The 70476-nt window shown below is 51.3% G+C and overlaps 3 protein-coding genes across 4 annotated transcripts in view; 1 reads left to right on the forward strand and 2 right to left on the reverse strand.

Moving 5' to 3' along the window:
• The window catches only part of LOC125155349 (T-cell surface glycoprotein CD1a-like), a 6055-nt gene extending 5955 nt beyond the window's left edge, over positions 1-100 (reverse strand). The window contains exon 1 of one of the 2 annotated variants that reach the window (XM_047840599.1): positions 1-100. This exon is cut by the window's left edge and continues 26 nt beyond it. In XM_047840599.1, coding sequence (XP_047696555.1) covers positions 1-35 — 35 coding nt within the window. In that variant the 5' untranslated portion in view covers positions 36-100. The other variant, XM_047840600.1, reaches the window with a different exon arrangement.
• Positions 101-32088: 31988 nt separating this feature from the next.
• On the reverse strand, positions 32089-37085 carry CD1D (CD1d molecule). Its single transcript, XM_047841559.1, has 5 exons — positions 36743-37085; positions 35980-36258; positions 34989-35267; positions 34169-34256; positions 32089-34057 (listed from the first exon to the last, which is right to left on the reverse strand). The coding sequence occupies exons 1-5, from the start codon at positions 36972-36974 to the stop codon at positions 34036-34038; spliced, it is 900 nt and encodes a 299-aa protein (XP_047697515.1). The 5' UTR covers positions 36975-37085; the 3' UTR covers positions 32089-34035.
• An 18484-nt stretch (positions 37086-55569) lies between these two features.
• On the forward strand, positions 55570-56843 carry SMIM42 (small integral membrane protein 42). The gene has a single exon (XM_047840872.1). It carries the CDS (start codon positions 56108-56110, stop codon positions 56318-56320), a length of 213 nt encoding a protein of 70 aa, XP_047696828.1. The 5' UTR covers positions 55570-56107; the 3' UTR covers positions 56321-56843.
• The last annotated feature ends 13633 nt before the right edge of the window (positions 56844-70476 follow it).

The following is a 70476-nucleotide window of genomic DNA, read 5'->3' on the forward strand; positions in this document are numbered from 1 at the left end:
AGAACCGTGAGCAACACCAGTTGCAACAACAGCATCTTATGTGCAGATGTTCTTTCTTTCTCTCAGAAAGTGGGTCTTTGGCGTCTGTTCTCACAAACCTCCCCACACGCAGCTCCTCTCTTCTGACTTCCTTCTCAACACACACGCCTGCCCTGAGTCTCCGCGACAATGCAAATGGGCTCCGCCCTCAACCCTGGACACCTACTCAGACTCTCACTTCCCCTCCGGGTCTGACCCTCCTCTCCCGCTTCCAGCTTCTCCCTGTCACCAGCCTCCGTTGTGCTCCCTGAGGCCCTGATTCAGGCCCTGTTCAGGCTGGGGAACAAGTCTCGTGTGGCATGGAAAAGGGACCCTACCTCTCATGCCTTTTCTCCTCATCCAGACAGTAACCCATGAAGACACACGGCTCCCCAGCACCCAACCCTGGACCCTGCTGTCACCCTGTCTCTCCAGTCCTTGGGACACTGCCCAAGAACTTCCTTCATGTCTCACCCTCACCCCAGCCCGTTCACATCTCTGATGTGTCACTGCTTTTGTTAAAAAATAAAATCAACCAGATAAATTTAAAGGTCACCCTCCAGTAATTGGGAAGAAGAGGGGGTCTGATCATGCAGATGACTTCCCCTCCTTGGGGGAGGGAGAGGGCTCATGTGACAGAGGACCTCATTTGTAAATTCCTCACTGATGCATGAAGACTTACATTTCTGGGGGAGGCTGGAACTGCACTTAGGTTAGGTATTAAACAAGGTTTGGGGAGTTGGCCTGGCCCAAACCGTCATTTTGAGCCCGTGGTCCTTTCTTTCGTCCCTCCCTTCCTTTCTTCCTTCCTTCCTTCCTTCCTTCCTTCCTTCCTTCCTTCCTTTTCTTTCTTTCTTTCTTTCTTTCTTTCTTTCTTTCTTTTTTCTTTCTTTCTTTCTTTCTTTCTTTCTTTCTTTCTTTCTTTCTTTTTTAATTTGCATCCAAGTTAGTTAGCATATCGTGCAATAATGATTTCAGGAGTAGAATCCAGTGATTCATCCCCTACATATAACACCCAGTGCTCATCCCAACAAGTGTCTTCCTTAATGTACCTTACCCATTTAGCCCATCTCCCCACTCACAACCCTTCCAGAAATCCTCAGTTTGTTCTCCATATTTAAGAGTCTCTTATGTTTTGTCCCCCTCCTTGTTTTTCTGTTATTTTTGCTTCCCTTCCCTTATGTCCATCTATTTTGTATCTTAAAGTCCTCATATGAGTGAAGTCATATGATATTTGTCTTTCTCTGACTAATTTTGCTTAACCTAATACCCTCTAGTTCCATCCACATAGTTGCAAATGGCAAGATTTCATTCTTTTTGATTGCTAAGTAATACTCCAGTGTGTGTGTGTGTGTGTGTGTGTGTGTGTGTGTATCTCACATCTTCTTTATCCATTCACCCATCGATGGACATTTGGGCTCTTTCCATACTTTGGCTATTGCTGATAATGCTGCTATAAACATTAGGGTGCATGTGCCCCTTTGAAACAGCACACCTGTATCCCTTGGATAAATACCTAGTAGTGCCATTGCTGGGTTGTAGGGTAGTTCTATTTTTAGTTTTCTGAGGAACCTCCATACTGTTTGCCAGAGTGGCTGCACCAGCCTGCATTCTCACCAACAATGCAGAAAAGATCCTCTTTCCCCACATCCTCACCAACAACTGTTGTTGCCTGAGTTGTCAATTTTAGCCATTCTGACATGTGTAAGGTGGTATCTCATTGTGGTTTTGATTTATATTTCCCTGATGATGAGTGATGTTGAGCATTTTTTCATGTATGGGTTGACCATCTGGATGTCTTCCTTGGAGAAGTGTCTATTCATGTCTATTGCCCATTTCTTCACTGGATTATTTGTTTTTTGGGTGTTGAGTTTGAGAAGTTCTTTATAGATTTTGGATCCTAACCCTTTATCTGATATGTCATTCACAAGTACCTTCTCCCATTCCTTCGGTTGCCTTTTAGTTTTGATGATTGTTTCCTTCACTATAGAGAAGCTTTTTATTTTGATGAGGTCCCATAGTTCATTTTTTTATTTGTTTCCATTGCCTTCATAGACATGTTGAGTAAGAAGTTGCTGTAGCCGAGGCCAAAGAGGTTGCTGCCTGTTTTCTCCTTAGGATTTTGATGGTTTCCTGTCTTACGTTTAGCTCTTTCATCAATTTTGGGTTTATTTTTGTGTGTGGTGTAAGAGTGGTCCAGGTTCATTTTTCTGCATGTCTCTGTCCAGTATTCCCAGCATCATTTGCTGAAGAGACTGTCTTTATTCCATTGGATATTCTTTCCTGCTTTGTCAAAGATTAGTTGGCTGTATGTTTGTGGGTCCATTTCTGGGTTCTCTGTTCTGTTCCATTGCTCTGAGTGTCCTTTCTTGTGCCAGTACCATGCTGTCTTGATGATTATAGCTTTGTAATATTGAAGCATGAAGTCCGGGATTGTGATGCCTCCATCTTTGGTTTTCTTTTTCAAGATTGCTTTGGCTATTCGGGGTCTTTTCTGGTTTCATACAAATTTTAGAATTGTTTGTTCTAGCTCTGTGAAGAATGCTGATGTTATTTTGATAGGGTTTGCATTAAATATGTAGATTGTTTGGGTAGTATCCACATTTTAACAATATTTGTTCTTCCAATCCATGAGCATGGAATATTTTTTCATTTTTTCTGTGTCTTCTTCAATTTCCTTCATAAGCTTTCTATAGTTTTCAGTGTACAGATTTTCCACCTCTTTGGTTAGGTTTATTCTTAGGTATTTTACGGTTTTTGGTGCAATTGTAAATGGGATCGATTCCTTCATTTCTCTTTCTGTTGCTTCATTATTGGTATATAGGAATGCAACCAATTTCTGAGCATTGATTTTTGTATCCTGAGACTTTGCTGAATTCATGGATCAGTTCTAGCAGTTTTTGGTGGAATCTTTTGGGTTTTCCATATAGAGTATCATGTGAAGAGTGAACGTTTGACTTTCTCCTTGCTGATTTGGATGCCTTTTATTCCTTTGTGTTGCTGATTGTTGAGGCTAGGACTTCCAATATATGTTGAATAACAGTGAGCCCTTGTTGTTTTTTTTTAAACACTTGCTCTATTTTCTTTTCAGGATTTCCCCATGATTGCCTGTATAACCGTATCAGCAACAACCAGTTCACCATTATTTTTAGGGGAGAATCAGTTGCCATCAGAGACACCACAGAACATTGAAATGTCTGAAGAATACCCCCTCTGTGTGTCTTGCAGTAATATATATTCACTCACCAAACAGTCACTTAGCACCAACCTGGAACCAAGCACCTTGCTCCATGCATGACAATACAGTGTTCACAAAGCAATTGCTTTATTCAAGGAGCTTTTAGTCTACTTGGGAAGAAGAACACATCAGTCATGAACTATATATTTTGGTGTGCTGTCTTCTTTTAATGTGCAGACTCTAGACTAAAACAAGCCTGCTTGAAACAGTATTTACTCAAGCGGTGACCCTTCCTGGTGTTTGCCCTCTCAGAATCTTGACTCAGTGGTTGGCTCAGGTGTTTCTATCCCCACTGGAACTGGATCCCAAATCCAACAGGACCTGGCAAGTGGTAGGCACTCGATGATTATTTCTGAATGATTGAATAATTCAATTCAGACATCAAATTATTCTTAAAGGTTATGGATTATTACTGTGACATAAAGTGTATTAAGTATCAAAAAGTAGTAGTTGTAATCCTACTTGATAAAATGAGAAGATTACACAGTTTTCTGTAGGATACAAGTTTATGTTAATAATCATGAAGTTCACACAGGATCCTAAAGCAAGTCTCCCATTATTTGTAATATGAAACTGAAAGGGCGGGGCTACACCCACCGACTCCATCTTGTTCTGTGTCCTCCACCTTGACCACGCCTCCTCCCCTTGAGTAACCTCCCGCTTACCCATTCAAACTTCCCGATCAAAACACACCCCGCGACCTGCCTAAGGGGACCCCGACCCTTCCCCAGCCAATCGGCCGAGGCCACAACCCTTCCCCAGCCAATCGGCTGAGGCTGCAGCCGTTACTCACCAACTGCCCCTAGACCCCTATAAAACCTTTGTGCTTTTGAAACTCGCTCTCTCTCCCCAGCATTTCACCGCTGCCTCGGTGCAGGTAGGGGATTGAGCTCGAGCTAGCTCGAATAAAGGCTCTTTGCTTTTGCATCAGACTCAGCGCCCTGGTGGTCTTTGGGGATCACGAATTCTGGGCATAACAAAACCATGAGAATTTGTAGCACATGGAGTTAATAGACTGTTCTGGAATCATGTATCCAGCTTCCCTTCTTACTCTTCCTGCTTGAATGAGCTGGCCTTCTGGGACATGCTGACCTTCTACTTCCAGGGTGTTCTTAAGTGTTTAAAGACTCGTAAGTATTTGTTTGTGCTTTATATCATCTGGATAATGTGTTTGGGCTTGTCTTGTTATTTCTTGGTTGACCAGTAAAGAGAAATAATCTCAGGCTAATGAGAGAAAGATCATCTTTTTTGGAAAGTTCTGACAAGAACATAGAAAATTAGAAAGAGCTCACTCCCATACTTCAGATTTTGAAAAGCTGGATGATCAAGATCAATTCTCCTGAATCCATCAGAGCTAAAGGATCAGATCAACTGGTTAACCCAATATCTAAGGAAATACAGACCCACCCAAGAAAATAGAGTATGTAAACCCTCGCTTACTAAAGACAGGTGCCAGAGGCTCCATAAGCCAGAAAGAATAATTCAGCTCCAACTGTTAACAAATGACTGAAGGCTCGTTGAGTACTGGGAGGCCCTGAGAGTCACAGACTTGGGAAATTCACTGTATCTCTAGGCTTTTGTCCATCAAATTCCCAACGCTCCTGACAGGCTGGAGTCCAGGATACAGATCAAGGAACTGCCTTCCTCTGGCACAAGCTTGAGGCCTGACAACAGCGGCAGCATGAGAAGGTCAGAAAGGAGCTTTAACCTGGTGTGGGAAGGGCAGAGAGCCCCACTACTTCAGGGCACAGTGAGCCACTCTGCAGCTGGAGGAAGAGCCAGTGGGGCAAGGGACAGGAACACACCTTGTCCCAGACTAAGAGGCTCCACCAGTTGAGGCAAAATCAGGAACACTCAAAAGGCCCAGTCCCCAAACTGAAACACAAAGCACCTGGCTGAGGAGAAGACTGGGCCAAAGCAGCGGTGGTGTCCCCTTCTCTGTCCCAAGCAGGCCAGCCAGCAGGGAACCAAAGGCAGCTCCTGCTGGTGGGGGGACAAGAGGATGAAGATATCAGAGAGAAAGAATTTCCTTTGCCCTTCAAGTTCCTTCTAGCTGCACTAAAACTCAGGTTGACACGGGGTAGATTAAGAGGAGAAAATCAAATTTAATTGCATATGTATGGGGAATCCACACTGACACGGAATTCTAAAGACAGTGTGGTGACACGAAGCATATGTGAGTTCAGGAGGTGTAGGGGCCTGAAGATACAAAGGAAAGGAAGACCACTGGCAGGACAGTGAGAGGAGAGGTTTGGAAAACAAATAGGTGCCCTATTATGCAGATACGTTTCTTAGGAAAAGAGGAATCTCTGTTAATAGCTCTCTTCCTGCTACAGGCAGGCAGGTGAGGGAGAGGTAAAGACCTTTTCTGGAATTTGCTGGGTTTTGGCTGCTTTTAACTCAAAATAATGCTAAGGGCAAAGTAGCCCATCTGGGGAAGGCCTGCTCTTGGCTCCTATAAAGATAAATCATCCTGAAGCATATCCCAAAGAGAATACTCACAGTGAATAGGAACAAAGCCCTCAGGCCAACACCCCTATCTACAAAGAAAGAAAGGAGAGAGGGGAGAGGGCTGTGAAAGCAGCAGCCGACACAAACCCAGGCCCCTAGATGAGACAGACTGAACCCCCTCCACCACACTGAACAAAAGAACAGGCACACACATTTCCATTCCAAAAAATATATATCCTAATTACCTCTGCGTCTTAGCCTACTGACATGTCTGCATTTTGATCAAAAATTATTAAACACATGCAAATAAGAACGAGGGGGCGGTGCCCCCAGGCCCCTAAAACAGTCCACACTTGCCCTCTGAGTCCCTGTGCCCACAGGAGAGCAACAGTTAGCACATTCAACAACAACAAAAAACCACAACGGTGACAAGAAACTCCGTGACAGGTTGAGTGATAAAGACTTCAAAGAAAGGAGAAGTTTTCTATTTTAAGGCCTTGGAAAGCACTTTTCTTCCTGCTGTTTAAGTAGGAGGCCTCCCATTTGCTTTTTGCACTGGACCCTGTAAATTATAAGCCTCCAAAAATTTACAGCCATGAGTGTAGTGTGGGGAGAGTGGAGGGGCTCGGGTCTGGTGTGGGTTTGGGCAGGAAGGAGAACGAAGAATGATTAAGGAAACGAGGAATGTCATTTTGGGACCAAAGTGTTGGGACCTGGGCAGAGACACCAATGGTCATAACAGATGCAGAAGGAGAAGGGGGCCAGAAGACAGACTGTCAGCAAAAAGATTTAGGGGTCCCTGTGGGCAAAAAGACAAAACATAGCTTTCCTGACACAAGAAAAGTCATTTTAGGCCCCCAGCCATCCTGTAAAAGAAGGTAAGAACAGCCACTATCAGGCCAGGAGATAGCCTAATCCTATCACAAGAAATCAGTGGTAAATTTCCCAGACCTTCAAAAGTCAAGACTGACCTGACACACGCTCTTGAGTTATCTTCGTAGGATGTGAACTCCTCAGAGCACCCAGATGCTGGAAGCTACTGGAGCCAGGGAATCGGTAATGCCCACTCCTGCTGGCCTCATGACTGACCTGAACTCTGTCACCTTCAGATGACTTTTGCCCCAGTACCATGCTGAATTCCCCATTGCACAACCCCCTTCATGAGAATGTGTGCATCACCCTCATTTAGAACTTCCTCAATTTTGTTGTTAGGGTAAGCACTGCTTTGGGAAATCTCCCCAGCGTTCTCCTTACTTGTCGCAAGTAAAACCTTCCTTGTCCTATTCTTTGGCTCAATTGTGTCTTTTGGCTCAACACCCACCAACAGGCAAGTACAGTTTGGGTAATAGAAGGAGGAGGAAGAGAATGTGGAGGAGGAGAAGGGAACAGAAGAGGGTTGGAAGTTGAAGTGGAGCAGAGCCACTCAATCTTCAGCTCAGCTCCTGTGGGCAGAGGTGAGACACAACCAGGGGTGCAGGAAACAGCTGGCACATGAGTCATGGTTCCACTGAGGATCTGTGACTTTCTCAGCATAGGGATCGATGGCAGGCCACGCCCAAGATGGGCCACTTTGGCATGAATATCACTGTGAGTTAAAAGTAATCAAAACCCAGCAGATCCAGGAAAGGTTCTTGCCTCCCCTTGAACTGTCTAAATTTACATTGGAAAAAGAGACTGTACCAGGAAGAGAACTATTAAGAGAGATTCCTCTTTACCTAAGAAACTTATCTGCATCTGCATAATAGGGCACCTTTGTTCTCCAAAGCTCTCCTCTCACCTTCTCACCAACGGTCTTCCTCCCCTTTGTATCCTCAGACCTCTACCCCTTTCCTGAGCTCACATAAACTTCATGTTGCCTCACTGTCTTTGAAATCCTATGTCTGTGTGGAACCCCTGTATATACAAAACTAAATTTGATTTTCTCCTGTTAATCTGTCTCCTGTTAAATGAGACAGTTTAGTCCAGCTACAAGAATCTTGAAGGGCAGAGGGAATTCTTCCTCCCCAACACTAGCCAGCTCCACTTCTGCATGAATGCTCACCTTCAGTGGACAGAAGACAAGTTCTGAAGGAGGAGAAAGGAGGGGGGCTTCTCAAGAGAGACAGCAAACTGGGGACAAGAAGGAGTGGCTGTTGGGTCACTGACAATCGTGTGCTCCCTGGACACAGGAGCCCCAAAGGAGAAACAGGGGAGGTGTTTGGAGCTCAGCTAGCAGGGTGCTCCCTCAGGGAGCAGGGCATATTCCATGTCCCCAGACCTCCCTGAGGCCCTTCTTGTGGCTCATTGGTGTTCGGGCCTTGAGCACCCTCATGTTTCTCTAACAGCCTTTGCTGGGTGCCCCCCAAATACCATCACAGCTCTTGAATTCCTCTCTCCTCAGGACCCAGATGTGAGCCCCATCCCCACACAGCCCCACACACTCATCTGATGTGCCCTCCCCCAAAGAAACCTCAGCTTCCCTGAGGTAGAAATCCACTGTCCCTGATGACCACGTGCCTTTTACTGAGCTTCTCATTCCTCCACCACACTCTGCCTCCTGTTTCTCTTCTGTCTGGCTGACCTCCAGCAACATTTCCTGCATCTACTCTGTGTGCTTCTCGCCTTTCACACCAAACCTCTTGTACTAAGAGAGCTTTGGACTGAGCATCAAGATAATTCCAGGCTGGGACACCCACTGGATGCAGTGAGTTGGCGAAATCATATCAGTATCTGGCCTCCATTTCCTCATCGGCAACATGGCTGTGCTGAAAGAACGGAATATTTTCTAACAGCGCTTTGGGATCTGAAATTCTTCCTGTGTTCCTGTCTTCCTGTGTCTTCCTGTGTTCCTGTCTCCTTCCGTCCATGTGTTCTGCTCCTCCCCACTCGGTAGCCATGGTTCACCTCACCTTCATCTCAGCTCCCTGGACCTCCCCTCCCTGTCCTCCTACTCCCCACCCATTCAATCCAACTTCAGTCCTTCCCTCCACTTTCACACCTAAGGCATTGTTTTCTCATATGACCCTTGGATTCCTGTGTGCACATATACCGCACGGTTATGGATTCTATTTCTGGCAAGAAGGCATGCTCCACAACTTGCAAAGGGGATATAATAAAAAACCCTCAGAAATGCAAGATTTTTAAAAGTCTTTTAGTTCTTTTTTAATGCAGAGCTGCATTCATAATGAAATAAGGGAAACACTCAGAGAATAAAACAAGAAGAAATGGGAAACTGGCAAGACCAACATGGCACATGAGCATATAAGACGCTGTGTGGGTTGCCTGAAGGCTAGTTGTTCTGGCTGCTTTGCTTGAATCAGGTGACAAGTCCTGAGACCAGGCAAATAGGTGAAAGTTGCCACGGAAGCTTCTGCTGTCGTCTCCCTCAGTGACAGGAGGGACCAGGAAAAACACACCCAATTGTACAGAAGAGGAAGTTGTCCATCCGTGTATTCTCTGAATGTTGGCTTCTTTGTTTGCTTGTTTCTCATTGTAAGAATTACTAATCACAAGTGTGATATTGGGGTTCACAATATTCTACTTGTGTGACCCTGGAGTACACAATGCAGTAAATTAAAATAACAGATGATTCCTTGTGACACTTGGTGAATTTTAACACAAAGTTAATCTCAAAAGAGCCACCCTCATCAACAAGCTGCAAAGGATTCCCACACATAAAGCCTTTCCTAATATAAGGGCACAACCCAAAATTAAAGAACACGGAGAAAAATAATTCATCATGAAGTTAAGTTAGCAGACAGATAAGTAATACGTTAGATCCCTCAAGAAATCACACATAGGGGAAATTATATTTTAAAAGCTGAAAGATATAAAAAGAAATAATACCAGAAAAGAAAAAGCCATTATCAAAACCTATGAGAAAGATTTTTTAATAGCAAATTAAAGCTTCTAGAAATAAAAATTCTAACCACTGTAATTAAAAGCTAAGTGGATGGGGGCGCCTGGGTGGCTCAGTCGGTTAGGCATCCAAATTCAGCTCAGGTCATGTTCTCACAGCTTGTGGTTCGAGCCCCACGTCCAGCTCTGTGCTGACCGCTCAGACCCTGGAGCCTGCTTCTGATTCTGTGTCTCCCTCTCTCTAGCCCTCCCCCGCTCACACTCTGTCTCGCTCTGTCTCTCAAAAATAAATAAACATTTAAAAGAATTTAAAAACAACAAGCTCAGTGGATGGAGTAAGTAACAACTAGGGATGTACTGATCGCTTTTTTTTTTTTTTTTGATCTGGTTTATTTTGCCAGGACCCTTGTTATCAGATAGAGAGTAGGTAAGGATACGCTTTTGCTGTGTGTTGTTTACTTAAAGTTCTACTTAGAGCATCCTCTACAAAAACTATTTTAAGAAGGTTTTGCTTTTCTGTAATATGTTCTGAAAATGCTATGTAATGTTCATTTATTATCCTGCAAGGACTGTTGTATGCTTGTTTACTTTGCTATCTTGCCCACTGCCCAATTCACTAGAAGAAAACTTTGTATTGGTCTGCTGGGGCAGCCATGACAAAGTACCACAGACTGCGTGGCTCAGACATGGATTTCTACTGGTTCTAGAGACCAGAAGTCCGGGACCAAGATGTCAACAGGTTTGGTTCCTTCTGAGGACTCTCTCTTTGGCTTGTAGGTGGACACCCATCTTACCTCTGCGTCTGCACCTCATATTTCCTCTGTGCATCCCTGCTGTCTCTTTGGGTCCAAATTTCCTCTTCTTTTAAGGACACCACTCATAGTGGACTAGGGCCCACCCTATGGCCTCATTTTAATTACTCTTTAAAGGCCTATTTCCAAATACAGTAACATTCTGAGATACTAAGGGTTAGGGCTTTAGCATATAAATTTCAGGGAGACACAGCTCAGCCCATAACACTGGATATTTTCACTTTTCAAAACCTTCACTTTCAAATGTGGTTTTTTTAAACAGGGATGTTGTTGATTTCTAGACTTCAGAGACTATTGCTCTGGCTTATGAAAGTAACCTTTAACCTCCCCAAAGCCTATAACTCTGTATTGTTTTCTTATTAATAACTATTGCCCTGATAGGTATGTTTAAGTCAACATCTGTTTTCTAAAATGTACAAGTAATTTTGGTTTTTCTTTATGGAGCCCCCCCAAAAAAACTCATTTTTCCTCCTCTTCCACGAGGTGCACTTGAAGGTGAAGAGTTACTCTTATGAGTATTAAGATTTCTTATAAATCTAAAATAATTAATGGCACAGGGATAGACTTCCAGAAGATAGAACCAGAATAACGAGTTCAGGAACAGATCCATATAAGGGTGCCTGGATGGCTCAGTCGGTTGGGCGTCCGACTTCGGCTCAGGTCATGATCTCATGGTTCGAGGCTTGCATTGGGCTCTGTGCTGACAGCTCAGAGCCTGGAGCCTGCTTCAGATTCTGTCTCCTTCTGTCTCTCTGCCCCTCCCCCACTCACACTCTGTCTCTGTTTCTCTCTCTCTCTCTTCCTCTCCCTCTCTCTCAAAATGAATAAACATTAAAAAAAAAGAAACAAAAACAGATGAACATAAGGGAAGGGAAACAAAAATAATATAAAAACAGGGAGGGGGACCAAACAAAACAGACTCATAAATATGGAGAACAAACTGAGGGTTGCTGGAGGGGTTGTGGGAGGGGGGATGGGCTAAATGGGGGAGGGGCATTAAGGAATCTACTGAAAGCATTGCTTCACTATATACTAACTAATTTAGATGTAAACTTTAAAAAATAAAAAATTAAGTTAAAAAAAATTTTTAATGTTAATTAAGTCACTCGTAAAAAAAAAAACAGATCCATCTATATGGACACAATGTAATTGGTATTGCATATCGCTAGTATTAATCAAGTGACTAACATTGAAAAAAATAAGATGCTACTCCTATTTTACACCATGCACAAAAATCAGGTCCAGGTATATTGTAGATCTAAATGTAAAAGGTAAAATAATTAAGCTTCTCAAAGTAAAATACTACGGTGGTTTTCACAGTGTGATCCCCAGACCAACAGAATCAGCATCATCTGGAAATTGTAAGAAATGCAACTTCTTGGACCTCTTTCCTGACCTAAAGAATGAGAAACTCTGGAGAAAACGTGAGAAACGTGAGAAAATTCTTAGCACAAAAACGCAGGAGATAGGCAGAGTGGCTGCAGCTAGATTCTCTAACCAGTTGCCTTTGCAACAGCTGGGCTGAGGAGCGTGAGGCAGGACACAGGAGGTGCCTGAAACCATCAAGTTTGTATAAGCAAACAAACAAAAGATATATACACAAAGTCAATGAATTCTTTCATAGGGAGACTTCAAGACCGCTGGTCTGTTCGGTAACTAACTCCCAGTGACGTCTAGTGGTGAAATACAGACATTCACCATCAAGTTCCCACGGTTCGATAGTGTCTAAAGAGAGTCCCCACCGAGAATTCTATGCTGCTCAGACTCACCGGTTCTGAATTAAAACCTCAGTGCCTGATGTGGACAGTCACCTGCAGTGACATCTGTTCATCTGTTGGGATCCTTATCTGAACCCATCACTTTAAGGAAGGAAGGCAAACATGACCTGGTACCTCGGAAGTGAACTACATTGATGTGGGGAGCTTTGTAGTAAGACTTTGCCGTAAGCAGAGGATTTTATCTAACTGTGGGCTACTTCCCCCATATTTTTTCCCACAGTTACAGTTAGCCTTAAATGAGATCTCTTTTTCACATTTGTAATCTAAAAGTCCTAATTTCTCTGGCTTTGGAGAGGCATTCTGCTTAAATCTCCAAATTAAAGTATCTATGAAAAAGTATACCACGTAAATTCCATTAGGCCAGTTTAATTCCCTTATTTTAAAACCACAATGAAATGATTTCTTTTTTTTCCCCAATTTATTTATATTTTATTTAAACAAAATATTATATTTATATTTTATTAAATATAAATATATTTATATTCACTGGATCAACTCTTTTTCATATGAAAGAAATATATGTACATGGTAAAAGCTAACTGGCAATTCAGAGGTTGAATTTTACCTGTAAAGGATTTGCTTCTGTGGTTTTTCTTTTGTAGCCATTATTTACTCCAAAATGGAACTTTCCCAAATGGAATTGTACAGATCTAAATGTTATTATATACAGTTTTAGCCACTATAAATTTTCTTTTGTGTTGGTTTTGCTGCTATTTACGTTTATTTTAAAATTTAGATGAAGCAAAAACAGTTGAGCTCGTTGATTTTCATTTTAATGAGATAATCCATGATCTTCCTTTGTCCCAGATTAGTTTATTATGTTGCTAATTGGGCTGTGTACTTTGCAGACTGTATACTACCTGGGCAGGTTCTGGGCTGAGAAAAGAGCCCGCAACAGGAGGAAATGTTCTCCATCATATAAATTATCATGTCACCTACAAACAAAGAGAGCTAAGCTTCTGGTTTGAGAGTTTATGGCTGTAATTTCTTTCTTTGCCTTATTAGCTCTTAGTTAATAAGGATGGGACAACCAGTGCAATGCTGAATACAATCAGCATTTCCTGGCTCCGATCTTAGAGGAAAAGCATACAATGTCCCCATTTAGTCTGGTGTTAGCTAAATGTCCCCATTTAGTCAGATGGCTCTGGTGACGCCCTTCATCAAATTGAGAAAGTTCTCCTTTATTCCTAGATTACTGGAAGTTTTTATCATGAGGAGGTGGTGGGTGTTTCAAATGTTTTACCTGTATCTGTTGAAATAATATGATCACCCTCCTATATTCTGCCAACATGGCGAATTCAAATGTTCGATTTTCAAATATCAAGCTGATCTTCCTCATCTGGGGTAAACCCCACCTGTTCAATACACTGCTAGATTTTATTAAATTGTGTTAAGGGTTTTTGTGCCTGAGTTTATAAGAAATATTGGTGTTAATTTTTCTTTTCTTATCATTTCTTTGTAAGTTTTTCTTATTAGGGATACACAGAGATCATAAATAGGGAACTTTTTGCTTTTAATCCACATTTTCAAATATATTGGCATAAAGTTTTCCTACAAGTCCCACTATATTCCTTTAATAAGGATGTGTGGTAATATCTTTTTATACTTAATACGGATCATTTGTTTTTTCTTTCTCTTTTCTTGATCATGTTGGATAAGTATCTATCAATTGAATTAATCTGTTGGGTTTACTTTGTTCTGTTCTTGCCTCTTTTTTTTTTCTTTTTTTAACATTTATTCATTTTTTTGAGAGACAGAGAGAAAGCGAGTTGGGGAAGGGCAGAGAGAGAGGGAGACACAGAATCCAGAGCAGGCTCCAGGCTCTGAGCTGTCCCCACAGGGCCTGACGCGGGGCTTGAACTCACGAACCGTGAGATTATGACCTGAACCAAAGTCGGATGCTTAACTGACTGAGCCACCCAAGCACCTCTGTTCTTGCTTCTTAAGAGGCATGCCTAGATCACTGATTTTAAATTTTCTTTACTGTTGTTTTAATACAAGTATTTGAACTCTGTGGCTCCTTGCTTTGCACCACTTCTGAAGAATCTCATGCATTCTGATAGGCTATGTCTTTATCACCCTTCAGTTACAAATATTTTCTAATCTCCCTTTTGAATCCTTCATTAACCCATCAATTATTTGGAATTGTGCTGCTTAACTTTCAAATATTTGAATTTTTTTAGATGTCTTATTATTATTGATTCCCAATTCAATTCCATGGTAATCAGAGAATACACTCAGAGTGATTTCAATTCTCTCATATTACTGAGACTACTTTATGGCCTCGCGTGTGGTCTCCAATGATTAGCGTTTCGTGTGTGGTGGGAAAAAACATATATTCGGAATTTGTAAGATGTAATTAATGCTCAATAGGTCATGTTGGTGATAGTGTTGTTTGAATCTTCTATACCCTTATTGATTTTTGTTCATTTATTCTATCAGTTACTGAAAACAGGTGTGTCAAAATCTCCAATCATGATTTTTATTTATCTGTCCCTTTGATTCTACCAATCTTCCCATCATGAATTATGGAATTCTGTTACTAGGTGCATTGACAGTTAGGATTTGTTTGCCTTCTTTATGAATTGATCATTTTATCATTATGAAATATTCCTGTGACTTACCATTCCCAGATCTCTCCAGTCCCTCTTTTATATCCGAGTTACAGTTGGTATCGTTTCTTTTTATCCTCAAAGACTGCCAGGTGCATTTCTAAGTCTCCTGGCAACAAATCTTCTCAGCTCTCATTTATCAGAAAATATCTTTACTTGACCTTTAGTTCAGAAAGATAGTTTTGCTGGATATTTCCAGCATTCTGTAGAATTTTAAGTCTACAGTTTTGTTTGTGTCTCAACCCTGGAAAGATACCATTCCATTGACCTCTAGCTTACCTTTCTAGTGGGAAGGCAATACTCTTCTTACCTTTGTCCTATACATACTGGCTTTTTGTCATGACCGCTTTTAGGATTTTCTCTTTATTTTTGGTTTTCTGCATATTCGCTATGACATACATGGGTGTGGTTTCCTTGGAAGGTATCCTGCTTGGGATTTACTAGGATTTTTGAATTTTGTGAACTCATATTCTTCCATCCACACTGGGTAAAATTTGACCATTATTCCTAAAAGCAGTGTTCTGCCTCTATCCAATTCTTATAACCCAAGTCAAAGATATTGTTCAGTTATTTTAGCTTTTCAGCCTTTTTCCCCAGTGTTTTCTTTCAGAAAATTTTATGACCCTTTCTTCCAGATCACTGACTCTTTCTTCTGCAGTGTTTATTCTGTTGGCAAGGTCCTCCAATATGCTTTTCTTTTTCCAGAACACATTCTGTGCATTATTAAAATTTTCATACATTCTATGAGATTCCCATTTGTTCACCCATTCTTTTTAGCTTGACTTATAAATTTATAAATACATATATGTATTTTGAATGGAAAAAGGCTTCATTTGGAAAAAGGCTTCATGTATTTTGAATGGAAAAAGGCAGTGACACAAGCCAAACATATTGATAATACTAATTTTAAGTTTCGTTTCTTCTGGTTTCAACATCTGGGTTATCAGTTGATCTGTTTCTTCTTATTATTATTTTTCATGCATCTCAATTTCCTCACATACCTCATGATGTTTTATGACGTGCTAGACATTGTCCATAGACAATGTGGAGACGGAATTACTCAGTTCCTCTGCTTTGTTTCTATTTCTTTTTCTAAATTTTTTTTAATGTTTTATTTATTTTTGACAGAGAGAGAGACAGAGCATGAGCGGTGGAGGGACAGAGAGAGAGGGAGACACAGAATCTGAAGCAGGCTCCAGGCTCTGAGCTGTCAACATAGAGTCCAACATGGGGCTCAAACTCACGAACTGTGCGATCCTGACCTGAGCGGAAGTTGGACACTCAACCAACTGAACCACCCAGGCGCCACTCTATTGCTTTTTTTAAATAACTTTCTAAATAACTCTGTTTTAACATTTATTTATTATTTTTGAGAGAGAGTGTGTGTGTGAGCAGGGGAGGGATAGAGAGAGAGGGAGACACAGAATCCAAAGCAGGCTCCAGGCTCCGAGCCATCAGCACAGAGCCCAATGCGGGGCTCAGATCTATGAACCGAGAGATCATGACCTGAGCCGAAGTCATATGTTTAACCAACTGAGCCACCCAGGCGCACTTCTCCGTTTTTATTTCCAAGACTGTGCAATCTCTTTCCAATACATGACTGTTAAAGCAAGGAGGTGATTACTCAGATTGCCCCAGGTATGAAATTAATCTTGGCTTAGGTGGCAGTTTTTAAAATTGACCTCATCTCTTAGTCTACCTCCTAGAGTCACAGCGGTTCCTGCCAAGTCTGACTACTTTGGTCTCATCAGTGTTTGATCCTGGAACCTGGTGGGAGTTGAACGTGTTTCATTTTTTGAGTCCGTGGTAGAAAAGCCATCTGTTTCTAGAAATCTCAAGGACACGTGAGGCCAGAGTCTTTTCTGCTTTACGGCCCCACCCACACTGTCCTTTTCTCAGCACAACAGGAGTGGGAAGCCAGGGAGAATTGTTCAGTCAAGTAAATTATTGCTGCATTTCAGGGTCTCTGAAACCACTGACCCCAGCTCACCTCCACCACTCCCGGCTCATCCTTCTGAGGGCTGGCAGGCTTTCTCCTCCAATGTTGCCTCCATAGCTGTGCCTTTCTCTGGAAATCAGTCCGTTGGGGGTTTCCTTGTTTCTACCTCTCTTCAATAGTTTCATAGATAAGTACAATTTTTATAATATCTGAAATTATTGGTGTTACTATGGAAACAAAGATCTTCCACATCCTTTCATATCCCAGCCAGAAAATTGCTTATTGTGTATAAATCATAGCCACTGCAAGGAAAACTATAGTTTCATCATTTTTTTCTCTGATCTGGTTCTCCCCATACTTATCTCCTGCTTGGTGAAAAGAAAGGAAGAGAGAAAAGAACACAGTTATGTTTAAATCTCAGTGTGAGATCAAGGACTCCGTTTTTCTTTCATGAGGCTAGTTGGTCCTACTGTGCAAACAGAACACAGACAGGACATATTCTTAGAGGCTGTGACACACAAAGGTCAGGATCTCTCTAACTCTACTTCTTCCAAAGCAAACAGACAGAGAAAACGTATGACAGATGAAAAGCCAACACAAGCAGAGCCTGGAGTTGTTGCAGCAGAAGAAGCAGAAACTGGGCTTCCAGGATGCCAAGGGGATGCCAGAGAGGTATACGGCTGACACCAGAAAAGCAGGAAACGGGGCAGTGGGGAACCAAGGGTGACAGGGTCCAGACTAGGGGTGCAGAAGCAGAGCAGGGCATGGTATCCCTGGGATGAGTTCCAGAGGAAGTGTGCTGCAAGGAAGTGAAAACTGGGTCTGAAACACCTAGTCTGAGGCCAGATCTCAATAGTGGTCAGGGCAAAGGCAAATTGTCTTTGGAGAAAAGATTTCTTCATTTATGCTGGCCAAATTCACATAGATTAAAAACAATTATGACCTCAGAGATTACCAAGCCCTTATGCCAGTAGAAACACAAAACAATATAAGTCAATTACCTAGGACTAAAATATTGTGGTTGTTGGAATTGGAATGTGGAATTCTGAAAGACAACTGAGAATGTAATTACAAAGACAACTGTACATAAAAACCTATCAGAAGTGACCATGGGGGAGGGGAAGGAAAAAAAATAGAGAGGGAGGGAGTCAAACCATAAGAGACTCTTAAAAACTGAGAACAAACTGAGGGTTGATGGGGGGTGGGGGGGGGGAGGGTGGGTGATGGACATTGAGGAGGTCACCTGTTGGGATGAGCACTGGGTGTTGTATGGAAACCAATTTGACAATAAATTTCATATTTAAAAAAAAGAAGCGACTATCTAGAAATTAAAGGTAAACTGATGATGTAATGAACTCCATGGATGTGTCAAAGAGCATAATAGATATAGCTGAGGAATGATTTAGAGGGAAGGAAGATACTTCTGAGGCACTTGTCCTGAATGCAGTAAAAAGATAAGGAATGGAAAAATACAAAAGAGAGGGTAAGAGATACAGAGGAGAAAAGATGAAAAAGAGAGAAGACAGTTTACAGGATTTATGGAACATGATCAAGCAGACTCATATACACGTTATTACGCGGGTCTCAGAAAGAGAGGAGAGAGAAAAGGGGGCAAAAAACTTGTTCATAGAAATGACCAGCAACGTGCATGGCATGGAGGAAGAAACGAACATCCAGATCCAGGAAGCCCAAAGCAATCACCAAATAAGATAAATCCAAAGTGACCCACACCAAGATGCATAATAATTATATTGTCAAAAGGTAAAGACAAAGACGTTAATGAAAGGAGATAAAAAGCAACAAAAGAAAAAAGCAATTCGTTACACACCTAGAAAGCTCCGAAAGATCACGGGCAGATCATCCAACACAGACTGTTGAGCTTTCTGTGAGCTTCACGGAGACGGCAAAGCCAAGCCACTAGTAGGTACCAGAAAGATAGAGAGAGAGGAATCAAAGCATACCAGTGTCCGCCGAAAAAGGTAAATGTTTATAGCTGCACGTATACTTGGTATAAAAACATACTTCTGGGGAACTCATTGATCCAAGGAGAAATCATGCTAAAAATGTACAAGAATTTAGGGCTAAAGAACAATAAAAACACAACATATCGGTACCTGTGAGACACACGGCCCAGTTTCAGACAGGAGTCTACCCATCAGCGGCTCGATTCATATCTTTACTTTGTTACTCAAACCTTGCAAAGCTGTGATGTGTTTGCTGCTCTACTTTCTAAATTTCTTTTTTTTTTTAATTTTGTTTTCAACATTTATTTATTTTTGGGACAGAGAGAGACAGAGCATGAACGGGGAGGGGCAGAGAGAGAGGGAGACACAGAATCGGAAACAGGCTCCAGGCTCCGAGCCATCAGCCCGGAGCCTGACAAGGGGCTCGAACTCCCGGACCGCGAGATCGTAACCTGGCTAAAGTCGGACGCTTAACCGACTGCGCCACCCAGGCGCCCCTCTAAATTTCTTTTTTAATGTTTATTTACTTTTGAGGGAGAGAGAGAGAGAGGCAGAGACAGAGCATGAGCAGGGGAAGGGGAGGGGGAGGGGCAGAGAGAGAGGGAGACACAGAATCCCAAGCAGGGTCCAGGTTCTGAGCTGTCAGCACAGAACCCGATATGGGGCTCGAACCCACAAACCGAGACCGTGACCTGAGCTGAAGTCAGTGGCTTAACTGACTGAGCCACCCAGGTGCCCCTGGCTACTCTACTTTCTAAGAATAGTGAGAACTGTATTGAAATCACCCCTGAAGTCCCCTCCATTTTTGCCTAGACTTGAAAACGCTTCTGTTTTCAGAATGAAACGCTGAAAATCAATGAGCTAAATGGCTAATTTAAGAGATCACTGAATGGCTTGGGTGTGCTTTGGTGGCAGTGGCTGGGGACCAAAACCAGCCTGCAGGCTTGCAGACCCAGTGTGGGTGACTGGGAGGGGGTCTAGCCAAGCAGGTTTAGCATTAATGGGGTTTTCTGCATGAAAGGGGCAACTATGTGGGATGGGCTGAGTATTTCATGGCAGTGGCCTTCTTTTTTTTTTTATAATTTTTTTAAATGTTTATTTATTTTTGACAGAGAGAGAGAGAGAGAGACAGAGCATGAGCAGGGGAAGGGGAGGGGGAGGGGCAAAGAGAGAGGGAGACACAGAATCCAAAGCAGGCTCCAGGCTCTGAGCTGTCAGCACAGAGCCCGACGCGGGGCTCGAACTCACAGACCACAAGATCATGACCTGAGCCGAAGTCGGACGCTTAACCGACTGAGCCACCCAGGCACCCCTTGGCAGTGGCCTTCTTATCGACACCAAGAAGCAAAGATCCCAGCTGCCAGGTCAGAGCATGATTCATGAGTGCAGAAAACATGACAGGATACAGTGGGATGCCAAGCAGGTTCCGTGACAACCAGATCCCTTGGAGGGAAATGGCAGACAGCAAGCTAAATACCAAACACCCTAACATGTGCCACGCAGAGCTGAATGCCATCATGAACACAGATTGCACACCACAGGTGTGAAAGGTATGTTTCCTTGTTCCTATGTAACGAATGTGCTAAGCTTATCATCCAGGCAGGTATGAAAGGAGTTATTTTGATGTCTGATGATTTACACCGTGACAGTGATGAGACAGTAGCTACGAGGCTCCCATTTGATTTGGCTGGGGTTACATTCGGGAAGTACAGGCAAGACTCATCGATTTTGATTCAGTGGACAGCAGACCTAGGCAGAAGCTTTGGTGAGTCACTTCTCATTAAAGCTCCGGGACACTGGAATTATCACCTGCTAAGAAGATGCTGATGCCTTCATCTTGAGGTTACAGTAACTTTTTAATAGTCAATACGGCAACAGTAGACATCTAAACAATAGGAAGCCACACATCTTCCGTCTCTTCTGTCACATGGAATCTACATTTGTTTAAATTATTGATTTAGGGCTTAAAATGAAGGAGGCTATAGATGGCTTGCCATGTAGGTGTGGGATGCCTCCCCGCTTTGTCTCCTGGTTTGCTGGGGGGCCATGCTTCCGCAGAAAGGCACCTGCTCTCTGTCATCACCTGCTCTTTACCTGCCACATAGCTGGAAAGACCAATAAATACTTGTGTGTTCTTAGTGGGCATGAGCAGACACATCGATTTGAACATCTGGCCCCAATGAGGCACATGGTGTCCTTGGGCAAAAAAAGTGAAACCCGAATGACAGTAGCCTTAAAGTCTTTGCTTTCGAGGGTCAAGGAGAACACCCACGCACCTACCCACCCAAAATCCCAGATAAGAAGGCGCATCTGCCCTTACGGATGATGAGCATAACTGAGCCAAGGACCCCTTCTCTGTGCCTGCTACCCTGCCACACACAGGGTCACGGCCCCTTGTCCCTCTAGGGGAGAGGACCCCTGTTGTCCGGCTGCTTGTTTTGGTTTGTTGGTCACAGAGGTCCTCCCTTTATGAATTGCTCCTGTTGCGGAGAGGCTGTACGGATGGAAGGGGCCTGGCCTTCCCCTCCACACCCTTACCCTCACCCACACCCCCTCCACAGCCCTACCCTCACCCACACCCCCTCCACAGCCCTACCCTCACCCACACCCCCTCCACACCCCCTTCACACCCCTTTCACACCCCCTCCACACCCCTACCCTCACCCACACCCCCTCCACACCCCCTTCACACCCCTTTCACACCCCCTCCACACCCCTACCATCACCCACACCCCCTCCACACCCACACACCCTCCACACCCCTACCCTCACTCACACTCCCTCCACACCCCCTCCACACCCCTCCCCTCACCCACACCCCCTCCACACCCCTCCCCTCACCCACACCCCCTCCACACCCCCTTCCACACCCCCTCCCACAGCCTCACACCCACACTTACCCACACCGCCACCAAATTCCAGCTGTCCTATTCTTTTATCTACAGGCATTGGGAGTGCATCACAATACTAGAACCGCACCCAAAACAACCAATGATTCTCTAATCCCATCAGAGGTTCAGTGTATTTTTTTAATGATTTTTACATTTTCAGAGGGTTGGAAAAAAAATCAAAAGAACGGTAATTCTTGACACGGGAGAATTATATGAAATTCAAACGTCGGTGTCCATAAATAAAGTTTTATTGGAACACAGACATACTCATTCAGTGCGGCCCACAGAGCCTCAATTATTTACTCTCTGGCCACCATCAGAACACAATTGCTGACCCCAGTGTCCTCTTCCATGGTCTCCACCGCCCCCAATCTGGAAGGAACTCTGAGCCGCAGCCCTGCCTAAAATTGTGTGACGTCACCAGAGGACGAGCCCACCACCTTCCGGGCCACAAAGGCACCAGCTCGTGGAGGGGGCCCTGGATGCGGGTGTTCATGGTGACCAGCGGAACGGGTTGCTGCCACCAGAGGGAGCCGCTGCCTAGGGCACACCATTCGCGACTGAGTTTTTATTTTGGACTCAGGCTCACCCTTCGCACCCACACCCTGAGTCCCAAGATGGCCCCAGGGCCATTTTGGCTGCCTGTGGCATTATGTCGTCAAGGATTTCTTCAATCTATCAAAGAATATTACAGCGGTATCTCTATTTCCAAAATGTTTGAGTATCACATCGGCCCGAATATCCATGTAATGACCGATTCCATAACATCAAATACTTTCAGGATTTGTGGATTTTATCCCATGAACTGACCCAACTCCCTGTCCTGTTGAACATTAAGGAACTCTGGTCATCCTAAGCCTTTTAAAAGACTCCAGGGTGGAGGCTTAGTGCCTCTAGGTTAACCCAGAAAAGCGAAGCCTTGTCTGGAGCCCTAAGACCCAAGCCCCCTCACGGCGAGCACTGCTCTCAATGTTCCCTGACCAGGCAGGACTTCCACCAAAGTGCTCCTGTATGTTCCCCACTCTCCAGCAAGACTCGGTTCCCTTCACCCGTGACTTTTTTAATAGCACTATGACCATTTGTCTTACAGAGCCTCCCTCGTGTGGCTGCAGGAACAGGCGGGTAAGAAAGAGAAGACGGCCGGGGTGTTTGGTGCAGTAAGAGGTGTAACACAGGCAAGAGGTGTTGTGACATTGCTGGATAAGAAAGAAGCACGTGCGGGCCGAGAGCGGCAGAAGTGACTCCCCGGACGTGGGAACTCGTCCCAGGCTTTCCTGAGATCAGGTGCGGAAGGTGACAGACACAGACATCTGTCTTCGAAAGAAGAGTTTTATTACCTACAGACTCCAAGGAAAGAGTCCGCGTGGGAGAGCGCAAAGTGCAGCCAGGAGGCAGGAGTGAGGGAAAGCGGGGCCCAAGCCTCGACTGTGGTTTCCAGGGCAAAGGCGGGCAGGGCCAGCTCAGCGGCTCAGGGTAGGCAGGTGGGCTGCAGCCGGCAAGAGGGTCTCCAGTCGCTGGTACCTGGCCCTGGGTCAGTGAAGGACGGGGGAGATCTTGGCTTGGCGTCGAGTCAGAGAACGGGGGTGGCTGGGGACATGGGATGTGGGCTGGCTGGTGTGCCACATGAACGGTGAGCGCCTAGGGGAGTCATTTGCTAGTTTCGGAACCAGCCCGCCCTAGAGGGACAGTCTCTCCTGGCCAGCAAGATCCTCAAGATGTCAAACGTCATAAAATACAGAAAATTAAAAAATGAGGGGCGCCTGGGTGGCTCAGTCGGTTGGGCGGCCGACTACAGTTCAGGTCATGAGCTCGCGGTCTGTGAGTTCGAGCCCCGCGTCAGGCTCCGTCCTGAGCGCTCAGAGCCTGGAGCCTGCTTCAGATTCTGTCTCTCTCTCTGTCTCTCTCTGCCCCTCCCCTGCTTGCTCTCTCTCTCTCAAAAATAATAAACAATAAAAAAGATTTTTTTAGTTAAAAAAAAAAAGAAAATTAGGGGCGCCTGGGTGGCTCAGTCGGTTAAGCGCCGACTTCGGCTCAGGCCATGATCTCACGTTTGTGAGTTCGAGCCCTGTGTCAGGCTCTGTGCTGACAGCTCAGAGCCTGGAACCTGCTTCAGATTCTGTCTGTCTGTCTGTCTGTCTCTCTCTCTCTCTCTCTCTCTCCCCCTCCCCTGCTCATGCTCTGCCTCTCTCTGCCTCTCAAAAATAAATAAATGTTAAAAAAAAATTTTTTTTTGAAGAAAATTAAAAAGTGATTAGTACAACTGAGTCACAGTGGTGACTGGGGGACGGAGGGATCATCAGTCTGTCGAATTCAAGACCAGGTCACGGTGATGTACACCAGGGCCCAGGACACCAGTGTCAGGAAGCGTCTGCGAGCACACAGACATGCACAGAATGGAGACTGAAGTGTAGGTGCAGAAAACCTGGCGTATCTATCTGCCTGTGGGGAATATACAATAGGAGAAGTTCACTTACTTCTGCCTTCCACAGGTCACGTGAGTGGACCCCCTCCCCCAGGCAGGACTTACCCGGTGGCCCGACGCAGGGACAGACGCTGGACGCCTGTCCAGGTCAGCCGGTGGTCTCTGAGACAGGGGTCATACGCAGGTGAATCACTCACCCTGGCCCAAGCCTTGCGGAGAATTTCTAAGCGCAGCCAGGAGGGGGCAACTTGGGGAGCCTGGCGGTGTCCCTGAGTTGAGAAGACACTGGGAGTTCCGAGGCCCCAGGGGAGGCAGCGTGGCAGCCAGGAGAATCGGACAGCTCAGGAGACGTGCCCCAGGCCCCCGGGCCTCGGGCAGAGCCCTGTGGCGGGTTACTTCAGCAGGGTCACACAATTCGCTCAGACCAAGGGCCGCCCTCACCCTGCCTAAAACTTAAAGACCAGCCCTGAAAGGGCCACAGAGTTTCCCAAGTAGCAAAGGAAGCCCCCGTGTTAGGGTCGTAGCTCTCGTTTGGGGGTGATGACCCAGAGTGAAGGCCGTGCGCCATCTCTGGAAAGGACGCGGAGGTCTCGTCAGAGTCCCAGGCCACCTGCTGTCTTCGTGTGCTTCAGCCCGCGTTAAGTTAAGCTATTATCCTATTTCCTCACTCGAGGATGTCCTCAAGCCCAAGTACAATGTGGTCTGTCCCCTGTAGGGAGGGGAAAGCTGACCAATGAACCGCCACACAACACTTAGGACCTCGTGTTTTAACTTTCACTTGTAAAAGTTCTCTTCAACCGCACACACGTGTTTATCGCATCGTTCTGGCGGAGAAAGGAAAGATATATTTAAGAGAAATAAGTTGGCTATGGATTCTGAAAACCGTAAAGCTGCCGTGACTCCTCCAAGGCGACTTTAAGAGACGTCATTCACCCCCACCACAGGCAGCCTCCGTTCTGGTCCTTGGTGCAGGAGCCCAGGGCAGGCTGAGGGCCAGGCAGGAGCCAGCACACCCTTGCCCCCAGGTGGGATGTGTGACATTCCTCAGACACTCCTGGCTGCCCAAGAACAAAGGAAAGGACAGAAAACAAGTGGCTACCTGATAGAGATCACAGTCATGCCGGGTCTGAGTCTCCAGTCTCCGTTTACAAATGTCGCAGTAAGTTATGCGAAGAAGGCAATCTCAACAGCCGAATCTCCAGAAACCTACAGACTCAGTTTCCTGGAGCCCCAACATCACCCTCCCCTGCACAGTGATGTGGGAACAAAGGCAGAAGGAAGTGGCAGGTGAGATTAAATTTCCTTCTGACCTGCAGCCCATCGACAAATACTTGTGGCAAATGCAGAGGGTAACATTTCTCCAGGAAGCCCCTACTGTCCTAATGTTAATGCCTCACTAAGGGAAACAAACCTTTGCCTGACCACAGCAAGGCCCCTGGCGTCCTAAGAGTCCTCTTTAGCAGATGAAAGTCCTTCTGGAGGCTTCCCTTTGGCCTTTCCTTCCCCCAACTCCATAGTATATAATGAGTCACTCCTCGCAACCCCAGTGCAGCCCTTCCCGCCCGGGGGTCCTGTCCCCATGCTTTAGTAAAATCACCTTTTTTTTTTTTTTTTAATTTTTTTTTCAACATTTATTTATTTTTGGGACAGAGAGAGACAGAGCATGAACGGGGGAGGGGCAGAGAGAGAGGGAGACACAGAATCGGAAACAGGCTCCAGGCTCTGAGCCATCAGCCCAGAGCCCGACGCGGGGCTCGAACTCCCGGACCGCGAGATCGTGACCTGGCTGAAGTCGGACGCTTAACCGACTGCGCCACCCAGGCGCCCCAGTAAAATCACCTTTTTGCACCAAAGAACGTCTCAAGAATTCTTTCTTGGCTGTCGGCTGCAGACCCCCACCATCACGCCAAAACCCCATCACAGCCACCACTCCCGCCTCCCCAGATCCACCTGACACGTATTGGGCGCCTTACCACCAGCAAACCGCCACCTGTCCCACCTCCCTGGCACGTGGCCGTGACCCCCAGGAACACGCACCCAGAACGGCTGTGTCGGTTGTGTCTTTCTTCCGCGAAGTCACCGGAAGGTGGGGAGAAGGGAGGTATCCCCTTCCTCCGTCCGGCCCCCCCGAAACTCTCACGATGGAAAAACCATGGCATTCCACACAGAAGCGTGACAGCGAGTGACAGCGATGCGCTGGAGGGAACGGAGGTCCCTGTTCACTTCATGGGACTCCCTTTGGGCGCCTGACACTGGACGTCTAGCGTGTGAGAGAAATCAACTCTTAGTCTGCTCCAACTGTGTTCTTCGGGCTGTTTCTGCCTCTAGCAGCCACGGCTGGTCCCGAGGGCCGCCTGTTGCCAGGTTTTTGTCACCGAAATACAAGCATTCCTACATCCGTACCGGGAGAACCACCTTCTTGTACGCACAGCCTCGCCTCCTGGCACTTTTATTTTCGTAAAATGCCGTCTCTAGAGTAGGATTTCTGAGTCGAGAGGCCTGTGGGTGTTTCACCTGAAGAGATTTTGTCAAATAGCTTTCCGAAAGGCTGTTTTGAAAAAAATCACGGGCTGTGCTCCCTTATTGTTGCGAATCTGGTGAGAATAGTATCTCGTTTTTTTTTTTTTACTGTAATTTGCATTGCCATGAATACTAATGAGGATGATTATCTTTTCTTATGTTTATGAGCCACTTCTTTAGGAGCTATCTGTTCAATCTTAGCCCACTTACTGTTTGAGTGTGGAGCTTTTCTTTCTTTCTTTCTTTCTTTTTTAATGTTTTTATTTATTTTTGAGACAGAGCGTGAGCAGGGGAGGGGCAGAGAGAGGGGGAGACACAGAATGCGAAGCAGGCTCCAGGCTCCAAGCTGTCAGCACAGAACCCGACGCGGGGCTCGAACTCACGGACTGTGAGATCATGACCTGAGCCGAAGTTGGCCGCTCAACCGACTGAGCCACCCAGGCCCCCCGAGCTTTTTCTTATAAATGAGCAAGAGACTTTTTCTCATTACTATCATATTAGCTAGTGCTGTACGTAAATGCAATATAGGTATGTTCCCCAATCTAGGGTCAATTTATGCTGTCTGTTGCCGTACAAAATATTAATTTTTTTAAGATGCATATTTTTTAAAATATTTATTTATTTTTGAGAGGGGGGAGGGGCAGAGAGAGAAGGGGACAGAGGATACAAAGGGGACTCCGCACTGATAGCACAGAACCTGATGCGGGGCTCAAACCCACAAACTGTGAGAGCATAACCTGAGCTGAAGTCCGATGCTTAACTGAGCCACCCAGGCGCCCCTTAACATGTGTATATTTCATTTTATAGTTTCCCAGTTCCTATTTTGGTAAAACAAAAAAACAAAAAAACCCTTCAAACTTCAGTCTTTAATACGTCTGGAACTTACTGATGCCATCAGGTGGGGCTCCAATATTATCTTCTTTTCTAGATGGAGAGACGAGCCCTCACTGATCATTCTGCAGTGACATGAGATCACACGCTATTCCTCGTCTTCCTGTTTTACTCCTCGATCCAACTGTTGGTCAGTGTTATTAACAGAGTAGTCTCTTATTAGCTTTTCATTTTTTATTTTATTTTGATTCAGATATGTTTGACATATAACATTGTGTACATTTAAGGCATGCATGTGAATTTGAAACGTTTACATATTGTAATATGACTGCCACTGTAGCAATAATTGGCGCCTCTATCAGGTCACATAATTATTGCTTTTTAGTGGTTGGAATATATTTTTTTTAATGTTCATTTATTTTTGAGAGAGAGACAGAGCCAGAGAGAGACAGAGTGCGAGCGGGAGAGGGGCAGAGAGAGAGGGAGACACAGAATTGGAAGCAGGCTCCAGGCTCCGAGCCATCAGCCCAGAGCCCGATGTGGGGCTCGAACTCAGGAACGGAGGGATCACGACCTGAGCCAAAGTCTGCTGCTCAACCAACTAAGCCACCAGGCACCCCTGGTGTCTGGAGTAATTGAAACTTAGTCTCTCAGCCAGTTTGATGACTCTGTGTGTATTCACTGCACAGCGCATCAGAATCTCTATGACTTATTTTCCACCTGATGCAACTTTGTCCCCTAAACATCTGCCCCCCCCCCCACCCATTACCACAGTATTTTGGTGACAGTGTCTCTGAGTTTTAATATTCAGTATGGCAGATCCTATACCTGCACCATTTTTTTCCCCACATTTTTGGCGGTTTTAATACTAAGAATTTCATTTAATTCACATGAACCCCCTTGGGGGGTTGATATTTGATCATATCGAAGAATAGAGTACACCTTTCCATTAATTCAGAACACGTCTCTTGTCCTTCAGAGGACTCTCTGCTTTTCCTTATTTGGGGCATATGCCATTCTTGTGAACTACATTCCTAAGAATCATATACTTCGCTCCCTTTTTGGAATGTGCACTATTTGTTCTCATTTGCATTTCTAGCTGGTTCTTGCTAATAGAGAGATTAGCTTTGATTTTCATACAGTTACCTTGTCCGCACGATGAAATTCCCATTCCAGTTCAAGTCCTTCTTTGCTTTGTCAAATATGGACGCTTGAGCTTTCCAGGTATGTGGTCCTATCATCTGTGGAAAGAGCAAAGCTTAGCTCTTCTTGTCACATCTGCAAGGGACACATGGGTCACTCTGCCATGGCACCTGGCTCTGAGGCCCAACAGAAGGGGACTTTGGCTTGGTTTTCCGAAGGCTGCAAAGCCATCAGGACATCTCAACCCTCTTGGTTCTGTGTGCTCGCTCCCCTGGCCTGGCCCAGACCTCGGAGCACAAGCACATTCTCCGTGTCGGCGCCCTTTGATCACACGGCGAGAACCCTGCGAGACACCAGCTACACTTCCTGTCTCCCCTTCGCCCGAGCCAGGACATTAAAAGTCTGAAGTGCAGCACAGAACGTGTGACTTTACGCCTTTCAAAAAGTGTTCCCTGGGAGTCAGATTTACATTTCCGAGCCCCAGGAAGATGTTGGGCTCTCGTTGCTATGGTAGCTGTGGTTAGTGTTGTTGAAATTTAAAATCTAAGATACGGGCCATGCGTGTGATTTTCCACTTTCTTCCATTTTGAGCTATTTTTCTGGAACTAACAGAAACTATCTTCTCAGGAAGTTCTCACAAGGCTCTTACCCTTGGTTTCTTCTATCCGCCGACCGCCGTGTGGCCACTTACAGGCTACACATCCCTCCGCGGCCGAATTTCACAGGGAGCTCATCGTAACCCGGAGGCATTTCAGGACTCAGTATTAAATCCTGTGTCCATCTCCAGACTTCAGACGAATGTTCCAATACCATCACAGAGAGTGTCTCAAAATGCCTTGGCTCCAGTGCCAAGCGTTATAATTTATCCAGGATGCAGACAATTCTTGGCCACCCACAGGTAGCAGGTGCGAATCTTCGACTGTAAGCTCAGTGGGCAGGAAATACCACTTTCTTTGGTTTCTACTGGTTAACCTGTCACTTCTCAGTCTGAGCATCGTCCCAGTCTGTGGTGGGGGAGACGTAACCTTAGTTTTCCCTGGTGTCTTCCCGCCCACCCCATCCCTGGAGTCCTGACTCTAACACAACAGCCCCTGGTACCCATTCACAGAACCGCACAGATCGCTGCTCAGATAGTCACCTCACTTCCTGTTCGGCCTCTCGGATCCAGTGTCCTCTCTGCCGTTTCTGCACCACAATCAGGAGCGTGAGACGTTTGTCAGTTTCCCCCACTCTGCTGCCCCGTACTGCCACCTAGTCCTTGTCTCGGGGACCCTGCCACCTCCCTGGGACAGGTGCTTTCTGCAGTTAGAGCCCCCCCCCCCCACGCCTCCCCACCAGGGAGAACATCCCATTCTAGTTTGGGAAGATCTTCCTGTTTTGTCAGGATGTTCTGTTCAAGCACTGACATCCTATCCTGTCTGCAATCACTAAACATTTGGAAACATAACCTAGCATGACCCGGAAGGCATTTCTGTTTTCTACTCTGCCACATTCTTCCTCTGCGGTTCAGGGAAACGAGTGGGTATCTGACACGGATAAGGAGAACGGAAGAGAAGATTTCAAGGAAAGGAATAGAGACATATGTTAAAGTGTCAAACAGCATCCAGACACATAACTGCAGGATTTTTCAACGCGAGAATTTTTTTGCCCACAGGCCAGGTTTTTTGTTGCTGTTTTTAACCTTCACAGGCTGTGTGTGAACACTGGGGTGCTAAAGGTGGGGAGGCTGTGGGCGGCGGGACACTGGGCGGGAGCCCGGAGGCTGTGCCAGGAAAGCCCCGATGCGAGGGTCCGGCTTAGCAAAGACAGACATTTCTCTGCAGACGGGGTTGAGTGGAAAATCACTCACCCTGCGAGCCAGGAAGGAGGAAAGATGCAGGAACCGTTCCCGGATAATCCTGACTTTCGCCAGAAGACAGGAAAGGTGGTAATATGCAGGGTGAAAAGCCGGGGGGGTGGGGGGTAAAAATGTGGAAGAATCCCTATAGGGATGGTTCAATAAAATCAGCAAGAGAATGCAAACCGTGCAAAAACCCAGCGCGAGTTCAGAAAAAGAAGTTGAAGAGGGTACAGCCTCTCCCGAGCTGTATCGCACAGCAGGAGCCAAGCTGAGCCACGGTAGTGCACCCGATAGTGAGCTCAGCAGCCACGGGACCGAAGTGACGGGAGAGCCTGGGGAGCGCGCGCTGGTGTGGGAAGGTGCGGTGGCCTTGGAACAGAGGCCACGCCAAGAGGAGGCACCGAGGAAGGGAGTCAGGGCTACAACTGGGCACAACACACACAGGAGGCAGTAAATGGCCAGAAAGTTGGTTCCCGTTTACACCTGTCCTGGCTTATTAACAGCACGCCTCGAAGCCTGGCACAGAGGATGGCCTGGCACAGAACATCCGATCGAAGCTCCAGGACGAAAAGTTAACGCCAAGTGGCTCGTGGCTGTGCCGTAGACCCAAGAGCAAGAGTGAATTCGAGTGACAGCCTCGGAGAGCTGGCCGATTCCTCTCTCCGGTCGCAGATACACCCACGTGCGTCCACCTGAGTCCAATGAGGAAATAGAAACCAATCAGTGAGCCAAACGGGAGTCCAGTCGAATTAATAAACTATAAGAAAATAACTATAAGATAAAAGGAAACTCTACACAGGACCCCAGGGCTGGGGAGAATATCCAAGGAAGAAGAATACACCTGGAGAGGTGAGTCTCCTCTGCAGAGGCTGGAGTGCAGACTTCATTGGAGAAGGTGCAGTTCAGCCCCATGGGTGGCAGAGAAGTTCGCTGGCTTCTTCGGGCCAGAGCTGGCCTGCAGTCACTGGACAAGTTGGAAGCAGCTCTCCAGACCTCGGCCCGGGGCTTGGCGACAGTGCGGCTCAGTGGGGACCTCTAGGCGGCAGAGGGACTAAGCACATACAAGTGTCTGCGGTGGGCATGGGGACGCCAGGAGGCGCAGGGAGTCCCAGTGGCACCTGGGAGTGTCCACATCAAGAGGGCATGGGAAGGTCATCCCCAGGCTGAGGCTTCGAGGTCCCCCAGTGCCCGTGAGCTCTGGGCAGGCGGCTGGGGCAGCGGCATGCGGGCTGCCTTCGCGCCTGTTCTGCAGACCCACCAGGCCACACAGTCGCTCGAACCTGCAGAGGGTCCCTTCCTCCAGCAGCGTCTCTCCAGGGCCCTCTACTGAAAACTCTGCTGCTCACTTCAAAGAAGTGATCGGAGGGATTCCACCCATCATCCCCCATCACAGACGAAGGATGGTTCTGGAGCCCAGCGACAAGAAAGTGACGAACAGCACCACACTCAGCCAGGAGCACGATATTCACAGAGAACATCAACCCCGTGGAGAATGAATCCTTCCGCATTTCTGGAGATGTTTTAAACTGAGGATCGGAGGGGCGCCTGGTGGCTCAGTGGGTTAAGTGTCTGACTTCAGCTCAGGTCATGATCTCACGGCTCATGAGTTCGAGCTGTGCATCAGGCTCTGTGCCGACAGCTCGAAGCCTGGAGCCCGCTTCGGATTCAGCATCTCCCTCTCTCTCTCTTCCTTCCCGGCTCGCGTTCTGTCTCTCTCAAAAATAAATAAACATTAAAAAAATAAAAATAACCATCATAAATAAACTGAGGATTGGAAAGCAGGACAGATTTTCTCCAAGACAGGCCTTTATTTCCACAGTAATAAATCGGTCGCTTAAAAACAAACCAGGGTTACCGTAAATTCACACTGAAGCATTTCCAGAAACATTTCAGAAGGGGCTTGAACACGCAGGCCCCAAGAAGGAGGAAGGCCAGTGCGAGGCGTTGGTGGCCTAACAGGGCTGGAAGTTAAGCTGAACCACATGGCCTGAGGCCACTGTCACACCAAAGGCAGTAGTAACACGGCCAAGGTTTGAAGGCACCATAATACCACCGCACATTTGCACGCATTTGCTCCTTACCCTGTGGCATAATCTGTCTCCACTCACTCGAGCTGTTGTAACAAAAGGCCACAGAAGGGGTGGCTTAGAAACAGCAGAAATGTATCTCTCACGGGCTGGAGGCTGGCGGTCCAAGACCAAGGCCCTGGCACATTCGGGGCCGGACTGAGGTTCTGCCTCCTGGTTCCGTTTGACACAGGAGGAAACTGAGTCTGAGGCTAGAACCCTGGTCTCCCGACCCAGGGCATCTGCTGGTTCACCTCATTGCCTCTATGAGTCCTGTGCCAAACTCCCCTTCCAGGAAGCCCTCCCTGACTAACCCCAGGCCGATATTTTCACTTGGCATTTCTGAGGAATTTGTAGCCCAGTGTTACCCAAAGCCTGAGCACAGAGGCTCTCTAACCTTCACTGAACATCAGAATCATCTGAGGGCTTGTTAAAACACAGCTTCCGGGGTTGGGAGAGCACCCCCATTTCTCATTCTGTAGGTCTGGGGTGAGGTCTAGAATAACGTGCAAGTTCCCAATGGTGCCGAGGCCGCCGGTCAGGAGACCACAACTGGGAACCACGGCTTCAGGAGCAAGAGCTAAACCCACATCCTGGCTCAACCAGAGAGTTCAGCACACAAGACGCCAAATCTTCATTTTCTCAGGCAAAGACTCTCCAGCAACAGTGTTGTCCCACTTCCTCTGGACGCTCAAGGGTCAGACCAGGAACAGAGCAGCCAGCTGGGCGGTGATCAGTGCAGCTCACACCTGCTCAGTGGGTTCACCCCTTCCTGAGCACCGTCTCATCTAACGGCCGTAAGCAGAAGCGCCTATTTGGGGAGACACCCTCGTGACCCTCTTCCAATGTGAAAAAAGCAACTGGCCCCTTGAGACAAATATCCCTACCCAGAGTAACTTTTTATCTACGCAACACACATCCACAATGATTTCTCCTTTATAAGCCAGTTGCGGCAAATAAAAGCTTAGCAAACTTCTGCTTTTCCCATCAGCTAACTTTCTTTTAAAGAGAAAACATCCCCCTTTATAAATCCAAATTCACATACGAGACCACGCCCTAAAACTACCCATACGACATTCAGGACAAACTTCTTTCCAAAAGAGACACAAACGAGGAGCCCCCCACATTGCCAGCAACCAGCGAAGACGTGTCTGGGGTGTCCCGAATTTCTTGCAACAGTTTGAGCGCACATTTGAACATCAGGTAGGCTCACACAAAAATCCCCTTTCAAGAAAGGTGCCCTGTTCTTGAAAAGTGTGGGCTATAGCCAAGCCCAGGGTCTTCATCCATTCCTTCATTCCTTCATTCGTTTTCTGGTCCGTCTTCCTTTATTCTTGACAACAAGAAGCTGGACCGAGCACTTCCTGATTCACTCCCGATCCCACCGTGCAAACAACCAACAGGCACCCAATCCCTCCCGCCCCGGCCCGCATCCGCTTGTGCTTGGAAGTCCACGCTTCTCTTTTTGTAGAACCACTTGGGCTTAGAAACTTGCAGGACAGTGGAAAAGAACTTAAATCTTCTTAGATGAAATGTCGAAAGGATGCTATGAGAGCAGCCTTGTGACAACCGCCTGCTTCTTCAGGGCACCTCTCTTTCACCCTCAGCGGCTGAGCTGCCGTCCTGGGAACTTGGGGTCCTGAGTCCCAGGCCAACAGGTGCCGTAAGCACAGTCACAGGATGTTTTGATAGGAGCTGCGAGAGCATAGGAAGGGAGAGCGCATTAAGGAAAAGGGGAGAGGGGCTGGAGGAGAGAAGAAACGGGCAGAGGCTGAGGGAAGGAGGGGTCGGGAAGGGGAGACCTACCAGCGCCTCTTGACGGTTAAGTATCCAACGCACCCAGTGATCACAAGGGACACCAGCACGGCCACGGCGATCAGCCCCGTGGGGGACCCTGCGTGGGGAACACAGGCTCTCAGCGCAGGACCCCTCTCTATCCCAAGGCCCGCGGTCTAAGCCCGTGTGAAGGTGCCAGGCGGCCCACACGGGTGCCATTTCCTTTCCTCTGCAGTCTGGAGACCCCATGTCATCTCAGGGACTGGGCGCCCCGACCCCTTCGCTCCAGCGCACGGCGGGACGGCACACAGGGGAAGGGCGACCGCTCTGTAGCCGGGACCTCAGTCTAGATCCAGTCTCCCACCTCCCACCATGAGACAGTGAACCTGACCCAGCTCAGTCTCCACGCCTTCAACTACGAAATTACAAGAAGGGCACCCGTTTCAAAGGAGCCGGGGACAAGTGGACACCACGCTGGGCACAGCCAGGAAGCTCTCAGGACCTGCCGCTCCCTTGTGCCCCCCCCCCCCCCCCCCCCCGCAGCGGTCTCCTGGGGATGACTCCTCTGAGACTCTTTATTTACCATTACCACCTACTTCTGGACCTGCGGGTCTTTGGTCTCTCTTTCTTCCTGTATGTGGAACATTGGTCTCAATCTTTTTTGAGTTCTGACTTTGTTCCCCTCCTTCCTATATCTGGAACCCCTCCTTCCAACCCTCCTGGTGGGCGGGGGCTCATCTTGGAAACTCCTCTATCCTTGTGTGTGTCCAAACCCACCCCCGGCCAGTGCCTCCCTCCATGCCTGAGGACCCTCTTCTCCGGGCCCTGCGGGGCACCAGCCCTTTCTCACCCCAGTGGAGGACCATGTCCCGGCCTCCTAGACTGCTGTGCCTCACTCGGCAAGACAGGCCGGCCGCCTCCCCGGCCGCCACGTCCAGGGTCACCCGAAGATACCACGTCTCGTCAGCGTGGGGCAGGACGTCACCGCGCCGGGTGCCCGGCTGCTCCTGCTCACCCCGCATCCACGTCACCCACGCTGGCTTTGGATAGAAGCCGGACACATGGCACACAAGGAGCAGACGGCCAGGACCGGGACTGGGGCCAGTGGACAGCCAGGCCTCGGGCTTCACTGTGTCCAACAAGGAAACGGGAGTGGGGGGGGGGGTCTCAAGGCAGGAACTCCGCATCCCACGTTTCCACCTCTAGAGGTGAAGTCCGTCATGACCTATCCATTTGTTTTTTGTTTTTTGTTTTTTTTTTTCAACGTTTATTTATTTTTGGGACAGAGAGAGAGCATGAACGGGGCAGGGGCAGAGAGAGAGGGAGACACAGAATCGGAAACAGACTCCAGGCTCTGAGCCATCAGCCCAGAGCCTGACGCGGGGCTCGAACTCACGAACCGCGAGATCGTGACCTGGCTGAAGTCGGACGCTTAACCGACTGCGCCACCCAGGCGCCCCGTGACCTATCCATTTGTGTTGGCTTCTCCAGGAAAGCCGCTGGACCCGACCCCCTCCCCCGTCTCAGGCTCCCATGAGGGCCCTGCATTCGGCTGTCACAGGGGTCCCACTGCCTTAATTGTTTACCTGCCTTCTCCCCCTCCCCTCAGGTAGATTGCCTGTTTGACCCTCAGTGTTTATTTAATTCGGATCGCGGAACCCAAAGGGTGCTCAGAGAAGGTCTGTGGGATGAATAAATACCCTCACACCTTCTCTCTGCCTTCCTGAGCCTCCCCACTCCCACCCCCACCCCCAGGATGATCTAAGGGCTGTGAGCTCCGGGAAGGAAGACCCAGGTGGACCTCTGGAGAAGAGGGCAGGGGGGAGAGGGGGCGGGCTCACCTTGCTTCTCCAGCTCCGACTTCCCTGCCTCCAGGATGTCCCTGACAAACAGGGGGCAGGTGTCATTGAGGAGCAACTGTAGCGTTTTCCGGGTCCCCTGGTCCTCGTTGAGCTTCCTGGAGGCCCTGTCTGCCCAGACGGGGGCACTTGGGGCGGGCACCCAAGAAGTGCCTTGGAAACGGAGGATCTCCTGTCCTTGGAAGGCCGCCTGGAAGAAGCTTTGCGAGGTGTTCCCGGGGAGAACCTCACAGCCAGCGGACACTTGGATCTCAAAGGGATCTGGGAAGACGCGGAGAAAGAGGGCCGAAAGGGTTAGAGGGAGGCGGGGGAGGCGTGCGGGGTCTCTCGGGGGACCCGGAGTCTGGGGCAGCGCGCGCAGCGTGAGGGTCAGAGGCAGGGAGCGCGCAGGATCCCGGGAACCCGGACCGGGAGGCGCGAGCGGGGAGCCCCGGGGGTAGGGGGGGACGCCGGGCCTCGGGGGGAGGGGGGAGGGGGGACGCCGGGACCCGGGGATAGGGGGTAGGGGGGGACGCCGGGTCCCGGGGATAAGGGGTAGGGGGGACTCCGGGCCCCGGGGGTAGGGGGTAAGGGGGACGCCGCCCCGGGGGGAGGGGGAGGAGCGACGCCGGGCCCCGGGGGGAGGGAGGAGGGGGCGACGCCGGGCCCGGGGGGGGGGGGGGAGGAGGGGGCGACACCGGCCCCGTGGGGGGGGGGTGGGTAGGGGGATGGGGGTCCGGCCCCGGGGGGCCGTCGTCCAGCTCACAGTCCAAGCGCAGCATTTTGACGAACTCCTGCACGTCGCGGGTGAAGCTCCTGCGGTACACGCGGAACAGGTGCTGCAGGTCGTCCCACTGCCGCTGGCCCCACGAGCCCCGGGCCCAGGGCTTGAGGAAGCTCACGGCGTCCGAGGCGCCGCCCCAGCGGTAGGCGCGCAGCCCCCCGACCAGCGCCAGGCCGTCGGAGCGCGCCCAGCTGCGGTTGGCGAAGGCCGACATCTGCAGGCACCGCAGCTCGCCGGCGCCCGGGGAGCGGCCGGGGCAGCGCGCGGGCAGCCAGAGCCAGCAAGCCAACAGCAGCCACCCGCCGGGGCGGCGGAAGGGCGGCCGCCCCCCGCGCGCGGGGCCCCGGGACCCGCGGTCTCCGGCGCCCCGCGCGCGCGCCGCCCCGCGCGCCCCCAGGGCTTCCACGGACCCGGGGGAAGCCCCCAGGGCAGCGAGAGGCCGCGGCCGCCTGTGGGCGCCGGGCTCCGACTCCGGACTTCCCTGCCGGCCCCGGGGCCCGCCCCGGGTCCCGCCCACCTCCGATTGCCCCTCCTCTCGCATCTCCCCTCCCCTTCCCCCCTAACCCTGCCCCCCGGCCCCCCGCCCCCGACCCTTTCCCTGGCTCCCCGATCTCTGATCCCCCGCCCTCCCCCATCCTCCCTCCTCCAGTCTCCGATTCCCCAGCCCCCTCGTCCTGTCCCCCAGTCCCTGATCACCCTTTCCCTATTCCCCATCCTCCCCCATCTCTGACCCCCCCGCCCCCATCCTCCCCCCTCCAGTCTCTGATCCCCCCTCATCCTCCCCCCTCTAGTCTTTGATCCCCCATCCCCCATCTCTGACTCCCCCCGCCCCATCCTCCCCCCTGCAGTCTCTGACCCCCCCCCCGCCCCTATCCTCCCCCTTCCATTCTCTGATCCCCCGCCCCCATCTCTGATTCCCCCCTTCCCCATCCTCCCCCTCCAGTCTCTGATCCCCCCTCACCCATCCTCCTCCTCCAGTCTCTGATCTCCCATCCCCCCATCTCTGACTCCCCCTGCTCCCATCCTCCCCCCTCCAGTCTCTGATCCTCCCTCCTCTATCCTCCCCCTCCCATCTCTGACTCCCCCCCATCCTCCCCCCTGCAGTCTCTGATACCCCCTCCCCCATCCTCCGCCCTCTAGTCTCTGATCCCCCCTCCCCCATCTCTGATCCCCCCTCCCCCATCCTTCCCCCTCCAGTCTCTGACACCCCCCATCTCTGATTCCCCTCCCCCATCCTCCTCCCTCCCCCATCCTTCTCCCTCCCCCACCGCCCCTTCCCTCCTCCAATCTCTGATCAATATCCAGAGCCTTCCACCTCAGTGTCCTTAGTCCCTCTTTCCTCCATCCGTGTCCTTGCTCTCCTCCTCCCCTGACCCAGGCCTTCTAGGTGCACCTCTCCGCAGGCGTCCCCTCGGGGTCCCCACTGCCTCCACACTCTCTCCTCCAGCTCTCACTCATGCTCTCCCTAGAAGTGCCTCTGTGTTCAGAAAGAGACCACATCAAGATGTGCACCTGCACAGCACGGCACCCAGGGCTCACACTGGCAATGAGCCACCGGGCAGACGGCAGCGAGGGCAGCCCCTCTCGGGCAGGTCAGAACCTGGACAGCACCCTGACACCTCCTCCCCACACCGCTTCTACCCAAAGGGCAACTCCCTCTTGTAGTTCACCTGCTGGAAACATCTTCCGAGTGTGTCCCCTTCTCCACATTTCTACCTCCGCCACCACCCTAACCTTCTGCTGCGTCTCCTGGAATAGGTTTTTTAGGAGAGAGACCACAGAGGTGGGTGGGGCCTACAGGGTGATGCCCAGCCTGACCTGGGTCGCCCTGCTGACCCTCTTCCACCCAATCCTTGCTTGCTCTGCGCCTTAGCCTAGCCAGGAGGCCTTCAGTTCTCCCACGTGCAACGCTTCTTCTTGCCCAAAGTCTTTGCACAGAGTTCCCTCTGCTTAGAGAGCTCTAGGCCCTCTCTTGCCCCATCTGCTTCTGATGCCTAGTAGTTTCTACTCAGATCTCAGCTCAAAGGTCACGTTCTCAAGGGGTCTTCCCAGACCTCCCTGACCGTGTGAGCAAAGGCAGCCTTCCTGGGCCGCCAGCTTTGTCCCCCTCCCCTCCCTGCACGCAGCAGCTGGTGATGACAATGGGCATGCTCTCTGTCCCAGCCCTCTCCAGTCCCCTGCCCTGCTGAGCCGCCGCGAGCGCCCTGGGGAGAGGGGGCTGCGTCTGGGAGGTGGCCTCAGCCTGCTCAGTGGAGCCCCAGAATACTTTGAGACCACACAGGAAAATTATTCTTGCTACAAGTAAGGGGCTAGTGATTAAATTAAGATATGAAATTGCCCAAGTAGTGGGGGAGGGGGGGGGCGGGGCAGACGTAGAAAGAAAAACAGTTTACGAGTCACTGCACAGAGTCTCTCTTGGTCTCCTCCAAATGTCCAGCCTCCTGTAAAACTCGAACCCTTGTTTAGTCCGTCTCTTCCCTCATCCCTCCATTCTGCTCCCACCCTCTGCCCAGACAGAAACGCACCTGTGATGTTCCAGGGGCTCCAAGCTCTGCCCCGGGGGAGGGGGGGCATAAAAATGGGGTTTATTGAAACAAAACGGGGCTTACACCGCGACTACTCTAGCAGAACTCTGGCCCTGACCCTTCGGTCGGTTTCTCTTTTACCCACAGCCAACACCCATCGCAGGAGACGACGTGTCAACCAAAGTTCACAGCAGCCAGGGAAACAAGCTTGAGGAAGTAAGAATGTAGCTGGGTCGCCGCTAGTGTCTGCTGAGCAGTTCCCTGCCCAGGACCACGAGAGGCTCTTGACATTTATCTTTCTCTTTTGCTTCTCACAACAGCCCGATCAGGTACGTGCCCTCATCGCCCAGATTCACAGAGGAGGAAGCCAGGACGTGGGGATGCGCGCGAACCTCCGCGAGGCTACACAGCCCTGAGTGTGAAAGGCTCGCCATATTTCAAAAGCTTCAACATGCAGAAGGCAAGATGGCGCATTAATAATTTTTAAAATACTGATTGCGCGCTAAAACGTCCATATTTGGGGTATGTAGGGCTGAATATATTGCAGGCAATTGAACCTGGCTCTTTCCACCTCTTTTAACATGACTACCCGGCACTTTTCAACCACATATGTGGTTTCCATTCTGTTGTTAGCAGTGATGTTCTGGGCTAATTTACAGGCTTGGGGCTACCCCCCCTGTGCACAGCCTCGCTCAACCCCCCGGCCCGACACAGGGTACCGCCTGCTTCCTTGCGGTCCGCCTTCTGTCCTGTGACCGACGTTTAGGCACCGCTGACCCTGCCACGCGCCGAGCAGCGCCAGGCCCAGAAGACATTGGCCGTGGTGACAGCGGGGCGCGTGGTGACGCTCGGCCTACCCAAGCTCTCCTCCGTGAATCCCACCTGCTGTTCTCCAAGAATCGGGCGAGGGGAAAGACGCTCAAAAGATTTGCTCGGTTGTCAGCTATTACAGACACTTTGTTCCTCCTCCGTTGCTGGAAGCCGAGCTATCCCAGCCTGAGTGGCAGGGCCCGGGCTGTGGACGGATTGGTGACTGCAGGGCGGCCCGCCGACAGTGAAGCTTCTTGTCCTCCCCCTTCTAGGTAATTTGGCCTTAAAACTACCCGGGGTATTGTCTGTCGGGGAATTGCCCTCGGCAGGCCCCCTGGGAAAAGAACCATTAGGGAAGAAAATGAGGTTCCGCAAGAAATTGTGCAGCCTTATGTTTAGCCCTCGCCATCCTCTACTTACAGGAAGGATGGCCTCATGCATTTGCCAGCAAAGAGGGCCTGTAAAGGAGAGACATATGGATTTGAAAGCCCCACTCGGGCAACTAAGGAGTGTGTCTCTGGGCACAGGTGACTTCAGCCCCTAGGCCCACCTGGCCCCGGGAAGCATTCCAGATGATGACTGAACCTAGTCGCTTAAGCTACAGAATGGTTCATTGGTTCCTAGGTGCATTGTCTCTCTGAGAATGTGTGGGGCATGGTTTCTAAGGCCTTTTCGGCCCCTTTCTGGCACCTCGGACCGAGGCAGACACATTGTTCTTCTGGCCTCATGTGGTTAGGAGGTCATGTCCCTGTAACTGTTCCACTTGAGGTGCTGAGAAACGGAGGGCCTTTCACGAGAAGAGCAAAGCAAATGCTTTCTGGATTATAGATAAACACAGATGCATAATGGGATAATGTAAGAAATTAATCTATAATCAAAGGGTATACAGGAAAGTTAGGGGAAAATCACCATGTTATTTCTTAAAGGTTGTTTACGCATAGGACCATTTTCAAAATTAGGTAATGTTAGAAAAACATAGATGACGTATGCTACGAGGAAAACACAAGCAAATATAATGCCACATTTACTAAAATAAATCGGCCAGTTCAACACACTGCTGTTGTCTGCGTCCATTTTTATTTTTTGTTTTTATTTTGGTTTTTTATTTTAGTTTTTTATTTTCTAGTTTTTTATTTTAGTTTTGTTTTATTTTCACCAACGCCGTTCTTCCTTCGGGAACCCCTGGTTGCTGGAGTTGGTCTCCGGCACTCCGTAGCTTTTATTTTTTAGTTTATCATTAAAAATATATTGAGGGGCGCCTGGGTGGCGCAGTCGGTTAAGCGTCCGACTTCAGCCAGGTCACAATCTCGCCGTCCATGAGTTTGAGCCCCGCGTCAGGCTCTGGGCTGATGGCTCGGAGCCTGGAGCCTGTTTCCGATTCTGTGTCTCCCTCTCTCTCTGCCCCTCCCCCGTTCATGCTCTGTCTCTCTCTGTCCCAAAAATAAATAAACGTTGAAAAAAAAATTAAAAAAAAAAAAGAAAAAAAGAAAAAAATATATTGAAAATCGGGGCACCTGGGTGGCTCAGCCGGTTAAGCGTCCGATCTTGGCTCAGGTCATGATCTCGGGGTTTGTGAGTTCAAGCCCTGCACCGGGCTCTGTTGCTGTCAGCGCAGAGCCCGCTTCGGACCCTCTATCCCCCTCTCTCTGCCTCTGCCCCGCTTCCTCTCTCTCTCTCTCAAATAAACAAACATAGGAAAAAATCTTTATTATTTAAAATAGCTGTGCGGATTTTTTATACACGTGCAGATAAAACTATGGGAAGGGGAAAGCTCTAAAAGTTCGCGGGGCTTTCTCTGAATAAAGACAGAAACAGGCGACTTGTGTTCTGTTTCAGTTTTACGACTCTTCTGCAATGTGCACAGTGCGCGTGTGTTGTTTTCCTGACACAACACGGGAGGGAGGAAAACTTCCATTCCTTCTCCAACAGCCAGGCCCGCTGAAGCACAGGAAGCAACGTCTGTCTCCCGTGCCTCCGCGGAGAAGGGAGTGTGGGTTTTCTCTGAGTTCTGCTAACCCGAGAACATGATGCAACAAGCTGCTGGCTGATTCTCTAGAAGCATCTCGAGGAGGCGCGTCTGCAGAGGCCAGAGGACGTGGCCCGGGAGCCTGGGGATGGCAACAGGTATTCTGCAGAGGAGGCGGGGAGGGTTTCCCCGGTGGGTCTGCCCGTCGCAAGGACCCCATGAGGTCACAGAGCCCAGAAGGTATGTCCCTTCCGCTTGAGGCACCAGCCACCCGCCCCAGCAGACACATGCACGACCAGACCAAGGAAATGGGGCGTTGGAGGAAAAGCAGAGGCCCCACAGGCACCCAAGGACCAGCACGGCCTCCTGTTCTGCCCCAAACACGCCTCCCTCGCCTGGATGACTCTGTGCGGTCAAGCTGCTTGCGAGTGAATCGCCACTGGGTGCCTCTGAGGAGTCGAGGTCCTCTGCATACGGAAGGGCAGAGGGGACAGCGGTGGGAGCGGCCATCACTCCGCAGACGCCTCCTGCCGTGTCCACATGCCCATCCCAGCAGGCCTTCCCTACGGACGAGGAACTGGGGGGACCTGCAGACATGCCCCTCACTCCGCCCCACCCCCAGACCTTGGCCGGAGAGCGGGAGGGGAGGAGCAGTCCTAAGAAAGACCCGGTTCTCTCATCTGCTCTGTCACTTAGAGCTGGAGACTTGGGACACGTTGCTTGTTTCAGCTGCGGTCGACCGGGCCTAAAGGAGGAGGGTCAGGACCACCTTCCGAAGGGGCAACCTTGCACGATCCAGGAATGCTCCCTGGTGCAGGACCAGGCGAAGTGGGCCTCCGAGGTCCTGTCCTCTGGACTCCCCTACGACACTAAAATCCCCTCCCCCCCCTCCCCCCCCCTCCCCCCCCCCCCCCAAGTACTCCTTTGCATCAGAAGGAGGAAGGCCCAACTTAGGACAGGCACTCTCCTGACCGGCAGTTCTCTCCAAACACACACGCCCCTCCCTCCCCCCTCAAGGCTTGCTGGGACAATCCTAATTATACTCTTGAACCTCACCAGCCTTCTTCTGCAGGTCTGAAATGCACATGTGGCCCAGGGGAAACTCTCCAGGGGCCTAGAAAGAACCCTGGCGTCTAAAAGAAGATAAAATGAACCGATTTGCAACAAGAAGAATTTCGACTTTGTAAGACGTCTTTACAAATAAAGCTGGACAAGCAGCATCTGTCTTTTTAGGTAAACGGTTCCTCCCCCGCTTGCTTCTCCTTCCACTGTCCAGTTTCTTTTCCCAACAGTGTTGTTCTCCACGAGGGTTTCTGAAATCACTTGTGAAGATACGGTGTGCAGCCCCAGGGAGTTCCCACCCGGAGGGCGGCTCCAGACTTACTCACACTGACAGAAAGAGCTAGGGGGGGACTTCAGCATCCAGCCAATTCACGCCTTTCATTTTTCAAGTGCAAATGACATGCATCGAGGGTAACTGCTTCGTGATAAAGACGCTGAGTCCCAGAGCAGTTTTTTTTTTTAATTTTTAAATTCTTTTTGTAAATGTTTATTGATTTTTGAGAGAGACAGAGAGAGAGAGAGACAGAGAGAGCAGGGGAGGAGCAGAGAGAGAGGGAGACAGAGAATCCGAAGCAGGCTCTGCATGGTCAGCGCACAGCCCAACGCGGGGCTCACACTCAGGAAGAGTGAGATCATGACCTGAGCCGAAGTCGGACACTGAGCCGCCCAGGCGCCCCTCCGGACCAGGCTAGACACGAGTGTGAGCAGGGTAAAGAAAGACTGGCAAAAACAGAAGCCGTGGCAGAGAGCACGGTTTCGCAAGGCATCAGGCAGGTGAACGTGGGACAGTGTGGGGCACGCCTGGCTCCGGGCACCTACACCTGTCGGGGAGGACACGCCAGAATTAACGGGACAGGAAACGAGCAGAGAGCAAAAACGAGCTTTTCCAGCCCCCTCCTGAACTGGGGCTTCGCACCCACTATACAGCGTCAGGATGTGCGGGAAGTGACACGACTTCCCGACGTTAAATATGACCAACTGGAAACACAGCCCCCAAACTGAAGAGAGAGGGACCTCTTCTCCAACCTCCCTTCTTCGGAAGGCCGTGACTCAATGCTGACGGCTCTGACCAAAGCTGCCTGCCTTTCAACGCCAGCAACAGGCAAGAAACGATTCCCCCGGGGAAATTCCATCTTCTAGTCACACCGACTCAAGACCCACAGAGTCCTAACCTTCCCTTCAATGAAATAAACGTAAAACTGGAAGAAAAACATAGAGGCATTTCTCACCGACCGTGATGCCAGACGCAGCCATCCACGTGCAGCACGCTCCCACGCGGCCAGTGGCGGGCAGGCTGGGCGTGACGCGGGGACGTGCGCGACCGCTCCAGGGTGACAACAGTGGGGTGGAAGGCATGGTCAGAGCTATGGAAAAACGAAAATGGGGAAGAGGAAGCAGGTTTACGAGGGACGAGAGAAGGTGCGGTTCCCGTTCACTGAGCTCTTCCTTCAGTGAGCGTCTATCGAGCACCGAATATACCCCAGGCACGAGGAACACCACGGTGTCGAGGACACGGTCCGTGCCTTCGTGGAGCCTCCATTTGGGGGCAGACACAGACACCCGAACCTGCAAATACAAGTGGGGACGAACAAGCCGGAGGAGAGGCCTGCGGGCTGTTGGGCTCAGGAGAGGCTTCCCAGAGTAATGACGACCAAGGTGGATGTCAAGGTGAAAGGCATTACGGACAAATCCCCTTTCTCCTCGGCCAATGTCTTACTTACTTTCATCTATGGCCGAGAGGACAGAGGAGCTGACCAAGGAGGCAGGTAAGAGAACCAGAGGCCAAGACAGGCAGAGGCCAGAGGGACAGCTGAACTCTGAGAGCCACAGGGGTGATGTCTGGGTCACGCACGGAGGCTGAGTGACAAACAGTGGAAAGGGGATGTGGGGAGCAGACACGGTCAGAGGGACGGCCGTGGCTGGCCAACTTCTTCAGCTCAAACAACTGCCACCCCCCGTCCACTGTTTTCCCTGGTAAACCAGCCAACATCTGTGGGTCAGGAGCAATTACCCCCTCGATGGCCGAAGCATTTTCTCTCTTCAGTATTTTGTTGGCTGCTTCTGTCAGGTTGCCTTGTCCCTAAAAGACGGTGGGAAAATGTGTGTCTTCCTTCTGACACACAAGGAGACCTGACACTTGAACGCAAAGTGTCCCTGTCGTCACCTGGACGGGCTTCTCCAGTGCTGAATGAGGGTAGAGCTACGGCCAAAGTTTTTCCCAAACTCAGGACATTTACCAGCTTTTTAGTAACGAGAACCCTGGCGCTGGATGGAATGAAGGTGTGGAAGCAGCTTTGCCACACCGGACACGTATTTGGGATTTTTTGCTTCACGTGGATTCTCTCGAGGCACAGAAAGGACGGCAGGCCGACCCAGGCTCATCCCCGACTCGTTCCTGCAGACTCGCTCCCCTGCGTGCATCTTGCGGGAAGTGGCTGACACACCTCCCCCGGCGAGATGCCTTCTCTGTCTTTCACTGGCTTCCTCCTGCCCCACTTTTCCCAGCGTGGGTGCCGTGGGGCCCGCACGGACCTTTCTTACGGTGCTTCGGTTCGCTCCGGTTCCCGGGAGACGCGCTCTGCCACCAGGGCTGAGCAAGAACAGGGGGGTGACAGGCCTCACACACGGGTTATTTTTATGAGAATCCAACGTTTCTCTTCTCAAGAATTTAAACCAAGGAAGAAAACCGAAATGAGGTCTGGTCAACCTTCCATCATCCATCATCACCAACGCTTTCGATTGCTAGCCTTCAGCAATCGCTACCCACGGGTTTTTTTGTTTTTTGTTTTTAATTTTTTTTAATCTTTATTTTTGAGAGAGAGATAGAATGTGAGCAGGTAGGGGCAGAGGGAGAGGGAGACACAGAATCCGCAGCAGGCTCCAGGCTCCAAGCTGTCAGCACAGAGCCTGACGTGGGGCTCGAACTCACAAACTGTGAGATCATGACCTGAGCCAAAGTCAGACCCTCCACCGACTGAGCCACCTAGGCGCCCCAACTACGTGTGGTTTTTTTAAGGGAAGCTCAGTACTTCCTTTCCTGCATCATTTCACACTTTGAGGGACACAGGAGCATTTTTCGGAAGCTCTGAAAAAAACAAGCCATGTCCAAAAGCGAGGCTGAAATGAGACTTTACCGGGAGATCGAATGACACCTTTCAGACTTCTGAAATCTCTTGGTCTGACAGTTGTATCTGAGACAAAAGTACGGTTAGAGTACCGCGTTAAGAGTTTACATAGTACGAATCAAAACAAGACCACGTTAGGTTTAAGATCGCAATGTCATAAATGCTGCTCAAATTCGGTTGTTCTCGTGACTTTTAAGCTGGAAATGTACAAAAGCAAGTTTAAATATTTGAAAGTTCAATCTCTTGCTGTCTTATGTTGCTTGAGATAGTCATCTCTTCATTCCCACTGCAGCCACCTGACCCTCATTAGACACACGCTATGCACTCTTAACTATCCACTGAAGCAAGACTGGGCTTGGGACATACCCTTCTCACGCATTCATTCTCTCAGATACAGACACACTCGCCCATCACTCCCTCGCATCAGCCTGCTGCTGGTAAGAACATGAGTCAGTGGTCCCGGACCTGCATGAACAACAGAAGGGCAGGGAACACGGAAACATCTGCAGAGACAACCACACCGAGGGCATGACATGGTGGCCAGAGGCTGGGGACACAAAGATGAGTAAAATTAGGTCCTTTTACTGGAGAGGAGACAGGCTCAATGAGTTGTGTGACAAACAACAAGTGGCAGAACTAGAATTCAGCCCCAGGCCCAACCGACTCAACACCTGTGCTCGGAAGCACCATCAAGAGAGCCCTGCGCATGACCACCTGCAAAGGACCTACGGCCTAAGAGGCAGAGACAGAAGGAACGGGCCCAGGGAAGGAAACCGTCTGTCACGGGCAGGAGAGGAGGGCCGTTCAAAGCTTCTTGGAAGACATGCTCCTCCAGCTGAGTTGTGAAAACCCGGCAACTGTAGGAAGGCCAACAGGTTGGGAACGCACTGTCGTGCTGTTTACTTCCTAGTTTGGGAAACAGACAAGAAGCAAGAAAACAGCTTTTTTTAAGTAGCGGGAAATTAAGGACACAGGGATAGAGTGATGAGGGCGCCATTTTAGGTAAGGGTGTTGGAGAAGGCCTCTCTGTCGAGGTGACTATTTGAGTACGGCCCTGAACAAAGTCATGTGAAGAAAAAAGAGTATTCTAGGGAGTGTGTGCATAGCATGTTCACAAAACAGCAGTGAAGTCAGGGGACCCAGAGCAGAGTGACCACAGGAAGAGAGCAGGAGGTGAGATCCCAGCCGGAACAGGATCAAATCATGCAGGGGCTTGGAGAGGACCACAGTGTGGTCAAAGACCAAGTTTCGCCTCTTTGTGGTGGGCGCAAGGAATGAAAGGAAGCTGTATGAGTCATGAACAACCTCAGAGGTAAGTCTACCGCCCACGTGTATTGCGAAGCATTCAACTGAATAATCATAGTTATGAAAGTACTTATTCTTTGGGAATCCCCCGTCGCTCTCTCTCTCTCTCTCTCTCTCTCTCTCTCTCTCTCTCTCACGCACACACACACACACACACACACGCTGCATTGCCTCTAGTAAGCCAATTTAATATAGGTTGGAAAAAAAGATTTCTCAACAGTGCAAAAACATCTTTTGAAAAGGCAATTCTGTTCCAGCCTAGTCAAACCACTAAGGCATGATTTAAACAACAACAACAACAACACCAACACGGGGGCACTACAGGGGTGGCTCATTCAGTTAGGCAACCCACCCTTGATTCGGGCTCAGGTCATGATCTCAGTTTGAGTCCCACACGGTGCTATGCACTGACAGTGAGGAGCCTGCTTGGGATTCTCTCTCTCTCCCTCTCTCTCTCTGAGCCTCCCATGCTCTCCCTCTCTCTCTCTCTCTCTCTCTCTCTCTCTCTCTCTCTCTCTCAAAAATAAATAAAAAATAAACCTTAAAAAATAAAAATAAAAACAAGGCTAAGGCATATCCTCCCATTCATGCAGGGCTCTACTTGACATCCCAGATCAATGGGTCCCTCCTGACTACTGTTTCCGCGAGATTAACTTCCAATTCAAACCTCCGATTCCTCCCGTTACTAAACAAGCAGCAGTGTATTGGGGGCCGCGCGGCACTCCATGATTCTGGGGCGCTAAGCACGAAAGACCGGCAAGGGATTCCCGTACAAGAAGTGCTTAAATGCTCAGGGTCAGCGCAGTCCTGGGATGAGAAAGTCCGCAGGCATTTCGCACAGAAGAACGAGGCCAGGCATGGAGCACCCTGTTAGCAAATCCCCGCCCCCCCCCCCCCAACACGGCTGTCCCCGCAACACTTTCTGGTGTCAAAGTGACAAGGACAGCAAGATACAAAAGAGACAGCTTGGCTCAGGACAAGGAGAGAAGGCAGCGTGGGAGTGGGGAGAAGAGCACGGAACAGAGGGAGCTGCGAAGAGGCAACATACTTGGGAATGAGCAGAGGAACCCACGGAAGGAAGGTCGGGGAGACACTGGCGCCTCCCGCCCTTTCCGGGAGGTCTGTGTGGCCCCCCGCTGGGCCTGGGGGGTCTGGGGCTGGCGCTCCCCGGCACTGAGTGCGCAGAGCCCCTCTCACAGCCAGCGCGACAATCTGCGGAGGTGCGAGGAGACAAGGTTTGCTTTCTCTTCTCTCTGAGCGAGGGTGACCGTCTATGGCCAAGGATGGCCCATCGGACTCACGAAGCAAAGACGCTGCAGAGAGACGGAACCAGAGCCTCATCAGAAGGGAACAAAACGAAGCGCGCTGCAAGGCTGCTCAACGGGGAGGCTCGGATCCGCCCGCGCTCACAACCCGGGCCGCGGGACCCTCCCCCGGAGCCCCTGGCCCGCAGTGAGGCGCAGTGCCCACGGGAGACGGTCCTCTCGAGACGATGGGGCAGGGCTCCGGGGGCTGGGTGCGAGGAGGACGGCCAAGGAAGAGAACCTCAGGCTGGTCGGGGCCAGCCTGGAAGACAGGGGTCTGCGGGTGACAGGGGCTGACGGAGAGGGTGGGACCAAGCGGAGGCCCTTGCACGAAAAGGCAAGAGCGAGGCTCCAACCGAAAGAGAAGCAGCAGGACCACGCCGCAGCCCCGCCGCTATTCCACACCCGGTTCTCCGGTGCAAACGGCTTATCTGCGCCAGGTCTGCCCCAGAGGCTTCAAACTTTCGTCTCCAAAAGCCTATCGCCGCCCTCTGAACTACAACACCCAACATGCTCCACTCGCAGGACGAACGACCCAGCCCCTTCCGCCCCCGCTAGCCAATGGGCTTCGGCAATTTCCTCTGCCCCGGGAGAGAGGGCGCTTTCTGCCCCGTGAGCCGCTCGGATTGATCCCCAGGCGTTCCAAAAGTGCGGTACTGAAAACGAGACCAAAGGCATAGGACCCAGAGCTAGAGGCGGAGTCTTCGTCGGCGTGGATTCCACTGCGGAACATGGGCCGCTAGGGCGGACGGACAGTGCCACGCCACGATTTTTGGGTTCCCTCCCCGCTTCTTCCGGGGCGCGCCTTCGTCCTGTGGCACAGGCGCACTCCACCTCTTGGGGGCGGGTCTCGGAGCCGCAGCACACGCGCATTTCCCCACCTCTTGGGGCGGGCCTCGGACCTCCCGCACATGCGCACTTTGCACCTTCTGCTGGACGGTCCTCCGAGCTGAGAGGCACGTGCGCGCTTCCCTGCCTTCCCAGGGAAGCAAGTTGAGACACGACCCCTCTGTTTGTTCCCGGTGCTGTTCTGCAGGTATTGTATTGGGGGTAATGCTGTCCTTTTTTAAATTCATTTTTTTTTCTTGTGTTGAACTTAAAGACGCAGCAATGAAATGTTCTTAAAAGAGCCCTAAAGCAGGGGTTGCAATCTGGCCTGTGTAACAGAGCAGCGGTGGGGTTGGCAGTCACCTGAAGGTCCGGCCCTGGGCCGGTGGTCTCTGAGGCTGGGAGGGAACGAGGCTCCGCCCGCCTTCGCGTGCTGGGGGTGCTATGGACCCAGGCCTGCCGCCCCCAGCCTCCAGGCCCCTGGGCCACAGGGCCCGAGAAGCGAGCAGGTGGCAGCATCGGACGCCATGAGTATGATCTGCACGCCGGACAGCGTTGCTGGGGCCGCTGGAAGGAGCGACCAGGAAAGAGAAGACAAGCTTCGTTGGCCCCTTCTTCTCTACCTGCAACTCCTGATAATTCCCCTCCTGCGTACCTTCCCATCTGACCACTTTTCTCCATCCCTACCGCCATTCACGCCATCTCGGTTAAGCGATTTCCCTGTGTCCGGTGTCCCTGTGGGATCGTGCTAAAATGCAAATGCGAGCATTAAAACATGCCATAGGCTCCCTCACCCCAGCATAAAGTACGCACCCCTTAAGGCCGGGTGGCCTGGCCACCTCCTACAGCCGTGCTCTCCCACCCTGTGGCCTAGTCATCCTTAAATACCAACAGGACCTTTAACCCCCCAGGCTACGTTTTACCCCAAGGGCTTTTTTCATATAGAAGCAATTTTATGAGCGTCCTGAGCTCTGCTGAACACCATCCTGACTCGGTTTCTACCGGAGTCTCCTACCAACGCTCTGCACTCCCTGCCTGGCTCTGACAGATTCTGCAGCTTTCTGCTCCCGTGGTTACCAGAAGTGCAGCCTAGGTAATCCGCTTTAAAACTTCAGCCTCACACCAGGCCGTACACTCCTTCCTTCCCCCCCACCCCCCGCACCAGCCAGGCTTCCGCTGTGGGACCTGTTTGGGGGGAACTGGTGCACTCTGCGTCCTTCAGTAGGAGGCTCACTAATTTAAAGTACTTGCTGCGTGGGGAGCTGGAGGAAGCGTTGGGGAAGGTGCGGGAGGAATGGCCAGGAGTGCTTTTACCTAACTGGGCATGTAATTACAATCCTCTGTCGGTTCTCTGCCTCTCGGGCTAAGGCTGACTGGTCATGGATACCTTCCACTTGGAAGGGGCCCGGATGCCAGCTGTTAAGGGCACAGAGGTTTGTTTTGTGGAAGCTCTCCCCCACTGCACAGTCCCAGATGGGGAATCTGCTCCAGCTTAACGGCTTCCCACAAGCCCCCCCCCCGGTCCTGCCCTTGGTGGTACAACGAGGCTGTGCTGGCTACCGATTTTCTCGGGAGGAGAGCAGCGAGGTAGCCTGAGCCCCGCTGATGGCCACACCTGTTCACGTGACTTTCGGAAAACTCACAGGTCCGTCTGCACCAGCAGGAACTCGTTCTCGTTGTTTGACTAGAATAGAAAGGAAATTACAGCTCCTGTCACTAGGCTGCAGCCTCTGGATGTGACATCCCTTCCTTCGTCTGTTCAGCAAGCCACTATTAACTGACCTGCAAGGGGTGAGGGGGATTTAATGCATGTCTGGCTGGGGCCCTTGGCGCAGTGAGGACGGGGGGACGGGTGATGGCGTACTCCTGTGCTCAAACACCAGGCAGAGTTCTCAGGAGCTAGCGCCTCCTTCCTTCTGTTCTCCCTCGCTGCACCCCCTCAGTGGGGCAGAAAGGACAAATTGTCCCATGGGCCCAGGGGAAATTGCTGCTTGGCCTTCAGAGCCCTGGGATAAGATTGGATATTGCTCCCAGGATGCAATTCCAGACGTCCAGCCCTCCCATAATATACCCCTGCCCTGACTTGTCTGTTCTCTCCTTCAAAATGGGGGCAGGGGCACCTGGGTGGCTCAGTCAGTTAAGCATCCGACTCTTGATTTTGGCTCAGACCCTGATCACACGGTTCGTGGGTTCAAGCCGTGCGTTGGGTTCCTCGCTGACAGTGTGGAGCCTGCTTGGGATTCTCTGTCTTCCTTTCCATCTGTCTCTCTCATAATAAATATTTTTTTAATGTTTATTTATTTTTAAGAGACAGAAACAGAGCACGAGCTGGGGAGGGACAGAGAGAGAAGGAGACACAGGATTCAAAGCAGGCTCCAGGCTCCAAGCTGTCAGCACAGAGCCCAACGCGGGGCTTGAACTCATGAGCCGTGAGATCATGACCTGAGCCGCAGTCGGACGCTTAACTGACTCAACCACCTAGGCACCCCTCTCATAATAAATATTTTTAAAAAATAAAATGGGGACAGCATTTTTGTCTGAAGAGCCAAGTTCCTGGGTTAACTAAAACATGAACTTGCCCAGAACATCACATTCTACTGTTCATCCAACAAATACCTATTGAGCAATATTTATATGCTAGGTTTTTTGGGGGGGTGGGGGAACTACAGTAAAAACAATTCCTGCTCTCAAGTCACTTACAGTCTGGGGCGGAGACGTGAAGAAACAGTTTGAGCACCAAATACTCTGACAGAGCACACGCACGTGCCTTGGAGGAGATACAGGTCGGGATCCCAAGGAAAACAGCCCCGACTCAGCCTTAAGGTAGGAGCTGAGCATGCAGAGAGGCGGGAGGGGAGAGAGGCTTTAAAAAAAAAAAAAAAAAAAAGCAATGATGTGATTTAGTGGACTAGGAGAAGAGAGGCCAGAGTCCCAGGCCTTTACTTATTGGGCCAGTGACTGTGTGCCCTTGGTCACCTTCTCCTGCCTGAGCTTCCTGTTCTGTTAGGTGAAGGAAGTGGACAAATGATCACAAGGTTCCTGTGTTCGCTTCCTGGGACTGCTGTGACAACCACAAACGTGGTGATTGAAACCAACAGAAATTCATTCTGTCACCAACTTGGAGGCTAGATGTCTGAAATGGAGTACTGTGCTCCCCCGGAGGCTCTGGGGGAGAATCCATTCCGTGCTTTTTCCAGCGCTCGGTGGCTGTGGTTGTTCTTCAGCCCGTGGCCTCCTCTCTCTGCTCTGTCTTCACATCTCCTTTCCTCTGCATGTCTGTCTCTCCCAGAACTCCATCCTTCTCTCTCTCAACGGCACACGTGCGATTGTGTTTGGGACCCACTAGGATAACCTAGGAAGATCCCCTCTTCTCAAGATCCTTAATTACATCTTCTGCACATATGGTAACGTCCGCACTTTCCAGGGAGTTGGCACAGATATCCTGGGGGTGGGGGATCCATTCACAGACCTTTACAAGTTCACAGAGACTGGGGAGAACCACCTTGAGAAAATCTGCACTGCCCTGCATTCTCCTCCCCACTTCCCTCCCTTTTACCCTAGCTCTTATTTAAAATAACCTATATTTGTATACAGTTTTATGGCTTAAAAGGTTATTGTGCATTTATAAGCTCATTTCAGTCCCATAAAAACCTATAAATTTTGCATTATCCCTATAATTCCATTGGCAAAGAGTAAATGGAGGTTCATAGAGATTGTGTGACCTGACCAAGGTCACGAGCGCTGGAAAGAGTGAGCGCTGGGCTCCAACCTGAGTCTTTGGCCACAACTCCTGTGGCTCCTGCCGTCATCACCTGCCTGAATCTTGACGGGGCATTGAGAGGTTCCAAGACTGGGACTGGGAGATGCCCTTGGAGTACATTCAGCTCTCCCTGCTCCTCCTGCTGAGCACAGCTGAAAACACTGGGTGTTTTCTATAAAACCAGCGTAAGAAGACCCTGAAAGGTGGGAAGAAGAAGGCAGACTGACTAGGGACCTTGGAGCCCGAGGAGGGACATGGCAGCGAGTTCCCTGGGTTTTCTTTTTGTTTCCTACATCCTGGACTGGGTGCTGGAAAAGCAACCCAGAAATGCCAATGGGCACAGACAAAATAAAGTCTCAAGAAAAGCCTGCTTACTTTCTCTAGCTGGAAAAACAAAACTAGGAAAGAGGCAATCCAGCAAGACATAAAAGTTTTGGACAATAATTGCCTAGCCAAATACCCTAGCCAAATACCATGGAAAAAATCATGGCCCCACCTCCACCACATAAGCAAAGACCAAGTGGGGACCCTAGGCCCCCACCCTTGCCCAACTGTAATGAGGTACTCCTCCTCATGTCCCACCCCAGGCTGCTAGGGTAGTGTCATAGAAGACACAGTGGGATCCAGAGTGTCATAGAAGACATCCCTGCCCAGAGGTAAGGAACTCCCCATCCAAGAGTTACAGGGTGCCCTTCCCTGTCCTGCCAGAGTGTCAGAGGAGGCCAACTGGGGGGATCTAAAATCCCATATCCACCCAGCAGTGAGGACTTACCTCTCTGTCTAACTGTGGTTTGACAAAGGAGGCCAAGTGGAGAACCCAGACCTTCGCCCCACCTGGCATTACTGGGGAGATGCCCCCACCCACAACTGGCATGATGTCAGAGGAAACTTGCTGAAATAGAAGATGTAAATAATATCCAGAGTCTCCTAACACCCAAATGGCCAGAATACGATCAAAATCATACATCATACCAAGAACCAGGAAAATCTCAAATTAAAAAGAAAAGATAATAAGCAGATGCCAACAGCACGATGGTGCAGATACGGGAATTATCTGACAAGGATTTTAAGGAATCATAAAAATGCTTCAACAAGGAATTATGAATACACTTGAAACAAATACAAAATAGAACATCTCAGTGAAGGGGTGCCTGGGTGGCTCAGTCGGTTAAGGGTTCAGCTCTTGGTTTCAGCTCAGGTCGTGATCTCACAGTTTGTGAGATTGAGCCCCACGTTGGGCTCTGTGTCTGGGCTCAAGCATGGAGCCCACTTGGGCTTTCTCTCTCTCTCTCTCTCTCTCTCTCTCTCTCTCTCTGTCTGCCTCTCCACAACTAGAAGTTGAGAGGACTCTCTCAAAATAAATAAAAGAAAATCTCAGTGAAGAAATCAACGATATAAAGGAGAACCAAATAGAAATTCCAGAACTGCAAAATATAATTACCCAAGTAAAAAAACTCCAAGGAAGGGAGGACTCAACCTCAGAATGGAGGGGGACAGAGGAAAAGATCCATGAACTTGAAGATGTAACAGTACAATTGAGCCAAGCTGAACAACAGGAAGTGGGGTAAAAAAAACAAACTTAGGTTTCTGAGTCGTCATGTCTTGCAGTTGAAGCAAAAAATATAACATTGCTGAATGTGATTTTCAACATATCCAGAGGAAATACTTAAGTTATACTGCAAATGGATAAGGGTGAAGGAACTGAGAGGGAGGTGGTACTTTTTCTACACTTGTCTCCAACTGGTAAGCAGCGGACACCACTAGGTCTTCATGATGACAGAGTAATTCTGTATCGTGATTTCAGTGGTGGTTATGAGACTCTGGATGGATGATAAAATGCCATAGAACTATATGCACACATTTGCCCCAATGTCTGTTCACTGGCTTTGATTTTGTGCTATGGTCGCACTCCGTTACATGGCTTCTCTCTCTACTCTCTTTGCAACTTCCTAAGTGTCTGAAATGATTTCTTTTTTTTTTTTTTCAACGTTTATTTATTTTTGGGACAGAGAGAGACAGAGCATGAACGGGGGAGGGGCAGAGAGAGAGGGAGACACAGAACCTGAAACAGGCTCCAGGCTCAGAGCCATCAGCCCAGAGCCTGACGCGGGGCTCAAACTCACGGACCGCGAGATCGTGACCTGGCTGAAGTCGGACGCTCAACCGACTGCGCCACCCAGGCGCCCCGTGTCTGAAATGATTTCAAAACGAAAAGGAAAGAGATAAGGGGATTGAAGGAGCATCTTCACAAGCAGTGGGGAACACTTTCCATTCTAGAGGCCAGGCGTGAAGGGAGGCGTGCTCAGAGGACAGAGGTTTGCAGACTAGAACCTTCAGTTCAGACCCAGCCTCACCCTCAAGTGACATCACAAAGCCTCAGACGCCCCCGCCCACCACCCAGAAGTTTTATCAATTAAGCCATCAGCGCAGGACTATATTTGCACTGGAAGCTGTTGTCCAACCTGGCCAAGCACACTTCTCCTCTCCCTGTTCAGTTATGTCCGAGAAAAATGGCGCCATGCAAGCAACAGGGTGGACAGACGTGTGACTGCAGCTCCTCACCCACTCTGAGGATATAACAAAGAGCCGTCTGGTTCTCCTGGTGCATAGTCGTTGGGGGAGTCTGCTCATACCACTTAGCTCAGCCCTCTCGGAGAACCCTATGTCTTCCTCACAACTCCCAGCCTTCCTGTGGGACAAGAGCACACTCACCACCGCCATATCTGACCCTGCTCACCTAGTAAAGGTTCTCTTCTTCTTTGCACTCCTGATGACCCTAGTCACTCTACTCATCCTGGTCTGGAAGGTAACCAAAGACCGAGGCAACAAGAAGAGAGAGCCAGACCCGAGAAAGGAAGATACTCTGCTGGCGTGAAGGTGGACAGTCACTGCCAAGGACTCCATTGAGGGGAAGACTGGAGGCTCAGGAGGCAGCGCCATCCTGGAGCCAGAACCTGAGGAGGAAGAGCTGCTTTGCGGGGGAGGTCCCCCGGGGAGGGGGGGGTCCCCCAGGGCCTCCCCCCTCCTCCACCACCACTTATGTAATTCACACTCATCTTGCTGTTCTCTGGCTCATCCAGGCTGCCAGGTTTGAATGTCTTCTCTCTGTGGATCTTCTAGACTGAAATTATAAATGGCTCTTGATTTCTGCATTAACCGAGGAAAAAACAAACAAACACGTGGAGAATTAAAAATTGATTACAAAGCCCACATCTTCCTTTCTAAATTGGGCATGTGTTGACTCTGGGATATTGAAATTATTGGGAGCTCACAGCATCTCTGACTATATAATGAAGCTATACCAGAAGCTCGGTTCCAGAAGATCCTTGAAATAGAACAGCTCACCTACTCCAAATTCTAGGTAAAATGCTCCCTCCTCTTCACCTAATTCTAAGAATAAAAAGTATTATTGCTCTCAAAAAATGACGGGAAGTACCAAATACTTTTCTTTCTTCTCCCCCATCCTCCAACTTTATGGGCTGACAAGCTTTAAAAATATCATTTTCTAAAATAATAATTTCATTTTTAAAAATCTTTTCTGGGTTTGGAATGAATTAACTCTCTTTTCAGATGAAATCCAAATTAAAGAGGCAGCATTTTGAAAACCCGTACTCTCACTCAGTTAGGCTTGGGTTACCCAAGGAGCATTTGACCATTTGCCTGGAAGGAATTAGTAATTTTTTTGGAGAAAAACCTCTATGTCCAGCCCCACTGTTGACTTCCTCCTCGAAGCAGCCTGTCAGGTGTTCCCTTGTCTCCCTCCACATGCACTTGACTCTGGGGTCGAGAGCCAACAGCCCCTTCCTCAAAAGCCTTCCCCATTGCTTAAAATCATGGGACTATGTGTTCAGCCGTCTCAGAGCACACGCCCCCCTCCCCCCCCTCCCCAGGTGTCTGGGCTGCATACGTCAACCACAGGTCGTCCATGCACTTCCGCTATAACCTGTAGAAATTAAGGAGCTCGGTCACTTGGTGCTGAGGAGAGGTCAGTATTGCTGCCAGACGCAAGGGGAGCTCCCCCCCTCCCCCCCCCCCCCCGGGGCAGGGAGTGTTCCCACCTGCTTCCTCGACTGTCTGATAGGTGGTGCTTGTCTTGTGGCTGACCGACTTTAGTGGAGACAGATCACAGCTGGCCAGCAATGGGGCTGCAAGTCTCACGACCAAGGAAGATGTATCCCTCTCTCCTCTGCAGCATGGGGCTCTTCCTCAGAGGCAGGCTAGCGTTCCTCTCCAGCTGGCTACCACGCCCCGTGTTCGTCCAGCACGCCAGCTTGGAAAGTACAGGGTGTGAGGGGGTGTTGCCTTGAGTGTGCATGGTTTCCACGCATCGTTCTGTCGAGAAGGAGCTCCACGAAGGCCTTTGTGCCTCCAAGTTGGCATCAGGGTCCTCAGCACCCCAACACTCTGCAGATGTGTCTCCCCTATCCTGAAAATGCCTGTACTTATCCACCAGATGTTTACTGAGCTCTCGCGAAGAATCAGGCTCGGTCCTGGGTGCTGGGGCTGTGAGAGGAAGGGCCCCCGTTTTCTCTCTCCTCGAGCCCGTCCAGCACCGTGAGAGATAGACGTCCATGAAATGATCGCATGGGTGAATGCTTAATTATATAACAGAAAAGTGCCCTGGAAGAGAATTGGGCTTTCTGGGGGCATGTATGGAGGCGTGTATAGAAGGAGCCTGGCCGGGGCTGGAGAAGGTGCGCCTGGGCACAGGAGCCTGGCTGAGGGGTGGAACAGTTGGAAATTCTGCACGTAGGGGTGCAGGCAGGCGGCCCTGCGTTCCAGAGCGAGATCAGAATGTGCAAAAGCCCATAACCAGAGGGGTTGTTGTGTCAATAGTACAGAAAGATGGGGCCTCGGGAGCACAAAAAGCAAGGGCCAGAATAGAAAACTACGAGCTGGAGACACAGGTATGAGTGGAGCCCTCACAGCCAAGTGCGTCTATTACAGGCCACTCCCGGGGGCCCTAAATTACCCTCCTCCCCAAGCCACTCACGTACCCCAGATCTGTTTTACTGACAAACCAGCCGGACTGCATTGCAAGCTTATGGCCACCCGATGGCAGCAAAGGGCCACACTAGGCACAGGGACCCTCCCTTCCACGCTCAGAGCTGGATTGTCTTCCCTAAGGGACTGCCAACCACATTATCCACAATAATGGGAATCTCTTGTCCTCAAGATCTCCTGGCTGGCATTTTCATCATTTTTAAAACATACTGTGTAATAAGCATCAATTATATGCTGACTCTCAACATAACGGTATATCCGTTCTGCCTCCGTGCCCTGTGGAAAGGACACTGTCCCTCCTACAGGCGGGAAGATGAGGCTCCGAATCCCAGAGAGGCTGCCAGCTGCCCAAGTCTCACAGCAGAGCCAGATTATCGCCCCTCTCCCATGCTTCCCCGGAGCTCCTCGGGGAATAAGACAGCCTCTGCTTGGAGACAGCCCTCCTTCCCTATCAGAAGTTCCTCTACTAAGGTGTCACCATCACGAGTGTGTGTGGTTCTCTTGTGACTGGGGCGCCCTGCGTCTTCCTCTGCCTCTCCCACCTTCAGAGCGGTCTCTGCTGCTCCAGGCCTGCAGGGACCAAGCCAGCAGGTACCGATCACCATAAAGCATCCAGAGGGTAATGGGGACCCGAGAGAGGAGGCAGTGAAGGGGGAAGATGCTGCTCCCTCCTCCAGGGAGCTGCCAGCTCAGATGTGGCTGAGGACCTCCCTTGAAGCCGTAACAACCCTGGGTGATTTCAGAGAAAGGCCAAGCATGGGTGCTAATGGAATGCTGTAGGCATTCTGAACCCTGAGGGCCCTCTGTGGGCTGGATCAATCAGGGAGGGCTTTCTGAAGCAGGTGACACATTAGGATACCAGACAGGGTTTAGGAATCAGAAGGAAGCACGTAACACGCATGACAAAGGGACAAGGGACAGTGAGCCAGCCACACGATACATGTAGGGGACAGTGGGAAGTCAGGTTGAGAAGAGAGTATCAGCAGTGGTAAAGGCCTTGAATGCCAGACTAGGGTGCTCGATTTCAACCGAGGGACCAAGGAAGGTTCTCCAGGACAGGAGTGACAGGGAAGTCAGCAGTCCGAATCACCTGGCCTACTCGAGGCACAGGCGAGAGGAGCAAGGAGAGACTGCGTAAAAGGCTAGTTGAAATGTCCGCGGAACACTGAACTCTCCAGGTCCTGGTCCTTCTCTGCTTCTGAAAGCAGGTCACAGCAATGGGGACCTTCGTCCCGGCCCCGCCCGGGGCCCCCAGCCCGCCTCGGACCTGCCCCCGGCCCTCTTCCCGCCCCAGGACCCAGTCCCGCCCCCGGCACTGCCTCCACCACCCCAGCCCTCGGTCCCGCCCCTGGCACTGCCTCCACCCCGCCCCTCCCCCCCGCCCCGCGGCCCTCGGCCCCGCCCCTGGACCGGCTCCGCCCCCGGCCCTGCATCCGCCCCCCACCCTCGGTCCCGCCCCTGGACCGGCCCCGCCCCCCGGCCCTGCATCCGCCCCCCACCCTCGGTCCCGCCCCTGGACCAGCCCCGCCTCCCGGCCCTGCATCCGCTCCCCACCCTCGGCCCCGCCCCTGGACCGGCCCCGCCCCGGCCCTGAGGGCTGGAGGCTGAGTGCGGGCTGAACCCGGTGGTACCACTGGTTCGGGTGGGAGGGGCACCTCTTCTGGAAAGGTGTAGGACTCAGAGCTGTCTTCCCCAGAGGAGGTGGAGCAGAAGGAGGCCCCGCTGGTCTCTCTCCGCTCCTGTAGCTGTCAGTCCCGGCCCAGTGACACGCAGACACCCCTGTGCGGGCTGCGGTCCCGAACGCAGAGCTGCCCAGAGCTGGGTCGGGAGCAGCAGAACCAGACGGCCTTGGGCCATGGAGAAGTCCACCCACATGTTACAGAGAAGCCCCTGATGCCCAGAGGGGCCACTCGGGGCGCCAACCTAGCTCCACCAGCTCTCACCGGCTGTGCAGCCAGGGGCACCTTAGTTAAGCCAGTGACTCTCAAAGTACCGCCCTGGGTTCCTGGGGGCTCCCCAAGGCCCTTTCGGGGCGTCCACGAGGCTGAAACTACTTCCATACAAACATTACGATGTTACTTTCCTTTTACTTTATTTTGAAAGTAATCTCTACTGTCAACGTGGGGCTCGAACTCATGACCCCGAGACCAGGAGCCGCACACTCCACTGAGGGAACCAGCCAGGCGCCCCTTATTCTCTCCTTTCTCACTACTGTTCGCTCATGAGCGCCCAGGGGAGTGTTTGAGCGGCGGTGTGACCTGAGTCCAGGAGGCCAAGTGTTGAAGAGATTTACAAAACTTGTACCATTCTTCCCTCAGCGTGCTTTTTGTGTTAGCATGTAATAAGTTTATTATTGTTATTTTTTATTTTTTTGAAAGCTTTACATTTATTTAGAGAGAGAGAGAGCACAAGCAGGGGAGAAGCAGAGAGAGAGGGAGACACAGAATCCGAAGCAGGCTCCAGGCTCTGAGCCATCAGCCCAGAGCCCGACGCGGGGCTCGAACTCCCGGACCGCGAGATCGTGACCTGAGCCGAAGTCGGACGCTTAACCGACTGAGCCATCCAGGGGCCCCAATTATTTTTATATGCATTGGTAAGTATTTTTTTTTTTTTTGATTGCCATTTGTAATACAGCAGGTATGGATACCGAGAACCCCTGTCAGCAAAAGCTCCTTGGGGGTCCGCCTCAATTTGTAAGAGTGTAAAGGGATCATGAAACTACAAGGTTTAAGAACCGCTGGTTTAAACCATGCCTCCATTTCCTCCTCTGCAAAATGGGCATGACGCATCTGGCGGGGTGGTCTGACACCTCAAGTAGGACGTAGAAGGCCTGCTCCAAGCACCGTGGTTACTTAGCAACTGCGTTAGGAACAGGCGTTGGGTTTCTCGAGCCGGTGCCCTCTCCAGTATCCCCGCAGGGCTGCCCTTGGCTGGCTGGGGGCTTGGAGAGCCAGGAGCTGGGGGGCTGGAGATGAAGCTTTGTGGGGTGGGAAGGTGCTGAGCTGCTGCCAGCCAAGTCGGCCAGCACAAAGTCCCTCTCTGTGCCCGGGGCGGGCCCTTCGGGCAAGGTCACCGTGCAACGAATGACAATCCTACTAGATTGGAGTGCTGAGCGTCAGACGCCTGCTGGGGACACAGGTGAGACCCTCAGGGGTCTGTGCGCCTGTAGCTCACATCTCTCGCCACCTGAGGGCAGCATCACCTCGGGGCCCCGGCAGAGAGGGCTCAGGACACAAAATGAGCTCTTGGAGCTTTTCTGGACCGAGAAGTCACTTCAGCGTCTCCCTGAAGCCATTGCTTTAGGAGCTGTGACATTTCCCAGCCACGAGTAAGTAAGGGCAGCCGACTCAGCAACAGGGACGATAAATCGAGGATAAGGGAAACACCTGTGAAGAGTTCCAGCCAGTTTTCTTGCATGTAACAAGGAGTTCAATGTTACATTACCGCCCGTCTCCACGGATCTTGTGGATTTAAAGCTCCGTCCAAACAAGACGGCTCCAGAGGACAACCACACACACATGACCCGGGAAACCCTGTGTTTTCCTGTTAATAATAACAAACAGGTGCACAGCACCTTAGCGCTCACGGGTCGCCCCCGAGAACAGAGAGGGAGGGGCTCGTGCTCTCTCAGTGGAGAAAACAGGCTCCAAGTGGGGACGCACGGCCCGAGGTGCCACAGCAAGTCAGGACACAGGCAGATTGTGGAGTCTGGGGCTGCCATTCTTTGCTCCGTGTGCCCCCCAAAGACTGCGTGGCCCTCAACTCCCAGGGAATTACGTGGGTGGCTCCTTTGATCTATCCAGAGCCAAGGGCGTCTGGCCCCAACTCCCTCACCCCCAGTCAGTGCCAGTGGCCTTCCCATGTCCCGCCTGAATGGCAAGCCAACCTTTCTCTTCGGAGCCACTGCCACTCCTCTGAGCCTGTTCCTTCCTGCCATCCGGCCTGAGTCCTAACAAGCAGAGTCATGTGCAGCCGTGAGCCACACAGAGCCACGTGGAGCCACGGAGAACCATGCAGAGTAATGCAGGGTTACGGGGAACCACGCGGAGCCACGTCCGCATGCGGTGTGGAGGGGTGGGGACAGCAGGCCGGACAGAGGCCGCTGTGCTCTTCTCAGGAGAGGAGGGCAGGGGGCAAGGGGGGCACGGTGAGGCAGAGGTCAGCTGGGATCACGGGCAGGGGCCCCGAGGAGTGTGAGCCCTGCCTCTGCCGCCCACTCCTTCGGGGGCTCAGGTGGCTTATTCCACCGCCAGGTCCTTGGCTGCCTTGCTCATAAAACCACCTGCATGTTCCAGAAAGCCCTCCTGGGCAGAGCTATGCAGAAGGAAGACGCGCGTGCTGGCCTCCCCAGTGGTCTACCCCTAAGTTGCTGTTCATTCATGGTAACGTGCATTTTAGCCCGTCGCTTCTGCTCTCAACCTGAGATGCAGGGACAGGCTTTGGGGGGAGTTCTGGGCACTTGGGTGAGGGAAACACATTTTCCCTAACTCTAAGCGAATCAAGGATTTCTCTCCTACAACCCCCACTGGTGTTAGCAATACCTGGGCTTCTGTCTCTCATAGAGACCAAGGTGCATTCACATTCTACCCGTGGCCGCAGGCCCCCTGGAATGCCATGCACGCTCATCCCACCTTGGAAATTATGACAGTTATTAGGTCTGCCGCTAGACCTGGCTGTTGAATGCATTATTGAAGAAGGTGGCAGATTACCGTGTCATAAATGTGTTTGTTTGTTTCGATTCTTTCAGTAACGGTATCTCAGTAAAATTGGCTTCCTTTGCAACCCTACACGTTTCAGTTCCTGCCTCTGGGAACGTTGCCATGTAGGAGTCAAGGGCAGGCCGCCCCCAAATGGGCCACTTTGGCATCAGGACTATTCAGAAACTTTTGCCCCTCCCTTAACCACACAGAAGAGTCTAAATTGGGGTCCTTCCCAGAATAAGGGTTATGAGCAGAGATAAATTCGATCTGAGTGACCCCTCTGTATGGCAGGGCAAACATCTAATTACCAAACATCTGTTCTCCTTGTCGCCCTGTGAACTACTTGCCTCCCCTCGGAAGTCCCAGACCCCTGCCCCCTTCTCCTTAGTTCAGGGTGACATACTGACCTCATTTTGCCCGACTGTCTTCGGAATTTCCGTGTCTGCGTGGAGTCCCCATATAAGCGCTATTAAATATGATTTCCCCCTGTGAATCCGTCTCATGCCAATTGGACTCTTCGTCTGGCAGAAGGACCTTGAAGGGGACAGGAATGCTTCCTCTCCAACAGTGCGGAGGAGTCCATAGGATTCAGCAGATGCCCCAAAGGGTCCTGGGCACAGAAAAGTTTGGGACCCCTGACCCCAAACGGTCCTCCAGGGCGTCTGTGTCCAGCCAGGCTCCTGGCTCGGAGCTCCCTGTGTGCAGAGGGACTCATGGCGTGAGGCTGAAGGGTGAGGTGCCTCTTTCCTGAGTACCTACACCTACATGTGCCAAACTTGCTCATTACATCCCCACAAGGAATCGGAGAAGCGGGATAGACTGCGCGTACTTTAAAGAGGGACACACGCAAAAGCTCACACAAGCAGCGTTAACCCTCTGCTCCTCTGTGTGGCCTCCCGGTCCCTCCGCGGAGCCCCGTCCCGGCACGTGGCGAGCTGGGCCCTGGCGGGACCCCACCAGCCGTGTGATGGACCAGTCCCTCCTCCGAGAGCCTGAGTCCACGGTCCGCGAGGCCTCGTTGTGGGGATCGAGGGAAGTATGTGTGTGAAGGGGCTCACGTGGTCCTAGACGTGGGCTAGATCCTAAAACGTGGCCGTCCTCACTGTCACAGACAGGGGCCCAGCACACGGCATCAGGACATACACTCCTGTCCGTTTCGGGAATGGCGGGCCAGTCCTAAGGCCTCCCTCCCACCTGCAACTGCTGTCATCAGAAACGGCCCGGAATTTTGTTTGCTTTCTTTCTTGGCATCCATCACGTCGAAAGGCCAAATGGAGCTCCTGCCCTGCCCGGCGAGGACCCCAGGCTGGAGGGGGCCGGTCAGTGTCCAGCCGGGCCCGTGTGGTGGCTGAGGCATCCCCTCTGTACCTGACAGATAATTGAGCCAAGGCAAATGTGGCTGCCTTACCCTTCTCCCCCTGTGCGTGCCAGGAGGGGTGCGGCTGGGGAGCATGGGGGGCAGGAGGCCTGGCCCGTGGCCCCTTACTCACCTACGTGCCAGGGAGGGACAATGGGGCCCTGACTGAGGACTGGTCTCCTACAAGGTGAGACACAGGGACAGGGGCCTTCCTGTGCGGGCCCAAACCTGGTTGCTTTGTGGGAAGCCAGACCCTGGGGCTGTGGGCCACAGACTCGGGGTTCTCTGCTGTACCCTCAGAGCCTGGAGGGGCCCCAGAGGGAGCCAGGCTCGGCTCCGGGAGCTGACGGGAATCCCAGTCCCTCCCAGGGCGGCGGGAGGTGGAGAGGGGAGGCTCTCTTCCCTCCCAGGTTCCTGCCCCGTGCTCCCCACTCCCACTACCTCGCCTGTTTCCTTCTCTTTCCGATTAAAACCTTTTCTATTACGTGACAGGATTTTTTTTTTTAATGTTCCCAGGAGAAATACGGGAGACAGTATATATAGCCTACGAACCTCCTACGCTGTTTTTTAAAATTAAAATGGTAGTGATTTTCACTGTAATCTTGAATTTATAATTATGTTATGTTGACCAGCAAGGAAGCTAATAAAAATAAATCAAACCTATAAACATATTAAGCGTGGTTTTGGGGCTTTTTTAAAGAGAAAAACAGACTGCTCAAGCCTAGGGATGCTACGGCTTCAGTTTTAAGCGCTCCCAGAGCTGAAGGAGGAGAGCCTTGACTCGCCCGTCAATACGATGGGAAAATATGATCTTCCCGGGGGGTCCTGCTGGGCGCAAGGCACACCGTTGCACACGGAAGGGAGTTGTCGTCCCTGCAGCGTCCACTCAGCACCCGTGTGACACGTCACGCCCAGCACACGTCTGGCACCGGCTGTGACCTGGTGTGGCCCGTATCCTCCCTGCGGAGCAGACGATGCAGGGTCCTCTGGGGGCCCGCCGAGGCAGGAGGGATCCCCCTCCTCCATGGAGGGGTGTGGGGAGCTGCCGTGAGGGGGCTTCTGCCACCAGCAGGGCCGTCTTGGGCCCCTCCAACGCTCTGAGCTGTACCGCAGCCTCTTGCGGGTCCTTCCCTGGGCCTCCCTGACCCGGCGGGATTAGCATCGCTCCCCGAGCAGGAGCCACCAGGCGGAGAAAGGACGGGAGGTTCTGTGTGCTCCCGGGCTGGGCCGGCCCGCGGTGGCTCGGAGCAGGTGCCCGGTCACACCCAGGGAACTGGCCTCCTCCAGCTCTGCCCTCCCCCCACCCCCCACCTTCCTCCTCCGTCTGGCTCCTGCTCACCCTTCTCTCTGCCTCTGCCTCGGGCCTGCTCCTTTGTTCTCTTTCCTGAGATCTGCAGCCCAGGAAAGGTTCCTCCTCCCTGTCGCCCCTTTCGTCCTGCCTCCTGCCTGGCCAGCTCCCTGGGTATCCCTCACCTCCCCCGGGGCTCTCTGCCTCCCCTCGCCTCCTCCGTCTTTTGCCCAGCAGTGGCCGAGCCCCGGCAGGTGCACGCAAGGCCCCCTCATTCCCTCAGCCGCCCCGGTGCGTACCTTCCCACCCGGACACATCCCCACCCGGGGCACAGGCCTCTCCACGCACACCGCCCCGCACTGACACGGGCCGCAGGGGCTCCAGCCTTTCGGCGGCCAGCCACCCTTCCTTTCCTGAGAAGTGGGGCTCCCTTGACCATAAACCCCCAAGTTCTTCGGAGGAGGTGCCCCCACATTATTGGGAAGTTCAGCAAACCGCAGGGGACAGGCTCTCAGACGACGAGGCTCAGGAGAGATTCAGGGAGGCCCGGGTCCCCACAACGCTCCCGGCAAGTGCCCTCCAGGCTCCTGGGCCGCTGAGCCCTGGCCAGGTCCTGGCCCGGACGCTTCTCTTGCTCTCCTCCCAGCCACCCTTCTGACTCCTCTCCTGCACCCTTTGCTCCCCGAGGACATCACCTGAGGATTTCTGCGCCCCCTGATTCTAACCACCCCAACCCCCCACTCTGCTTCAGCTGTATTTGTGTCCCAGCTCAGCATCTGCCCTGTTTCCATCACACACGGGCCCCAAATCCCTCTTGCCCCCCACCCCCCCATCCCACCCTCCCCGGCCACTCCTCGCTCTGCTCTGCTCCTCATGGGCTGCCTTGTACCGGGAGTCCTCCTGAATCCGTGAGCACAGAGGACACTCCCCTGCCTGCGATGTTCTGGGATAGCCTCTACCCTCACATGCAAACAGTCTGCAGGGCCTCAGAGTCCATGCAAGGCAGCCCCCTTCCTTTGCGGAGGGGAGAACGAAGGCTCAGAGACGAGGCATCGCCCGCACGCAGCTCACACAGCAGACTGCGAACGACGTGCACCTGCTCGTCTGCACTCACGCTCGGCCGGGCCGTGCGGACACCGCCCTGGACACAAGTCCTGCAGCCTGGCCTCATGGTGCCGAGGGCCCAGGGCAGGGCAGGGGTCAGAGCTGGGGAGAGTTCTGCGTGGGGACCGCAGGGACGCCGCCCAGCTTCCTTCTGAGTGTGTGCAGAAACCCCCCGGCCCGGCCACGGTCACTGGTAGATCTGACACCCCCCACCCCAAGGGGACCCCAGCCTGGCAATCTCTGGATAATCCTGTCTGTCCGTCTGTCTCTTTCCTGGTAGACTCTGAACTTCATGAGGGAAGCACCTCTGGTGAATGGGAAGGCCGTGGGCAAGCCCCAGGTGAGGCAGGTGCCCACCCTTGGGATCCATCGGGAATTTCCATCACCTGGAAACGACGGGAGGGTGCTAGGGTATCTTCCTGTGGGCACAGGGATCAAGGTTAGAGTCAGCTAAGAACAGATGATGAGGGAGCTGGAGGGAGAAGGAGGGACAGAGATGGCCTAGGGAGGGGTGGGGGGAGCCAGTCCCCAGAAGCTGAGTCCTCGCAGGGAAGGGACGGTTGCTGTCATCCCTATGCCCCTCCTCGCTCACCCCGTCCCCACGCAAAGAAGAAGGTGATGGGGAGAAGGAACCACTAGGCTCAAGAACGCAAAGCAGAAGGATGGGGGCAGTGGGGGAAGGAAAGAAGCCACTGAAGAGGAAAGAGCGAGCCTCGAGGCCCCAGCCCCCAGCCCTCCCGCCGCACCAGGCACAGTCCAATACCAGCCATTACAGAGAACAAACTACCTTCTTGTCTCCGGGATGGGTCCCCGGGGCGGGAAGCAAATTGCCTGCCTCGTGCATAATAAACCAGGCGTGGAGATGAGCAGTCCTGGGGCCCGAGGGGGTGGGGCAGGGGCTCTCTTCGCCCGTGGAGCACCAGGCTGCTCGTCCCCACCCCGCACCCAGGCCACATGCAAGTGGGCGACCGAGGCGTTTCCCGGAAAACCACAGCAGGTGCTGGGAGCCTTGTCCGTGGTGCCTTCTTTCCCCAGGGAGACAAGGAGGCTGCCTTTCTCAGCCTTCAGGTCCCTGCTCAGAGGTTGCACTGCCCTCACTCTGAACCCTCAGCAGTGACAAGCGATGGCTTTCTCTTCCTGCTAAAGCCGCGCTGCGTTCAGGTTCCCCGTGTGAGTATGTGCAGGGTCTGCAGGTTACCTCGTAAGTGCGTGGGTCTGCACACAGGTGTATCTCCGCTCTCAGCTGGCGTGTCTCCGAAGGACAGAGACCATCTTGCAGGTGTCTCCACACCCCGGGAACTGGGCACAGAGTCCCACGCTGAAGGGCTGAGTAGGTTTAAAAGATGAGACCAGAGGCCCGGGTCACCAACCTGTCACGCGTCCTTCTCCTCCACTCCCTGCCGGCTTCGGGCACCTCCTGTTCCCCCTGAGAGTCTATCTGGGTGAGGGGGGGCTGCATGCAGGGGCTACCCACTGGGGGCTAGCCATCCTGAGGAAATGTGCAGGGAGAGGACACTGAGGGGGCAAGGGGGACACACTGAGCCCAGTCCCTGCCTGAAAGGGGCTCCCAGGCTCACGAGAAAGCCAGGCAAATGAACAACACCAAGGTCACAGAGAAAAGCAAGGAGCCACCAGCTTTTCCTGCCAAGAGGTGACAGTCACAAGTGTGTCTGTGACCGTGAGCACAGGGCTGGAAGCACAGGGAAGGAGCACGTGGGCAGAGCCCATAACTAGACAGGAGCAGGGAGGGACGACAAGATCACCAGGGAGGAGCAAAGCCCAGCATGGGTTTTGCAGGATGGCCAGGAGTTAGTTAGGAAAAGATACAGGGGCACGGACGTGTGTTTCAAAGAAAGAACCACCCGTTCCAAGGAGGCAAGAAATGGCATGTCCATCACCCCCGGGAACCGAAAGTGGACTCACAGGTGTTTCCTTAAACCCCACGAAGGGACACAGCAAGACGTGAGGCTGGAGACAGAGGGGTCGGGTAGGTCATGGAGGCCCCCAACCAAGTTGCTAATGGGCTTCATTCTGTCCCGACCTTGACAGGGAGCCATGGGAAGATTTCGGGGATGAGAGTATCACAGCAGATTTGCATTTTAGAAGGATTATTCCAGCAGCAGAGTCAAGTATGGTTGAGACCGGGTCAGGCTGGAGACGGGAAGGTAGGACCGGTCACATTAACACGGACAGGAGTGAAGGAAGCCCAAAACCAACGTGGTGGGATGGAAGCGGAGAGGGGAAGCCCGGCTGGAGGGCAGGTAAGGAGGGCAGAATTGGCAGGTCTGGGTGGGGAATCCGGGAGGGTGCAGAAGGGGAGAGAGACAAGCCGGGCCCCAAGGTGGTAGCGGAGGCCCCTGGGTGAAAGGTGACGCCATTCAAGGAAGAAGAAGGTGGGTTCCGTAGTCACGAAACTACGGAACGAGACTGTTGTATTTCGGTGCTGGGGAGGATATGGAAACATGGAGGTTAGCAGCTCTGAAGGAAGCTGGCTGGAGACAGGTCTGTGAGTCACCAGCCTAACCTGGGGGGCTTAAAGGCAAGAGATTAGATGAGATTTCTCTCTGTGGTGTGGGACGAGGGGGAAGAGGTCCAGGACAGAACCCTGGAGAAGGCCTACAGTTAAGAGAGAGAAAAAGAGGTAGAAAGAGAGGAGCCCTTTTCAGGAGAGTGGTCGGAGAGATGGGGCAAATCCGAGGCGACGCCACCCAGTGAGAGAAAGAGGGAGTTTCAGGAGTGATGCTGACTGTGCTCACTTCTGCACACAGGTCAATGAAGTGTCCCGACAAACTCCTAAAAGGACAAAAAGGGTCACTGGATGTCCTGCCTTGCCCATGAAAGTTATCTCTGCCTTTCGTCGTCTCTCGGCTCTTCTGTGGTCCCGGAAATTCTACAGCACTGATGATGCAGAGGTCCCGTCCGTGCAAATGCAAGCGAGCCGTGCCCGGTGGGTTAGCGCTTTGTGCACAAGCCAGGTTTGCGTCTATTTGTAAATTCATCTCAGAATTCCTGGCTGCCCCGTATTTAAGTGAGGCCTTTGGGATTTTTCTTTGAACCAGTTGTAACATCTTACCGGATCTCTCATTAATTAACGGATTAAACACAATTTTTGACACATGTTCACTTTATATTTGTAGGGAGGTCATGATTTAACGTGGGTTTAAAAAAGAATCCTGTAACAGAGTAACTGAAAAGTGACCACTGTGAAAAGCACGGTGTGTTTGGAAGGTTTGGCCAAGAGCAGACGGTAGATTGCAGTGTGCTTGGGTGTGACCGGAGGGGGCGAGATCGGTGTTGGCGGGGGGAGGGGGGCGCCCTACTCCGGAAAGAAGGACATTCCTCTTCCGACTGTCTGTACCTTGGCAAGTTGTGCTGGGTATAAAAGCAATGCCACAAATGAAGGGGTGGGAGGGGACGCTGTGAGACCTCCAAGGAGGGGCACTTAATTTGGCACAGTGAGTGGAGGACTTCCTGGAGGAGGTGGCACCTCATTTGAGTCTTTAAATAAGAGTCAGGTAAGTCTTTTTTTCTGTGATATTGGAGGCCTGGAAGGAATCTGAGGTGCTTCCCTGAGTCAA

This window comes from Prionailurus viverrinus, chromosome F1 (assembly GCF_022837055.1).
Source record: "Prionailurus viverrinus isolate Anna chromosome F1, UM_Priviv_1.0, whole genome shotgun sequence".
Taxonomy (NCBI): Eukaryota; Metazoa; Chordata; class Mammalia; order Carnivora; family Felidae; genus Prionailurus; species Prionailurus viverrinus.

Coding starts and splice junctions, on each gene's coding strand:
- CD1D (XM_047841559.1), bottom strand. CDS start 36,974: ATGTCGGCCTTCGCCAACCGCAGCTGGGCGCGCTCCGACGGCCTGGCG. Junction 35,268..35,979: donor GTCGGAGCTGGAGAAGCAAG/GTGAGCCCGCCC, acceptor TGTTGGACACAG/TGAAGCCCGAGGCCTGGCTG. Junction 34,257..34,988: donor GGACATGGTCCTCCACTGGG/GTGAGAAAGGGC, acceptor TTCCCCACGCAG/GGTCCCCCACGGGGCTGATC.
- SMIM42 (XM_047840872.1), top strand. CDS start 56,108: ATGTCTTCCTCACAACTCCCAGCCTTCCTGTGGGACAAGAGCACACTC.